This window comes from Chlorocebus sabaeus, chromosome X (assembly GCF_047675955.1).
Source record: "Chlorocebus sabaeus isolate Y175 chromosome X, mChlSab1.0.hap1, whole genome shotgun sequence".
Classification (NCBI taxonomy): Eukaryota; Metazoa; Chordata; class Mammalia; order Primates; family Cercopithecidae; genus Chlorocebus; species Chlorocebus sabaeus.
The window spans coordinates 39,284,060-39,356,148 of NC_132933.1; positions in this window are offsets into that span (position 1 = coordinate 39,284,060).

The window sequence follows — 72,089 nt, forward strand, 5'->3', positions numbered from 1 at the left end:
TTTCTAGCATTTTGACTTGATCCTTTTTTGTAGTTTCCATCTCTCTGCTAAAACCCTCTATTTATTCATCTACCTTGTCTACTAGAATAGGAATTGGCAAACTGAAGACCACCACCTGTTTTTGCAAATAAAATTGTATTGGGACATAGCCATGTCCTTTTATTTATGTATTGTCTGTGGCTGGTTCTGTGCTACAATGGTTGAACTGAGTAGTTGTGACAGAGAACATAGGGCCCACAAGGCCTATATGGCCATTTACAGAAAAAGCTTGCTCACCCCTGAAATAGAACATTGAACATGTAAATCATAAGTATTTTAAATCCTTTGTTTGTTCCTACATCTGAGTCACACTCCCATCTAGTTCTATTGGTTGTTTTATGTTTAACATTATGTTTTCCTTAACCAGTTTGTATATTGTGTGTATTTCTGTTGAAAACCAGACATTTTTATGTCAGGTGATAGAAACTAGGATAAATAGTTTATGACTCGAAGCGAGCATGCCTATTCTTTTTCCAGGCTTTTAGTTGAGCTAGATTTGGGTTTTGTCATCATGCACCCTTAGTGCTCCAATCCCCAAATCTTCTGGTGTTATCTTCTGCTTAGGTTGGGGTTGGTGTACTGATTTTTTTTTTTTCTTTCAATGTTTGTTCCACCCTCAGGTTTATATCTTCTGTTTGCACCTGTGCCTCAGAGAGTCTCTCTGGCTCTTGTCTCTGTACTAACGTTAGATTGGTATTACTAGATTGGTGACATCTAGCAATACCAGATGGTTGATTGGTGGCATTAGGTTGGTGTTTAACACTGGGAAACCTGTTGGTGTGGGGCAGGGAGATATTCTCTGATCTGGTCCATCCTCAGTCTTAGTTTGGTACTATGCTCCTGCATTTGGGAGATGGGTTATTTCAGTGATCCGGTTCCTTCTGCCAGCAACAGGTTATCTGTAAAAATTTCAGCCCAAGATATGTTCTTATTCCTACTTCAAAGATAGTCTTGCTGTTGTTGCTTTATTTTGTTTATTTGTTTTTGATTTTTTCCGTTCCATTCCCTGAGACCCAATCTGTCTTCAACTGTGGCCTGAGTATAAGAGAATTTGGTCTTATTCCTTTGGTAGCTTAAGGCTTTTGTTCCATAAGGAAGAAAGAGTATAAAGATCCAGAAAGGCTTTGTGTCCTTCCTCAATAGGTGCTATTCCACTTCCTCAGGCCTGCAACCAGAAATTGAAATGAATTTCAGTTTATCCCAATATGAGACTCTCCTTATGAGGATAAATCACATTCAAACCCTTAAAGGCAGCTTTGCTATAAATTTTTTTAAATTAAAAAACTCCCAAACCCAAAACACTAGTCACTTTCATGTGCAGGGAAGAGGGACACAATTAACATTTAGGGATATTTTGGTATTAATATTATAAAAATAACACACAAAATAGTTACATTTTCAAACAGGTTGACAGCATATACAATAAGAATGAGTTTACCTCCTACTCCTGCTTTCCAGTACCAGAAGTAACCCCCATAACACACACACGCGCACACACACACACACACACCCCTTTTTGTGCTCTTAATAGACACTTATCCTTTAATGCTATATGATGGAAATATGCATTAAATTAGAGACCTGGGCATTCCTGTGTCTCTGGAAGTTTTGATTATGTTATTTTTTATATTTTATAAATATATTTTTGTTCTCTCCTTCAGGTACAAAAATTACGTATATGGTGTAATTCAATTGTCCTAATTAGCTATTATGTCCACAGAAACTTTACATTTTTAAAATTCTTTTTCATTTCATTTGTTCATTCTCCTTGTTCTAGTCTTCCACATCCTTAACTGTGTTTTCAGCTATAGTTGTTTTTTTTGTTTTGTTTTGTTTTTTGGTTGTTTTTTTTTTTGCTGCTTCTTATCTAGTTTATATAGCTAGATAAGAAGCTTAAAATAAAAACTAGATAAGAAGAAGCAAAAAAATAACAACCATTTTTACTTGTTTCTTCCTTTTTTTCCTGTTCTCTACCAGCTTGTAACTTAAGTCCTTCTGTTTTCTTATCATGTCCTTTTGGAACTCTTAAATATTTTCTCTGAAATAGTATTTCAAATAAACTGCTTCTTTGAAAATTCACATAATAGAAGGTTTTTGTTTTATACGTTCTAGATGTGACACAAATTCTCTGCTATAAATAGGTTTTTTGTCTTTCTTTTTTGTGTATGTAATTCATTTCAAGAAGGAGAATAAGGTAGAAATACCTGTACTTCACTATCTTTGATCCTTTGAAGCCCTAAAAATGAACCTACATGATTCCTTAGGGTGGATCTTCAAAGGGGAAAGCAGTTCTAGGTCCATGAAAGAACAGGGACTGGAAACAATCCTGACATATTTTTCCCGGAACATGCTGATGCTCTTAATGGTGTCTGGCTTTATAAAATCTAAGAGCTGGGCATTAAGATCTGCAAACTTAAAACCCTACATGCCTGGCCTTCTTGGTTGAGCTTAGAATTCAAATAGTAATATGGTGTTTTTATATAGTGGATGTTCAGATATTGGGTTCATTTGATGTAAAGTGTGTATTACAATTTTCATCAGTTATAGTAAGCATTCAATTAATGTTAAACATTTCAATAATAATTATTTTTCTTAAGCTACTGTACAAACAACATCTATTTATAATTACAGGAACAACCCTATGCATTATAATTTTGTGGCAGGAAAAGGCAATGGAAATAGTGGCCCAATCAGTAATCCTTTCATTTTCCTAATTTGATTTTTGGGGCTGAACTAAGTAAGGTCCTTGGAGCTTTTACACATTTAAGGAATGGAGGTACTGTCAGTTAAAGTAGGTCTGCTGCTGATTAAATGTGTGGGATTCCAGTAACTAAATGAATAAATGAAAGAGATTTAACTTCATCTACACACTACATTTGTGGAGCTCATATTGGTTCCACACACAAATTTTAAAATTCTAAGAATAAAGAGATTTAAAAAATGTACTGGTGTTTAAAATAAAATATAAAAGAGATGAAAATATATAATAGTGTTTAGTGACTTTAAAACATATCTTTCACTGTTATTAATCAATCAAGCCAACAAAAAATGAAAAGAATCTTAGGCACAGTAGCTCATGCCTGTAATCCCAGTAATTTGGGGGACCAAGATGGGAGGATTGCTTGATGTCAGAAGCCTGAGACTAGCTTGGACTACAAAGTGAAACCCCGTCTCTACAAAAACTTTTAAAAATCAGCCATGTGTTGTGGCATGCACCTGTAGTCTCAGCAACTCAGGAGGCTGAGGCAGGAGGATCACTTGAGCCCAGGAGTTTGAGGTTGCAGTGAGCTAGAATAGCACCACTGCACTCCAGCCTGGGCAACAAGAGTCAGACCCTGTCTCCGAAAACAAACAAACAAACAAACAAAAACTCAACACTTTAAAAACCAAGATTCGATATATACAATTATCCAAATATTTGATATGTATATGTAAATACAAATGAGATCACTTCAAGTCAGCATCTGCACAGCAAAGGATACAATCAACAATGAGAAAAAAAACCCCACAGAACAGGAGAAAATATTTTCAAGCTACCTATCTGTCAGGATCTAAAAACCCAAATATATAAGGAGCTCACACAACTCTATAGGAAAAAATCTAATAATACAATCAAAAGATGGGCAAAAGTTGAGTTCAGCTCACTCTTTTCCCCACTGTGATAGTACTACTGAAAAAAATCTGTCCTTACTGTTTTAGTGATGTCTGGCTTTGTTTATCTTTGACAGTGCTTAACAGCATGGAGTGTTTCCAGATCATTTTGTTTCAAGTCCAGCAGAGTCGCTACCTTCCTTGTACTTCAATTTCCTCGTCTGAAAACAAAAATAATCATAGTAGGTTTGTAGACAGGATTATGAGTGAATCCATGTAATTAAATTAGAACAGGGCTTATAATGGCTATATAAAGGCTATAATGTTGATTTTTACTTATTGTCACAGTCACTATTCTTCAAGCAACATGCTACCCATAAATTGTTGGAAAATTGACAAAAGGAAATATATTTGCATCTATATATATATATGTGTGTGTATATATGTGTGTGTGTGTGTGTGTGTGTCAAACAGTGGATTTAATAAAAGGTGCCCTTATAAATAAACAAGGAAAAGATGAATGTTCTAATAGAAATCTTTGCAGAGAGCAGGGACAGACAATTCATAATTAAAACCAAAAAAAAATTTGCTGAAATAATGGGAAAAGATATTTGACCAAATAATTGAAAAATGCAAAAAAAACCCCAAAACAAACAAACAAAAAATCCAAACAAAAAAACAGCAACGAGATATCATTTGTCTTTTATAAGCCTTGCAAAGATAAACTCATAAAAGGGAAAATTACAATATCCAGTATTGGTGTGAATATAGAAAAGTGTACAGTCATTCTTGCCTTCTCGGAGTTAGGAAATATAATACATTTTCCAGGAAGCGATGTTTCAGCAAGTATAAAAATTTAACCTATGCATAAATACTCACAAAGCAATTCTTTTTCTAGAAATATAGCTCCAGAAAATTACCAGGAAATATATATATATATATATAGATATAGTAACCCTTACATTGCAAAGAAATGGGAATACCTAAATGCTTATTTATAGATATTTGGTTAAATAAATCATGATATAAGAGAATGTCAGAAACTTATTTACATATTCTTTTTTTTTTTTTTTTTTTTTTTTTGGAGATGGAGTCTCGCTCTGTCGCCCGGGCTGGAGTGCAGTGGCCGGATCCCAGCTCACTGAAAGCTCCGCCTCCCGGGTTTACACCATTCTCCTGCCTCAGCCTCCCAAGTAGCTGGGACTACAGGCGCCCGCCACCTCGCCCGGCTAACTTTTTTGTATTTTTTTAGTAGAGACGGGGTTTCACCGTGTTAGCCAGGATGGTGTCGATCTCCTGACCTCGTGATCCGCCCGTCTCGGCCTCCCAAAGTGCTGGGATTACAGGCTTGAGACACCGTGCCCGGCCTACCTATTTACATATTATGCTGTTTTTATTTATTGAATGAAATTCACTGACTAGAGAAATGTCTACAACACAATAATGTGTGATAGAAGCAGACTGTTTATACAGCAAGTAAAATGCAGTAGTTATATGTGGTTGGGTGGATTTGGCTGGTGTTATTTGAATTCATGTAAGCATTTATTTTTGTAAGCCACTAATTAAGACCAAGCCACTTGTGTTTTTCGAAAACCTGAAAACCACAAAAGTGGCTTGGTCTTAAGTAGTGGCTGAAGAACAAATACTGAATTTTTAGGACTAAAGCAGTGAGATTAAAGCAGTGCCCACAAAAAGCTCATTTTTATAGCATTATGTAGTAGGAACACTAGCAAGAAACCCCCTCCTGGAGTTCAGTTAGAAATTTACCTGTGGCCTTAGGAAGATTTGGAGAGACATGGTACTCGTCAAAACCATAACTTAGTTCTTGACTAGCATCGGGGAGTAAAGGAAAGCATTAAAAAGAAAAAGGCATAAAGACTGCTCCCATTTGCATCTAGTCACTGTTGGTTAGCCATGTAAGCATTGCTTAGAGATTAACTAGAGGTAAATTCAGACTTTGAGTGAGTGTAGAAGATGGATGAGAGGTGAATGAAGAGAATAATGCACTAATATATTTAATCCTTACAACAGTCCTATAAGGAAAGCACAACAATTTTTCCAATTTTCCAGATGAGGGAATTTAGGTACAGAGAGGATAGGTTATACAATTACTTATTAAATCCTTAGCCTGGGGTGTTTAGGATGTATGTATACCAGTGCTTTTCAAATTTAATTTGTAGCATGTGGAAGTATTGGGACTGCTGGCAGAAGTTGCAAGCAGGTGGTCCAGAGGCAGATCCAGCTTGTAGATTGTTTTCTTTGGCCGGTACAATGTTTTCTGTTTGCTCGTTTATTTCATTTTGTTTTTAAAACATGGTAGATATTTTAAAATCAGAAAATTCCACATAAAAATTCAGATCACCAGTTTGTTTCTTTGCTTTTGAAGAAAATCAGATCTGGCAACACTCAGCTCCGCACTGAAGCCATCTGCCTGGTCTGAGTTGAGGCAATCCCCTTTGGACGAAGCATACACCCTCCACTCAGCCTGCCTCACTCCTTCATATGAAAACTGGTTTGGCCATTGTGTATATTAGAATTTATGGGGGCTTTTTGCTAGAGAACATAGAAAGGCATTTAAAATACTCTTCATTTTCTTGAAAGGTTGAAAGATGGCAATCTAATCCTTTGCAACTTAGATGTGACTGGTGTGCAAAGAAGATAGAAATTATTCCAACTAACCCTGCAGTATATCTTGGCATTTTCTTCAGCCTGACAAAGAAAATCTACTCTCCTACCATTATTAAGAAATTAATATTTTGCTAATGGTTTGTTGGGAGAGTGAAGTTTAGGGTTACATCACACCCAAAAAGCAAAATTATTTAAAAAATTCAAAATGATAAATGCATGAGGTGATGAATGCACTAAATATCCTGAATTGATCATTATAAAACATAGATAGGTATGGAAGCATCAAATTTTACCACATATACATGTACAATTACAATGCATCAATTAAAAAATAAAACCGAAATAAATAATTTGTTGTTTTAAAAAAGAAGAAAAACATACCAATGAGGCATCTCTCCTTTTCCTCCAAAGTTTTCCTTCAACTACCAGCACCCACATCTGACCTACCCTACTTTCTTTGGCCTCCTAAATCAAGCACATTCTACTTCTAAGAGTTTACCCTTTTCTTATGCAGAGCAATTTAATTTTTTCTTATTCTTTTAGCTTCACAAATAATACTGTAAATATTTCCAAAGGACCCTCCTTAGGATCAAAGCTTCTTCGAAAACTACAAAATGATTATAAATAACTGATTTATCTTCTTTTATAATTGTTTTTTTCCTTTCTCCCTTGTATTTTCATTCTTCTGAACTGATGAGTCTTCGGTACCATTGAGACAGCACCTGACTGGGAGCAAAAACACCCACATTTTAGTCCTATCACCCACTGGCTAACTGGATTGCTTTGGGAAAGTTGCATACATTTTGGGCTCTCAGTTTTGTCACTTGTAAATGAGAATATCATAAGTACATTTCCTATATAACAGGGTTATTTTTCATATCAAATATAGTCTTATAACCTGAGCACTCTTAGAAAATAAAAATTGTATTTGTTTTAAATAAGTGCATATTAAAATTTTCTAGAACCTCGGTTTTCAGATAACAAGCACCTTTTCTTGAACACTCAGTATGTTCCAAGCACAGTGCTAAATATTTTGTAAACACTTCCTATATTAATCTTCTATGTGGCCCTTCGAAGCAGCAATGATATGCGTTTTCCATCTAAAGAAACTGCAACACATACACGTTAAATAACTTGCCACAGGCCATCTGTCTGAGTCAAAAGTCCATGTTCTCTTAATGACACCACACTGCTTCTACAGCTCAGCTCTCTCCTTCAACGGACACATTGTGCCACCTACCTATTAACCGGTTACTCTCTGGATCTACCTAGGGAGGATTACAAAATTATTTGACTTTGCAAACATTTTTGGATTCTCATGCACACAACCTCAGGGTTCAAAACATATGCAACCTGAGAGCATTTTATATCAAGGATTCAGTGTTTGAGTGCAGTATTTAGTAGAAGTATGGTAGATATACAGCAATTTTATTGACAAATAGTGTTTTTCTATTCAGTCTTAACCCCTATCAGTCAGTTCTAGCTTCTTGCAAACTTGGAAGCAAGGAAACTAGGGTCCAGAAAAGAATACAAACTATCCATTAAGTTTGATTGTTTAAACATACTGGAAAAACATATTTTGAAAAAGAAATCAACAAAGTTGGTGGATTTGATGAAGGTTGAAGTGGAGCATTTGAAGTGATTCGGGCTTAGAAAACAATACTTCAAAATGAAGGCCTCAGCAGCATCCTCAGAAGCAGAAGTTTTTCTCTGACTTTGTCCTGCCCTCCTGTCTCTCTGTCCCCTTCTCCCTCGAGGCTAGCCATAGAAACTAGAATCCCTCTTCCCCAAGGATGATCAGAAAAAACAGAACCTCTTTTCCTGAAAGCCAGTCATAAAACCTAAAAATGCTACTCTAATTTTCCCTCCATCTTTCTGTGTAAAAACTGGCCATAAAGAAATCATCTGACCTACCTTGTTTGACTGTAGGTCATAAGATCCCCATTCCAGAGAGGGCCCTGCCCCACACCCAGAAGGAAGGAATGCTTGCTCAGAGAGGCCAAGAAGCAGCTAGGCAGACGGGCCTTGCTGGGTTTCCCCACTCAGTCTATTAGCATTAGATCATGCCCTTTTTATCCAATCATACATCCACATGGCTATCTGCAGCTTGTTGAACCTAAGCATATAAATGGACAATTTGCCCTGTATCTTTGGGCCTTCATTCTGAAGTCTCCCATACATGTATATTAAATAAATTCATATGCCTTTTCTCATATTCATCTGCCTCTTGTCAGTGATTTTCAGGAAATCCTCATAGGGCAAAGGAGAACTCCTCCTGTGGCCCCTACAAAGCCTCAACATGACCACCAACATGCAAACCCTATCGTGGTTTGTTTGTTTGGTTTTCATTTTCAAATTATCTTGAGTTGATATGGCAGCACAGTCTCAGAGCACACCCTCTCCTCTTTTCCGAAGAGGCCCCTTGCAATGCTCTTTGAGAGGTGGTTTTAGAATGGGAGAGAGAGACGTAGCCAAAATAACTGAAAAGAGTACCTCCTGGATTTTTCCGAACATTACAGAAAGGAGATTCACAACAACAAAAAAATGATGTTCCTTTCTACAGACTAGGTGAGAACTGAGTTTCCAATTTGATTGGCAGTGTTGTAATATCAGCATAATACTAAGTTTGTATGATAATAAGATATGTTGCATAATTTATGCTTCTAGTAATATTTCCAAGGCTGTCAATTCTATTTTGTCTAAAAGTAATCACAAAGAACTAAATAATAATTAGATTTTTTTCTCACTCTTCTACCCATAGCCATCTATTTTGGAAGGTGCTCATCGTTTGGATACAAACTGAATCTCTTTAATCTTAAAAGGACTAGAGAGGATACTGTCTTTGCTCAGCCTGCTGGTACTGTGTATTTGTGGGAAGTGGCCCCTCATTCAAATTAAATCTGGGAAAACTCCCAAACATTGGCTAATTCGGTAGTCATGGTCCTACCTGTGAGGGGCCTGAGAATTTGGCAAGCACCAAGGTGGTGGAAGAAGGCCCAGAAAGGTTTTTCTGGCTTGTGAATTGTCACTCATCCATGCTCTACCTTCCTCAAGCTTGAGGCTCATTCATAGTGAGAGAAAAGAATTGGCATGTCCGGCAGCAGTGATTTCAACTCACTGAAAATAAGAAACTTAGTATAGTACACATGGAGACCACAAGGGGATATGGAGAAACTGAAACTCCTTAGAGGCAAAAATATCTAACATGCTGACTACAACAAAAAGAAAAGCTGAATTCTGACCTCCAAAATAACAAACTTAAAAGGGCCAGGGGATGCATTTATTGTATTATTTTTTAGAAATTGGTAGTTAAAAAAGAAGTATTATCCCAGGGATAATGGTCTCTTATAGCTATGTAAATATCAAGGGAAAATCAGGATATCTGTTTCCTAAAAACAAATTGGATATATCATTTTAGATTTTGATATATCTAAAGTTCAGTGACAAAGATCACTATTTTGCCAAATGAGAGATGTACACTGAGCCATTTTGTTTGATTATATAGGTGTGGTTAAATAACAACTGTACCATTGTCTATTAGTAACTACCTTTTTCTAATACAGAGGAACATGGAATTATTACCCATTGTAGCAATCTATTAACTCAGGGGAAGAAAGCAATAGATTCAGTCATTTGGTTATTATTCTCTTTTTAGGACATCTTATATACTTTAATACAAGGTATGACTATAAGAGAGTAAGACTAGTGTTTAAATAAATATGCAAGCATAATTGCATTTAAAGGAATTTTGTCCCCTTCAAGATAATCATTTTGGCTGTACACATGGTAATTATCAGTTCCAAATTGTCCAGGACAGACAATCCGGATGTTCTATAATTTTATTATGCTGAATAAAGGCGATTAGTTAAAGGTAGAATGAGATATTACTTAATCTTAATAATTTTGTAAGACATTTCACTGATATTTATAAATCAGGAAAAATCCTTGATCGAACCATGTATTGTGATTTGGGGTCCAGGAAATATGGTTACAGAAGCTATGCAGTTATTCTAGCAATATGTAGAACTCTTTCTCACAACTGCCTCCAGAATCAGTTTATGAGTCACACAAGGAAATCACTGTTATTACTTTATCTCACTATGAGATATGTTTCTACAGCAGAGCTTAAAAGCATCTCAGCATCCGACTTGCTTTGCACAGGTCTCCTAAGCTGACTCCTGAGTATAGCGCTTCCACATTAGACTGATGCTAAAATGTTGAAAAGAACATGACTCCCACTCTTAGAAGTTTCATTACTAAAATGCTGAAAATATAGGATTCTGGGGACAGTACTATGGTGAGGTACAGTACATCACAATAAATGCAGTGGAAGCTTTTATCCTAGGGATTTAAAATGTCCTCATCATTTCCACATGTAACTTCCCTGTGGATCACTCCATTAGCCTACAGGTATTAATGAGTGATTTATTTGTGCCTAGTGCTGTAGCAAGTACAGCTAACTAGTTTGCAGTTTGCAGAAAGGCACAGTCAGTTCCGATTTTAATAAGAGAAATAAATGAACTAAGAAATTAAATCATTAGCCTGAGTTCACATAATAACACACTGGTAGTCTCTGTAGGGAAAGTCAGCTTTCTTAATCCTGGCTCAGTGATCGTTCATGAATAACTCTGTCTCCTATTCACTCACCCTACACACACACACACACACACACACACACACACACCCCTAACTTTTCTAAAACACTTAATATCGTGACAGTTGATGGTTTTTGTTCTGACCATGTTGTATCTCCTTAAGGATGTTCAGAGCAGTGTATGGGGATGTGGGATGTGGGGAGTGAAAGGTACCAGAATATGCCACCCAAAATTATGCCACTTTGGCATAAGGATAATTTTGAGCTAAAGGCAATTGAGAATCAACAGAGGCAGGAAAAGCTCTTTACCTTCTCCCAACTACCTAAAAATAAAATATAGATTTACATTTTTATAAAAGAAATGTATATTTGTAACGGAAATTTCCATTTGTAAAGATGTATCTTACCAGGAAGAGAGCTAGTCTTCAGGAGACAACTCTGCATAACAAGACAACCCTTATTTATCATCCATTGCCTCCTCTCATCTTCCCATAACTTGTCTCTCTTGCCCCAAAGCCCCAAACCCTTTTTCTTTGTTTTGTTTTGTTTTGTTTTAGACAGAGTCTTGCTCTGTGACCCAGGCTGGAGTGCAGTGGTGCGATCTCAACTCACTGCAACCTCTGCCTCCAAGGTTCAAGAGATTCTCATGTCTCTGCCTCTCAAGTAGCTGGGATTACAGGCATGCACAACCACGCCCAGCTAATTTTTGTATTTTTAGTAGGGACAAGGTTTTTCCATGTTGATGAGGCTGGTCTCAAACTCCTGGCCTCATGCGATCCACCTGCCTCTGACTCCCAAAGTGCTAGGATTACAGGTGTGAGCCACCACGCCTGTCCTCAAAATCCCTTTTCTTTCATTTAGCCTATGTATTAGTTCATTTTCATACTGCTATAAAGACATAGCTAAGACTGGGTAATTTATAAAGGAAAGAGATTTAATTGTCTCACAGTTCAGCATGGCTGGGGAGACCTCAGGACACTTACGATCATGGCGGAAGGCAAAGGGGAAGCAAGTCACCTTCTTTACAAGGAGGCAGGAAGGAGAAGTGGGAGTGAAGTGGAAAGAGCCTCTTATAAAACCATCAGATCTTGTGAGAACTCATTCACTATCATGAGAACGGCATGGGGGAATCCACCCCCTTGACTCAGTTACCTCCACCTGGTCTCTCCCTTGACATGTGGGGATTATGGGGATTATAATTCAAGTTGAGATTTGGGTGAGGACATAAAGCTTAATCATATTAGCCTAAAGTGGTACATGCTTCAATCATCTGCTGCTTCCATGAGCCACAATTTTGTGTGTGAACCTCTATAGTTTAACTCTCTTATTCATCTGTCTTTTATTAGTTTGATCCAGGGGCCCTAGTCATTGCACCTAGGAGGGTAGAGGGGAGAAGACTTGTTTTCTCCTCTAAGAGGGATCATAAAACTCATAGCATAATTTATTCTAGGTCTGGTGAAGGTAGTTTTAAAAGACTATAAATCCACAAATAACTCTACTGGGCTCACCGATTTGAAAGCATAAGGAGAAGAGATATCTCCTACCTGAGTTAAGACAAAAGGATAACAAGTTATTCTCAGAGAGTAGCTACCCACTAGTCAGGAGAGAAAATAAAAAAGGCTTCTATAAACATAAGTTTGCAGTTTGCTTACTTGTGGCTGACAGGTACCCTGACATGTCTCACACCTATGAATTCCTGGCTGAGTGAGGTTCTGGTTATAGATCACTGAAGAAAGGTAGGAAAAATGATTGGAATAAGAACTTTGGTCCCATGTTGTCAGCTTAATGGAAAGCCCAAATAAACCTGGGAATAGGGTGGTAGAATCAAAAAAATTCCTGCCAAGATGCCATAGGCAATTCTTCATACCTCTTCCAATCTACAACTGTTCTTATCATTGTGGTCCTTGAGTTCCAATGAACATGTTTATTTATTTGGGGCAAAAAAATAAACTATTAGCTGAATTTATTACTCCCTGTGTGCCAGGTACCATATTGCTTATTTTAAATGCAATCTTTCAATTTATCCTCACAAGAATCTTCTGAGGTAGATTCTATTATTACCTCTATTCAATGGATGAGGAAACTGAAGCTTAGAAGGTTTAAGCAGCATATCCTTAATCCTACTACAAAACAGCAATAGAAGTAAAGCTGCCAAGTAAATTGGTCTGACTCCATTTGGTCTTCATAATGGCCCTGTGAGAAAAGTGAGGGGGAAAATAGAGACTCCTGCCAGATTTTTTATTTATTCCTTCATTGAACAATTATTTGACTTATACACTGAACTGGTCACTGTGTATGCACAGAGAATATGGTGGTAAACAAAACAGACCTAATTAGTATTCTCATGGAGCTTAGCATTAGTGGGGGAATATCATTAAAGCAAAATCTCCTCCAAGCCCAGAAAGTGTCTCCACAAAGGTAATAGAGGTTGAAAACAAGTTTATTATTGGATAAGCAACATTCAAGGGATGACATGCTGAGAAAAAAATAAAAATAAAAAAAGAATGAGTAACAAATCAAAATGTGATGCAGAGCACAGGCAATTCACTAAAGAAATTAAAAGGTGGAAAGAAATTGCACTCTTATATACAAGTAAGTGGATACAACACATTACATTCATAGTCTCAGATAAAATGGCTAATTTTCTTTTATCTTTATGATTAAAGGTAGGTTCTGCCTTTTGGAGTCAGGTGCCAGCTGAACTTAGGCCTGTATCCTCCCGGGAGACTGGGAAATAAGATGTTATCTTTTTTGATTATTACATTTCAAAGACATGGCTCTCAGGTCACTGGGGAAATATTCTTGTGTTGTGAGACTGGCAAAAAGGTTATTTAGTCATAAGAAACATTTATGTACACTTAAAAAGGGCAGAGAAAGAAATTCTGAGAGAAAAGGAAGGGGGGGCCTCTTCCCTTATTTTCAATGTGGAGACTTTAAACCTCTTCTTTTAACAGGCATATTTTCCCTTACATCACTAAGTGGGGAAAGTTAAGCAATCAGCAAACACTTGCATAAATATATAATTATACATCTTGATAAATTTTATGAAACCAGTGTGCTGTGAGAGAAAATAACAAAGGGAGTTTTCTAGTCTAGGAATTGGTCCCCAAAGAGGTTTTCTACATGCCTAAGCATTGGGCATTAATTAGTTTCTTGCTGGATACAAAGAGCTTTGCAGGAGAAGGCAACACCAAGTGTGAAATCTCTGAGGTGAGAGCTTGTAATCTTCAAGGAACTAAAAGGAGAGTATTGCAAGAACAAATTCAACTAGAAAGCAAGTGACATGAGCATTTCATAAGTGGCTAGAGTTATAGTGAGGTGTCTCTCAATCAAGGAACATATGACAATAAGGGAAACTTGAATGCCCTCTGAGCTTGAAGCTTTAAAATTAACACCTAGTCAATGAGAGGAGAAAGTTGTTCAGTCAACGGAAAGAAAATGACTCCTAGACTTGACAGATGGTTCAATGAAATCCTTAGCACATCCAAAGAAAGGAATTAGGAGATTTGGCCAGCTAGGAAAATGGAAACAAAATGTCACTGAGACAAGCAAAGATTATCCCAAACAAGCAGTATTTGGAATGCCCTAGCCGAAAGATAAAATATTTTGTTCACCAATTAAAATTTTGTTAATATTTAGTTATCTCATGTAGTATGCCTATGAGGAGAGAATAAACTGGGGAGAGACACAGAATCCAATTCCACTTGGCAGTTTTATTTCTTAATGTCAGATTATTGTAAAATAGTAAGTTGAGTTTAATTAATGTGAATCTGTTCTGCTGAGAATTCTGATTTTCATGTCTATAAAAGCTGAAAGCCCCTATGTAAGGGCATATCTGGGCACTTCTCTGGCCTTCCTCGTCATTCTTATCTGTGCCATCATTTAATTTCCAGTAAAAACTTCTGTAGCCCACTTACTCACCCTGGGTCTCTTCACCTATTTTTCTTCACTCATGGGGTTTTGATCTATCTTCTTTCTCTACCTTGGTTGCCATTTATTGTGCCGTCTAGATCCTTTTCCCCCAGGTTGCCTATAAAACATTATGAATGTATTGCCATCTTTCCCCCTTATTCAACCATTTACTCAAAACTGATATGATGCAAAAGAATTGTTGTTACTAGATTTAGAGAGTGAGATAAGTTCTTACCAGGTTTGCCCCCTGTCTTCTTCCTATCACCTAGCCCACAGTGTTTACTGAAGAGCAGAGGGATAAGATCTGTTCTTCTAGTAACCTTATCAACTCTCACTTGCTTATGATCCCAGGAGGTGACATCTTCCTTGACTCCCCAACTCCCTTTTTAAATACGATTTTTGCCTCAATCATGTTATTATAGCTAAGTGTTGTCATATATATATCGTTGAGTGTAGTGGACAAGTACGAATGTACTGTAGGGAGGCTTCCTAGGTTCAAACCCAGATTCTAATAATAGGTGTTAGGCAAATTACTTGGCCTTTTGTGTCTTAGTTTCCTCATCTATGAAACAGGGCTAGTAAAACTATCTACTTCATAAAGGATTATTAAGATAAAACACAAAAAGCACTTGAAGAATCTGACACCTGTAAAGTGCTCAAATGATAGCAAATGCCATACTTTTCTATATATATTCTTTTGTGCCAACTTTTCTCATATTAGACTAAAAGCCTTCATGTGTGTGATACACCCCCAAGAGGTAATCAGATTTTTATAATGCGCTTCCTTTCCCAAGTGGCAATGAAGTAAAGCCCTTCTGACATTTGTAATTCTTCAGTGATTTTTTTTTTTTAATTGGGATGGAGTTTCACCCTTGTTGCCAGGCTGGAGTGCAATGGTATGATCTCGGCTCACTACAACCTCCAACTCCTGGGTTCAAGCGATTCTTCTGCCTCAGCTTCCTGAGTAGCTGAGATTACAGGTGCACACCACCATACTTGGTCAATTTTTGTGTTTTTAGTAGAGACGGGGTTTCACCATGTTGACCAGGCTGGTCTCGAACTCCTGACCTCAGGTGATCCTCATGCCTTGGCCTCCCAAAGTGCTGGGATTGCAGGCGTGAGCCACCGCCCCCGGCCTATTCTTCAGTAATTAACATTAGTAATGGTGGTTCATAGAGACTGTGGCAAAGAAAAATATAGCCAATATAGCCTTTGGGTTCTGGATAACTGTCTATTGAACTACAGGGGAGAAAACTTTTCCTCTATGCTCAGGTTCTGTAGCTGCCACCTGTGATTTAAACTGACAAAGGACAAGAGAAACTGGAGAAAAGACATACACATCGTATGTTATGTGCTTGGGGGTTTCACAGAAAAGAATTAAAAAAAAAAAAAACCAAAGAAGTGGTTAGACATAGGGGTTTATATACCTTTTTAACAACGGGTGACAAACTGTGAAGAAGTGACTAGACAAAGGAAAGGAGGTTTTGGCTTCTAGGGACAGTAAATTATGGGAAGGTAAATATATAAGGAGACTAAATGGTAGATAAAGGTTATTTAGTAAGATTTGTTTCTGTAGACTCATCTCAGTACCTTCTTTGTCTCTGGTGATAGGGATTGTTCTCTTTCTGGTACAAGAGAGGGGAGACATCTTCTTAAGGGAAATGTGTACCCTGCATTTAGGCAGATGGAGGAGGGCGGAGAACTCTTCTCATAACCTGCTTTTTCTAAATTGCCTTCAGTTCAAAGTAATCCTTATGCCAAGTAGCATATTTCAGGGTGACATTTTTTTAATCCCTTTCCCAATGGACAATTTTTTTTAATGCTAGCTATATGCCAGGCATTTCTCCAGGCACTAGAGTTCATAGAGCTTATGTTTTTGGTTAGAGAGAAGAATATAATAAACAAAATGTATGTAATATTGGAACGATAACACAGGGTAAAGGACTGAGAGTGGATGGAATGGGAATACCTTTAGATATATGTAGTTTCCAGTGGGTTAACTCATTCCACACTATTTTCTAATTCACAAAACACATCAGAGTGCAAGTTTGAGTGACATTACCACTGGGATAATCCTCTGTCTGTTTTACCTTATGTCTAAATATAAATCCTTTGGAAACTATAGAGTAAGCATAGCTAATAACATATGCGAACATAAAACATAACTGATTGCAACACTCCATGTCCCAAGTGTCTGATATGACTTCACTGGAGACCATCAGTGCTTCAGAGCCACACTGAAGAGCTCCACCTCATCCATACCCAAAGTATCACCCATCAGACCTCCCATTGCATTTCAGTGGGGTTTTTATTTTGGCCCATTACTTAAATACTACATTTTAGTTTTTAAGAGGATCTCCTTGTTCTTGATACAATTATAAAGCAAAAATGATTAACACAAGCTCAAGGAATGATTGATTTATTTCTGGCTCAGGATACAAGCTATTTATGCTTCCTCTGGTTCTCATAGAGGAGTTATTCCTTACGTGCTCAGGGTGATGATGTTCTGAAAATTATCATTTATATTTCACCCTCACAAAAACAAAACATCATCATCAATTATCATTATCATCATCATTTTCAATAGCAATGGCAAAATATTAACCTGAAGTAACAACACAGTTTCAATCTGGTAGGTTAATTGACTTACTCAAAGTCACATAACTTAGTTACAAAGATAGAAATTGAACCTATAGTTCCTCTTTTTAAAAGATTGTGCTGCACTTTAAAACAGAACTGGTGGTACTCATTAAGCGATGAGAAAGGAAAACAAAAGAAAGTTTTATCCGAACAGTCCAAGCTCTTAATAGATTCCTCTCAGTATGTGAAAATAGAACAATCAGTATGGAACAACGGAATTAGATAAGGTTGAAAAATTCTGCTAGTCCAGGTATCACTTCACAAACGGAAAAGAGTGTTATTTTCAGCTTGACACAGGATGCATCAAATCCTCAAATCCTTAGTCACGTCTGATCTAACCGAAAACCCAGGCAAGGTCATTGTTTTATCAAGATAAGGGTGTCACCATGGAAGCTTCCCAAAAACTCTGTAAAATTTAAATGGCCAGTTTCTTTATGAAAGGGGAAAAGAGCATCACTGACACAGGAAAATGAAATTAATTGGATCTATATTTCATTTCGGAACGCTAAGTCATTGCTGATAAAGAAATCTTTAATCTCTAATATAAAACAACTCTGAATTGCAAACACAATTGAAATCTATTCACCAAAACCAGCTCTTTTAAAAATGTAGCTTTCATAACCTTACCAGCATTCAGGGCAATAATTTCTTACCACCTGCATTATAAGCTCTATCCCTTTTATTAGAGGATCTGTCAAAAATACAGTCCAGTGAGATGACTGTGATTTTAATCTCTTTGGTGATTAGAAAAAGAGCACAAATGGTTTTGATTGCAGTTGCAAATATCTGCAGAAAGTCATTCAGGTTTTGTCTCTCATCCTCTTAAACTAATTAGTAAAATTTGATTGAAAAAACCTAAGATCTCAATATTAATTATGTAATACCAAAGTAGTCTTTCAAATAATAAACATGCACTGAAATAATTACTTTTTTTTCATTACAAGGAATGTGAATAAATGAAAGATATTTCTTTCCTCCAAAAGACATACTAATTCCCAGGTAAACATCATATTTAGGTGTGCACCTGTAAAATGTATGCTATACATACCACAGGATACATGTATATGTGCACCAAATGGGAATAGTTGAGCACATTTCTGATTTACCACCAATAATAGCAAACAGGAGAAGAAAGCACCTGAGATGATTAAGGGCATCACGACAGATATGAAAACTATACCAGTACAAAGCACATAATACTAGAGGAAAAAGTGCTATGCTTGCATGAGCTGAATAGTACCCACAGAGAGACAGATTTTCTCTTATAAATTGTATTTTCTTATTGCTTTGAGAAAGGAAAAATGTATGATGGTTAGAGAATGAGGGTACCCCACAAACGTTGTGGGCCTTACATGTTTGCAGGTAAACACACACACCTATGAGACTCAGTGATAGTGTGAAGACTGCAGAACTGGGGCAAGTGTTGTTTTCCGACTTCCCTCCTCCTCAGAGTCTGTGCTTTTCTGTAGTAGGTTCATTCACTCCAGAGGAAAACCTCTCTCAGAAGCCCTCTGCTAGTCCCTTACTGGGACTAGTTTAATGTGTAAAAGAGACGAGGAAAAGGTGTGGGTAAAGTCAAAAAGAATGTGGAGGTTGAGTGGGGAAGGAAATGCTATTTGGAGGCAGTCGGATCCCAAGGTTCTTAAGTCACACCAGTAACAGCAACCCTTTCTCCAGGTATATTAGGCCTTCCTTGATGTTTGGATACTGAACGTATTTAACTACATTCATTAACATGCTCAAGATGCATTTTTGGAGCCAGAAGTATGTTCTTCATCAGTACTGGAATTTTATGCTTGCATGACCTTAAAAACCAACTTCTTCCATGCAAATGTATTGTATTCCACTTGTTTGGTTAATTCACGTTTTTTCTCTCATTCAAATTTGGCTTTGGTTGATTTTCAATCCTAAATTCTACTTTTTCTGAACTCTTCTCCCTCATATTTATCTGTCTCCTGAAGGGTTGATGTACTTGATACTGGTTCTTTCTGTCCTGGAGTTTTAAGGAAAGGAGCAAGTCTGATGTGCTCATTTGAATGGCAGCACCCTCTGTGTTATCCCCAGAAGTTTTCTCACTATCTCTCATGCTATTTTTGAGGGCTAAAATTGCAATCCTAGAGCTCCTTGTGGCCTCCCAGAGAACCACATAAATATGAAAAATAGGAAACAGATAAGCCTCTGGGGTTCTATTTACTCTAAATAGAGCTGTTTTATTGCCGAGTTTAAGAATCAGATGCAATAAGTGCCCTTCATGCCATTCTTTCTAATGACTACATCCATCTTATCTAGCTTACTGAATTATGTTTACCAATTAATTGCAGAACATGAATCTGGCAAATCAGCTTTACTCATTCCAAATAACTTAAGAGGTGATGTTCAAGGAAGCAGTTGTGACTGAGCAACTGCATGAGAGTACTTTCAATACATGATCATCAGTAGCTGTCTTCTGGTCCCTAACCAGAACATATTGTACCTTAATTAAGCCACTATGATATGGCCTTTACCTAATCTGCAATCTTTGCAACTGCCACTCCTAACCCCTACTCCAACTATCTTTGCTGACAATCAAACAATCTTTTTTACTATATCTACAGCTACAAAACACGGGAAGCATTCCTGAAATGTTCAATTGACTTCAAATTGCCTGTTTGTTTTTATTTTGAAAGGTGAGGTAAGGAGACAGAGGGTTAGGAGAGTTATGCTAGGTAAAGGAGTAGAACCTTTTAAAACAAGCTTTGTATAAGAAAGAAAATGAAGAAGAGGAAAGAATATAGACTGAGGAGATAAGGCTAAAGCTGTGAGAGATATAAGATGAAAAAGGCATGCAAGGGAGGAAAGAATGAAAGAGAGCAAAGGAGTGGAGCATCAGGAAATCAAATAATTAGAGGAAGTAGGCATAGTGATTATATTTTCAATCAATACTCTTTTCTTTATTAGTTGGATTATGTGCAATAATTATCTGTAATTTACTGTGCATATTTGCCATGATACTCAGAAATATAGCAATAGAGCTCTGATCTCCAGCATTTTGAACTCCGACAATATAAAATCCAACACAACATAATGTACTATGATGAAAGCAGTTTTGCTAGGCAATTCAATCACAGTTTTGGCAAGAAATAAGGTAGCTTAAAGAGACCACTAAAAGTTGAATTTGGGGACAGAGTTCGTTTGAGGAGGTGGCAGCATTTCGGAAGCTAGATCATAGCAAGCCAGACACTGGAGTGCTGGTGGGGATATGGCAAGTAAATTGGAGTCATCAGCAGAGACTAGACAGTCAAAATCCAGGGAATTCATGTAGACAAAAGACATTTTCTGAGGAAATGCTGAGAATTATAGGCCTGGAGTAGAAAGTGGAACCATCAGAGAGAGAGAAAGAGCGCGCGTAAGCGTGAGAGCAATCAGATGATATTTTGAATACAGTTGGTGCCTGGTACTGTGCTACATGCTGGGAACACAAAGATTACTAAAATGTGGTTTCTGCTCTCAAGCTCCTAGTACAGTCCAGGGAAACAGACATTCTAGCAACTACTTGCAATAAAGATTGTAACAGACATTTCTCAGAAGGGCAGAGTGGATACACAGAAGGAATCAACGAACTGTGAGGAGAGGAGAACAAAATCACACACTTGTAAAGCACTTGATGCATGCTTAGCAATGTTTAAAGACTTTACACATTTATTTAGTAAATATACACAAGTACATTATGAAGCAGATACTAATGTCCTTCTTATTTTACAGATGAGGAGACTGAGGCATAGAGCAATTAGGTGACTTGCCCAATAACTCACAGCTTTGAAGTGGCAAAGCCGGGAGACAATCTGGTCCCAGAATGCATTACACATACCACAGCACACTTTAAAGTGTCAAAACTTTGAGCATGAGGTGTTTGGCTTGATGCTCAGATATGGAGGAATGTGTTGGAAATTTGTCAGGTATTCAAGCTTGGAGAAAGGTATTCTAGGCAGACAGAAAGCATGTTGCAGAAGCATAGAACATACTCTAGACGAAAGTCTAGATTGACAGAAAGCATGTTGTAAAATCACAGAACATACTCTAGATGAGATTCTAGACAGAAAGCATGTTGCAGCACAGAACATACTCTAGATGAGATTCTAGACAGACAGAAAGCATGTTGCAGAAGCACAGAACATACTCTAGATGAGATTCTAGACAGACAGAAAGCATGTTGCAGAAGCACAGAACATACTCTAGATGAGATTCTAGACAGACAGAAAGCATGTTGCAACAGCACAGAACATACTTTAGATGAGATTCTAGACAGACAGAAAGCATGTTGCAACAGCACAGAACATACTCTAGATGGGATTCTAGACAGACAGAAAGCATGTTGCAACAGCACAGAACATACTTTAGATGAGATTCTAGACAGACAGAAGGCATGTTGCAGAATCACAGGACATACTCTAGATGAGATTCTAGACAGACAGAAAGCGTGTTGCAGAAGCACAGCCTATTCTCCAAGGAAGTTGGTACAACCCGGCTATTAGTATGGCATCCTGACTTGAAACCTAGCTTTCATTGTTCCTAAGAAAATGCTGCTTTCACGGCCGGGCGCGGTGGCTCAAGCCTGTAATCCCAGCACTTTGGGAGGCCGAGACGGGCGGATCACGAGGTCAGGAGATCGAGACCATCCTGGCTAACACGGTGAAACCCCGTCTCTACTAAAAAGTACAAAAAACTAACGGGGCGAGGTGGCGGGCGCCTGTAGTCCCAGCTACTCCGGAGGCTGAGGGAGGAGAATGGCGTAAACCCGGGAGGCGGAGCTTGCAGTGAGCAGAGATCGGGCCACTGCACTCCAGCCTGGGTGACAGAGCCAGACTCCGTCTCAAAAAAAAAAAAAAAAAAAAAAAAAAAAGAAAATGCTGCTTTCAGCCAATATATTGTTTATAGACTTATTAAATTATCAAAATTATTTTCTATTCAGTTGGAGGCTCCATTGGCCTCACTTTTAACTAGATGCTCTATGAAACTATCTTCTCAGTCCCAAATATTTTGTAAAGTTTTATCAAAGTGAAATAAAAGTAGAAAAGGAGAGCAAAGTATAGAATAAAAAAAATCTGAACAACCCAAAGTAACTCTATTTATTTTGATTTATAAATCAATTAATATTACATATCTAAGCCCAAAGCACCTTGTAGGCCCTGTCAAAACACAGGCAGGAATTGCTGTTCTAATTCAGCATGTAGCTGGTGTTTCTGCCTTCCCTCTTAACCTTTATATATCAATTATCACTTCCAACTTTTCTTCTTGAGCTGTCATTTTTCATCCTCCCCAGCTGCCATCTCACTTGTTTTCCTCTTCACAATTGCCCAATTTCCGTTTGTAAAGTAGCTCTTCCAAACTTCTCAGCCCATTCTCAATAACAACCAACAGTGGCATCATGATAAAGCAGAGAACACAAAACTGAGAGGTTGCTTTATATGCTGATGTGTGACACAGCAATTATTACATTCCACTTAGCTGAATAGTACAGAGATTAGTTTGGAGATTGCCTGTCATGCCAAAGTTTAGGTTCTGAAATATTTTCTATTGTAGGAGTATTTTCCCCAAATTTCTCTTTGATTGTTTGTTTTTTTTTTTTCTCATAGAGAAGGTAGTAGAATGAAGCTGTCCTTCTCCATCTTTAAGATCTTTCCTCTTTTTCTGCTTCACCAGTCTTGTTTCAACAAGTTGAATTAGAGATGAATTTGTTGTGTTTGCCTATGGAAAAACACTCTTTTAAAGTAGTGACAATTACCAAGAGAGGAGAGAGAAAGGACTTCCCGAATATTTATTATACTTCCGAAATGACTCATATGCTAATGAAGCCAATGCCTTAGGACCAGTTGAGAACTTGTGCATAGATTAGAAAAGGATTAGGAGCAGCAATTAATTTAGTAACAAGGATAAGTGAAATGGGAGTTTTTCTTGAGGGAACTGCTTTTAGAAAGTGTATTCAATTAATTCTCAGTTTCTGGTTTCCTTTTGTTACTTTTACCTGTTGGCTTTTTAAAATTCAGAATAAAACAGAATGCCCTCTTACATTTAGTTGACCTTATCCCTATGCTATATGTGTTAAGGAGGGACATTATTCCTATTCTCAAGAAGGTTAAAATTCCCCAGGAGGAATAGCTCATCATATTGTAACTGCTTGTTTACTTAGTGTTAAAGGGCAACAAGACAGGAAGGCCACTTAAAGTTCCTTGTGTAAGTCAAGCTTCTTCTAGGTATCCTGGAGGAAGAGATTTTTAAGAGAAAACTTGAGGAATGACTCTGAATTAGCCAATAAATGTAAGTTTCAGGCAGTAGTTGCAAGTGTATGCTGTGGGGAAAGGCAGAGAAAACCTTAATACCTATATCCCTTTATAAAAGCAACAGAAATACTAGAACTTGGTCAAAATCAACCTTTTCAAAACTGAGGACATTAATGAAATGCTTGCAACAATTCAAGGAGCATTTATTTAAGAAAAACTGCTGAATCTTGGTAAGAACAGCAGGGTTTGCGATATTGTAATTTAATCTACCCCCATCTCCCTTTTCCAGTTCTATGATAGCCTTCAAAACAAGTAGCCTCACAAACATGAGCGCTGTGAGAAGCAGCAGGCTTGCCTTCACTGGAGGAACCAGACTGGATTCGGAGCTCCTCAAGACGTCTCATCTCGAGACCATTTTCACTATTTGACCTGAAAGGCAGCCCCCTGGAGAAAGCCCAGTCACAGGGTATTATTTGACCCGACATCCTAGCTTCAGCTGACTCCACGAGAAAAACTTTATCACAAAGCAATTGCTTAACTTTTCTGTTGCATAAACTTCAACATAAATTGGGGCAAACAAGAGTCTGACCATATAAGACTCTAGAGAGTGAGATGTTCACAGGAGGCTTTAAAATGCTCCGAGGCCAGGTATTCTGGCTTATGTCTGTAATCCCAGCACTTTGGGAGGCTTAGATGGGAGGGTTGCTTGAGGCCAGAAGTTCAAGACCAGCCTGGGCAACAAAGGGAGACCTGCTCTCTACAAAAAATAAAAAAAATACACCTGTAGTCCCAGCTACTTGGGAGGCTGAGACAGGAGGTTCCTTTGATTGCAGGAGGTTGAGTCTATAGTGAGCCATGTTCATGCCACTGCACTACAGCCTGGGTGACAGAACAGAACCCTGTCTCAAAAAAAAAATTAACATTAAAAATAAAATAAAATAAAATAAAATGTTCTGACACATTACTGGAGATTTAAACGTCTGTGTGCATGTGCAGGGCAGAGGGCATGCCCATGAAAGACTTGAAGGGGTCTCAATCCTTTGACTTGGGCTGAACTTGAGGCCCTATTCAAGCAGGAAGTGAAGGTTAAGCCAAAACTACGTGAACATCGAAGGTGTGCCCCAATATACAAACACAGAGACCCTCAGAAAAGAGGAAAATAATTATTGGGTCAAAACATTTAAAGATCTCTGTTAAATCATTAGCTGATCATTTAAGCTAATCAAGCAAAATTTTGTAGCTAGAAAATACATGGAATACAGACATTGCCAAATTAGTCCAGAAAATTCACTAAACAAACAAACAGCAGCAGGAACTACAACAAATAACAACATCAATAAACGGGCCAGGTGCAGTGGCTCATACCTTTAGTCCCAGCAACTCAGGAAGCTGAGGCAGGAGCATTTCTTGAACCTGGGAAGTCAAGGCTGCAGTGACACATGATTGCACCACTGCACTCCAGCCTGGGCAACAGAGCGAGATCCTGTCTCCAAACAAACAAAGAAACAAACAGACAAATGAACAAACAAAAAACAATAAACCCTGGGGAAGGGGATATCTGATTTTCAGAGTTACTACACTATATTATTTAAAATGTTCAGTTTCAACAACAAAAGCAATTGCAAGTGATACAACGAAACATAAAAGTGTGGTCCTTACATGGGGAATGGGAGGGAGGAGGGAAACAGTCAACTGAAACTGTTCCAGAAGCAGTCAAGACATTTGATTTACCAGAAAAAAAGACTTTAAATCAGTTCTTATCTTGAAAGAGCTAAAGAAAACCATGTGCAAAGAGCTAAAATATGACCACAATGCCTCACTAACTATAAATAAAGATTAGATAAATTATAACAAAGAGTCAATTAGAAATTTTGGAGTTGAAATTGCAAAGACCAAAATGAAAAATCCAGTAGAGGGGCTTAACATCAGACTTGAGCAGGCAGGAGAAAGAATCAGCCCATCTGAGGACAGGGTCATTAAAATTATCCAATCTAAGGAACAAAAGGGAAAAATGACTAAAGAATAATGAACCCGGCCGGTTGCGGTGGCTCATGCCTGTAATCCCACACTTTGGGAGGCTGAGGCCAGCGAATCACCTGAGGTCAGGAGTTTAAGACCAGTCTGGCCAAGATGGTGAAACCCTATCTCTACTGAAAATACAAAAATTGGCCAGGCCTGGTGGTGCATCCCTATAATCCCAGCTACTCAGGAGGCTGAGACTGAAGAATCGTTTGAACCTGGGAGGGGGAGGTTGCAGTGAGCCGAGATTGCGCCACTGCACTCCAGCCTGGGTGATAAGAGCAAAACTCTGTCTCAAATAATAATAATAATAATAATGAATCAGAGCCTCAGGAACCTGTGGGATACAATTGAGCATATTCACATATACATTATAAAAGTCCCAGAGGGAGAAAAGAAGCAAAAGGGAGCAGAAAGAATGTTTAAAGAAATAATGGCTGAAATTTTCCCAAATTTGATAGAAAACAATCTACATATCCAAGAAGCTTCACAAACTCCAAGTAGGATGAACTCAAAGAGAGCCACACATAGACACATCATAGTCGGACTGTAGAAAGTCAAAGAAAAAAATGAAAACAGTTAGCAAATAGCAATTCATCATCATTTATAAGGGATCTCCAATAGAATAAAGAGCTGACTTATCAGAATCTATGAAGCCATAAAGCAGTGGGAGAATATGTTTAAAGTGCTGAGAGAAAAAAGAGTCTACATCCAAAGAAGCTATTCTTCACAAACAAAAGAGAATTAAGATATTCCCAGATAAACAGAACTGAGGAGATGCATTGCTAGTAGACTTGTTCTACATGAAATACCAAAGGGAATCATTCAAGCTGCAATCAAAAGACACTATGCAATAAACTGAATCCACATGAAGAAATAAAGAGTACTGCTCAAGGTACTTACATAAGAAAATAAAAGCTAGTATAAATGCATTTTTGTTTGTAACTCTTCTGCTATCCAATTTAAAATACAACCACAAAAAACAATAATTATAAAAGACTTTTCAATAGACTTATAATGTACAAAGATGTAATTTGTATGACAATAATAAGGGAGGAGACAGAACTACGTTGGAGTAAAATTTCTATATTCGATTGAAATTAAATTGATATTAATCAGAACCATAGTGTATTAAGACACTAATTGTAATTCAGCACAACCACTTAATCACCAAATCATTCAAAAATATAGAAAAAAGAGAAAATTTGAATGGGACAGTTAAAAAATCGATTTTAAAAAAATTATTTTAAATTTTTATGGGCATTTGGTAGGTACATGAGAAAATTTGATACAGGCATGCATTGCATAATAATCACACCAAGGTAAATGAGGTATCCATCATCTTAAGTATATATCCTTTGGGTTAAAAACTATCCAATTATACTCTTTTAGTTGTTTGAAAGTGTACAATTAAATTGTTATTGACTATAGTCACCCTGTCCTGCTATCAAATGCTAAGTCTTGTTTCTTATTTCTAACTATTTTTTTTGCACCCATAAACCATCCCCTTCTTCCTCCCCTCGACCCCCGCGACTACCATTCCCAGCCTCTGATAACCATCCTTCTACTCTCTATCTACATGAGTTCAATTGTTTTGATGTTTAAATCCCACAAATAAGTGAGAACATGCAAAATTTATCTTTCTGAGCTGAACTTATTTCACTTAACCTAATGATCTCCAGTTTCATCCATGTTATTGCAAATGACAGGATTTCATTCTTTTTTATGGCTGAATCGTACTTCATTGAGTATATGTATCACATTTTCTTCATCCATTCATCTGTTGATGGACACTTAGGTTGCTTCCAAATCTTGGCTACTGTGAATAGTGCTGTGATAAACAGGGAAATGTGGATATCCTTTGATATACTGATTTCCATTATTTTGGGTATATATCTAGCAATGGGATTGCTGGATCATGTAGTAGCTCTATTTTTAGTTTTTTGAGGAACCTCCAAACTGTTCTTTATAGTGGTTGTACTCATTTACTTTCACAAAAATAGTGTATGAGGGTTCCCTTTACTCCCCGTACTCATCAGCATTTGTTATTGCCTGTCTTTTGGATAAAAGCCAGTGTAACTTGGGTGAGATGTTATCTCATCATAGTTTTCATTTGCATTTCTCTGACCATCAATGATGTTGAGCATTTTTTCATATACCTGTTTGCCATTTGTGTATCACCTTTTGAGAAATGTCTATTCAAATATTTTGCCCATTGTAAAATCAGATTATTAGATTTTTTACTATAGAGTTGTTTGAGCTCCTTATATATTCTGGTTATTAGTCTCTTGTCAGATGGGTAGTTTGCAAATATTTTCTCCCATTCTGTGGGTTGTCTCTTCACTTTGCTGTGATCCCATCCTTTGCTATGCAGAAGCTTTTTAATTTGATGTGATCCCATTTGTCCATTTTTGCTTTGGTTGCCTGTGCTTAAGGGATATTACTCAAGAAATCTTTGCCCAATTGAATGTCCTGAAGAGTCTCCCCAAAGTTTTCTTATAGTAGTTTCATAGTTTGAGGTCTTAGATTTAAGTCTTCTATCCATTTTGATTTGATTTTCATATATGGCAACGGATAAGAGTTGTAGTTTCATTCTTCGGCATATGGATATCCAGTTTTTCCAGCACAATTTTTAGAAGAGGCTGTCTTTTTCCCAGTGTATGTTCTTGGCAATGTTGTAAAAAATGAGTTTACTGTAGGTGTGTGGATTTGTTTCTGGGTTCTCTATTCTGTTCCATTAGTCCCTGTGGCTTTTCTTTTTTTATGCCAGTACCATGCTGTTTTGGTTACCATAGCTCTGTAGTTTAATTTAAAGTTACGTAACAAGATTCCTCCAACTTTGTTCTCTTTGCTCAGGATAGCTTTGGCTATTCTGGGTCTTTTGTGGTTCTATATAAATTTTAGGATTTTTTTTCCTATTTCTATGAAGAATGTCATTGGTATTTCGATAAGGATTGCATTGCATCTGCAGATTGCTTTGGGTAGTAAGAACATTTTAGCAATATTGATTCTTCATATCCATGAACATGAAATATCTTTCCATTTTTGGTATGCTCTTCAAATTCTTATGTTAATGTTTTGTAGTTCTCATCATAGAGCTATTTTACATTTTTATTAATTCCTAGGTATTTAATTTTATTTATAGCTATTATAAATGGGATTATTTTCCTGATTTATTTTTCAGATTGTTCACTGTTGGCATATAGAAGTACTACTGGTTTTCAAATGTTGATTTTGTATCCTGCAACTTTACTGAATTTGTTTATGAGTTCTAATAGTTCTTCTGGTGAAATCTTTAGGTTTTTGCCAAATATAACATCATGTCATCTGTAAACAAGAATATTTATAATTTATTTCTTTCCACTTTTGATGCCTTTTATTTCTTTTTCTTGTCTGACAACTCTAGTTAGGGCTTCCAGTACTATGTTGAATAATAGTGGTGTAAGTAGGTGCCCTTGTATTGTTCTAGATCTTAGAGGAAAGGTTTTCAGTTTTTCCCCATTCAGTATGATACCAACTGTCGGTTTGTCATATAGGGCTTCCATTATGTTGAGATGTGTTCCTTCTATATTCACTTTTTTGAGGGAGTTTTATTATGCAGGGATGTTGTATCTTATCAAATGCTTTTTCAACATCAATTGAAATTATCATATTTTTTTTTCTCCATTCTGTTAATGTGCTGTATCACACTGATTGATTTGCATATGTTGAACCATCATTGCATCCCTGGATAAGTCCCACTTCATCACAATGAATGACTTTTTAAATGTGTTTTTCAATTAGGTTTGCTAGTGTTTTTGAGGATTTTTGCATCAATATTCATACGGAATGCAGCCTATAGTTTTATTTTTGTGATGTGTGTTTGTCTGGTTTTGGTATCAGGGTAATACTAGTCTTAGTCTTGTAGAATGAGTTTGACAATATTCCTTCCACTATTTTTTGGAATAGTTTGTGTGTAATTAGTATTAGCTCTTCTTTATATGTTTGGTAGAATTCAGGGAAGCCATCAGGTCCCGGGCTTTTCTTTACAAGAGACTTTTTGTTACAGCTTTGATCTCCTTATATGTTATTGGTCTGTCCAGGTTTTGGATTTCTTCATGGTTCAATCTTGGTAGGTTGTATGTGTCTAGGAATTTGTCCATCTCCAACTTATTGGCATACAGCTGCTTATAGTAGCCAATAACGATCCTTTAAATTTCAATGGTATCAGTTGTAATATCTTCTTTTTCATCTCTGAATTTATTCATTTTGTTCTTCTTCTTTTTTTTCTTTTTTTTTAAGTTAGTCTGGCTAAAAGTTTGTAAATTTTCTTTATCTTTTCCAAAGACAATTTTTTATTTCATTGATCTTTTATATTGTTGCTTCATTTCAATTTCTCACTTTATTGCTCAGGCTGGAATGCAGTGGCATGATCTTGGCTCACTGCAACCTCTACCGCTCAGGCTCAAGAGATCCTCCCACCTCAGTCTCTTAAGTAGCTGGGACTACAGGCACATGCCACCATGCTTGGCTAATTTTTTTTTTTTTTTTTTTTTTTTTTTTTTTTTTTTTTGCAGAGACAGTATTTCACCATGTTGTCCAGGCTAGCTTCGAACTCCTGGACTCAGGTGATGAACCTGCTTCAGCCTCCCAAATTGCTGGGATTACAGGTGTGAGCCATCACACCTGGCCTTCATTTCAACTTCATGTATTTGTGCTCTGATTGTTATTATTTCTTTTATTCTACTAATTTTGGATTTTGTTTTCCCTTCCTTTTCTAGTTCTTTAAGATGTATCATTAGGTTATTTATTTGAAGATTTTCTTCCTGTTTGATGTAGGTACTTAGAGCTACAAACTCCCCTCTTAGTCCTACTTTTACTGTATCTCATAGGTTTTGGTATGTTGTGTTTCCATTATCATTTATTTCAAGAAATTTTTCCATTTTTTTCTTAATTTTTTAAATTGACTCACTGGTCATTCATAAACATATTTTAAAATTTCCATGTGTTTGTGTAGTTTCCAAAGTTCCTCTTGGTATCAATTTCTAATTTTATTTCATTGTGGTTAGAAAAGATGCCCAAAATTATTTCAATTTATTTGAATGTTTTAAGACCTATTTTGTGAGCTAACATATGGTCTATCCTTGAAAATGATCCATCTGCTGAGGAAAACAATGTGTATTCTCCAGCAATTGGATGAAATGTTCTGTAATTATTAGATCCATTTGTTCTGTAGTGCAGATTAAGTTCAATGTTTCTTTGATGATTTTTCATCTGGATGATCTGTCCAGTGCTCAAAGTGGAGTGTTGCAGTCTCCAGCTCTTAAGATATTGGGGCCTATCTCTCTCTTTAACTCTAATAATATTTGCTTCATATATCTGGGTGCTCCAGTGTTGGGTGCATATATTATATGTATTTAAAATTGTTACATTCTTTTGCTGAATTGATCCCTTTATCATTATACAGTGACCTTCTTTGTCTCTTCTTATAGTTTTTTGTCATGAAATCTATTTTGTCTGATAAAAGTATAACTACTCCTGCTCTTTTTTAGTTTCCATTGGCATATAATATATTTTTTCATCCCTTTATTTTCAGTCTATGTGTATCTTCACAGGTGAAGCGTGTTTCTTGTAGGCAACACATCACTGGGTCTTTTTTTTTTTTTTTTTTTAATCCATTCAGCCACTTGATATCTTCTGATTGGAGAGTTTAGTCTATTTATATTCAATGTTATTATTGATAAGTAAGGACTTACTCCTGCCATGTTGTTGTCTGTTTTCTGGTTGTGTTATGATCTTCTCTTCCTTCCTACCTTTATTTCTGTCTTCCTTTTAGTAAAGGTGGTTTTCTCTGGTGACATAATTTAGTTTATTGTTTTGACTTTTTGGGTGTCCATTGTATGCTTTTTTGGTTTGAGGTTACCATGAGGTTTCCAAATACCATCTTATAACCCATTATTTTAAACTGATAACAAGTTAATGCTGATTGCATAAACAAGCAAATTGATGAACAAATGAGCAGAAAGCATGCTAAAAACTTTCTAGACTTTATCTCCCACTGTTTTAACTCTTTGTTGCTTCTAAATGGGATTATATTTTATTGTACTGTTTGTGTCTTGAAAAGTTATTCTAGCTATTATTCTTGATCAGTTCTTTTTGTCTTTCTACTTAAGATATGAGTAGTTTACATTCCACAATTACAGTGTATATTATGTGAGTTTTAGTGTACTTACTATTACCTGTGAGTTTTGTACCCTCAGATGGATTTTTTATTGCTCATTTGCCTTTTCTTTCAGATTGAAAAACTCTCTTTAGCATTTCTTCTAAGATATGTCTAATGTTGATGAAATTCATCAGCTTTTGTTTGCCTGGAAAAGTTTGTATTTCTCCTTCATGATTTAAGGGTAATTTTAGGAGATATACTATTCTAGGGAAAACTTTTTTTTCTTCAAGACTTTAAATATGTCATGCCACTCTCTCCTGGCCTGTAAGATTTCCACTAAAAAGTCTGCTGCCAGACACATTGGACCTCCATTTTAAGCTATTTGTGTCTTTTCTCTTTCTGCTTTTAGGATCCTTTCTTTATCCTTGACCTTTGAGATTTTAATTATTAAATGCCTTGAATTAGTCTTCTTTGGGTTAAATCTGTTTGATGTTCTATAACTTTCTTGTACTTGAATATTGATATATTTCTTTGGGTTTGGGAACTTCTCTGTTATTATCCCTTTAAATAAACTTTTTATCTGTATTTCTTTCTCTTCCTCTTGTTTAGGGCTAATATATCTTAGATTTGCCCTTTTAAGGCTATTTTCTAGGTCTCTTAGGCATGCTTCTTTCTATTTTATTCTTTTTTCTTTTGTTTCCTCTCACTTTGCATTTTCAAATAGACTATCTTCAAGCTCACTAATTCCTTCTTCTGCTATTAAGAAACTCTGATTCATTCTTCAGTATGTCAGTTACATTTTCCAACTCCAGAACTTCTGCTTGATTCTTTTTTATTATTTCAATCTCTGTGTTAAATTTATGGGAGAATTCTGAATTCCTTCTCTTATTCTTCTCTGTGTTCTGAAGACTTCTCTGTGTTCTGTTGAATTTCTTTGAGTTCCCTCAACACAGCTATATTAAGTTGTCTGTCTGAAAGGTCACGTATATTTGTTTCTCCGGGATTGGTCCCTGGTGGCCTATTTAGTTCATTTGGTGAGGTCGTGTTTTCCTGGGTGGTGGTGATGCTTATGGATGCTCATCAGTGTCTGGGCATTGAAGAATTAGGTATTTATTGTAGTCTTCGCTGTCTGGGCTTGTTTGTTCCTGTCTTTCTTTGGAAGGCTTTTCAGGCATTCAAAGTGACTTGGGTGTTGTGATTTAAGCTTCATCTGGTTTTGAGGGCACTCTAAGCCCAGTATCCCTGTGGGTCATGCTTATAGACTTATAGAAGTACCACCTTGGTGGTCTTTGATAAGATTTGGAAGATTTATCTGGTTTACCAAGGAGACATTTTTGTTCCCTTCCCTTACTTTCTCCCAAACAAATGGAGTATCTCTTTCTGTGCTTAATCACCTGGACCTAGGGGTGAGGTGACACAAGCCCCCCTGTGGTCACCACTACAGGTACTGTATTGGGTCAGACCTGAAGCCAGCACAACACTGGGTCTCACCCAAGTAATCACTACTTGGATACTACCTATGTTTGTTCAAGGCCCTAGGGCTCTACAATCAGCAGTTGGTGCCACCAGCCAAGCTTATGTCTTCCCTTTCATGGCTGTATCTTTAGGTCTCAGGCAGTCCAGAGATGCCATCTTGGGTCCAGGAATTGAAGTCAAAAACCTTATATATCCACCTGGTACATACTATTGTGGCTAAGCTGGCACTTAATCCACAAGACAAAGTCCTTTCCACTCTTCCCTCCACCTTCCACAGGCAGATGAGCCTGTCTCCATAGTCACCACCCTCACAGGTCCACAGGGACTACTTTCAGGCTACCATCAATGTTCACTTGAGGCCCAAGGGCTCTTCAGTCAGCTTCTGGTAAATGCTGCCAGGCCTGGGACTCACTTTTTAGGGCAGTGGGCTTCCCTCTGTCCCTGAAAAGGTCCTGAAATACAATCCAAGAGCCAAGGCCTAGAATCGGGGACCCCAAAGACCCACTTCATGCTCTCCCCAACTGTGGATGTGCTGGTACCTAAGGTGCAAGAATAAGTCCTCTTTACTTTTCTCTGCTTTTCTCAAGCAAAGGAGCCTTTCACCATATCCACCACAGCTGGAAACATGCTGGGGCTCACCTGAAGCCAGCAAGTCTCAGAGGCTTACCCCAGGCTTGTGGCATGTTATCTGGGTATTGCTGCTAGTTATTCAGGGCCCAATGGCTCTTTAGTAAGCAGGTGATAGATCTTGCCAGGACTGGGTCCTTCCCTTCAAAGAAGCAGGTTCCTTTCTGGCCCAGGGTATGTCTATAAATGTTGCCCTAAAACTAGGACCTATAATGGGGGCCTCACAACTCTGGCTGATGCCCTATCTTACTATGACTGAGCTGGTATCCAAGATGCAAGACAAAGTCCTCTTTACTCTTCCCTCCCCATCCCACCCACCAGCGGGATGGTGGCCGGGTGGCATTAGAGATTCAAGATTGTCTTTCTGGCTGGGAGCGCTGGCTCACGCCTATAATCCTAGCAATTTGGGAGGCTGAGGCAGGAAATTTACTTGAGCCCAGAAATTCGAGACCAGCCTGGGCAACACAGATAGACCCTGTCTCTACAAAAAATATAAAATAATTAGCCAGGCATGGTGTCACACGCCTGTGGCCCAGCTACTCGTGTGGCTAAAATGGGAGGATCGCTTAACCTTAGGAGTTTAAGGCTACAGTGAGCCACGATTGTGCCACTGCACTCCAGCCTGGGCGACAGAGTGAGACATTGTCAAAAAAAAAAAAAAAAAAAGACTGTCTTTTCTACTCTCCTCAAAGCCTCGTTTAGCAATGTTAAGTTAAAACCAGGACTGTGATTGCTCACCTGATTTTGTGTTCTTATGAAGTTGCTTTTTTGTGTAGATAGTTGTCAAATTCAGTATCCCAGTGGGGAGGACAATCAGTGCAGGCTTCTACCTGACCATCTTGCTCTACTCCTAAAAAATAACTATGTAACTATTTAATACACACAGACACACACAAAACACAATAATGAAGTGCTACTAGAACAAAAAAGGTAAAAGACATGTAGAAAGCAAAAATGTCAGATTCACATTTTATCATTAACTATTAAACACCAATGGATTAAACACTCTGACCTAAGGGTAGAAATTAGCATAATAAACGTAAAAAACAAACACACATGATCTAACTATATGTAGTCCACAGGAGACATACTCAAGATTCAAAGACACAAATAGGCTGAAAATAAAACGGTGGAAAAATATATTTAATGCAAATAGTAGTCAAAATAGGCAAAAATAAAATCGAGAACTGCTAGTTCCTTTTAATATCACACATAAAAGCTCACAGGAAAATCATTCCTTTTTAGCTTTCTTTTTGGTATTGATTTCTACATTAATTGAGCTGGGTTCAGAAAACATGGTTGTAATAAAAAATTCCTTGGAATTTGGTAAAGACTGATTTTATGGATTAATATGTGGTCAGTAATTTTTAAATTGTCTCTGTACACTTGAAAAGAATACATATGGGCTGGGCGCAGTGGCTCAAGCCTGTAATTCCAGCACTTTGGGAGGCCGAAGTGGGTGGATCACGAGGTCAAGAGATCGAGACCATCCTGACCAACATGGTGAAACCCCGTCTCCACTAAAAATACAAAAATTAACTGGGCGGGGTGGCATGCACCTATAGTCTCAGCTATTCGGGAGGCTGAAGCAAGAGAATCACTTGAACCTGGGAGGCAGAGGTTGCACTGAGCTGAGATCGTGCCATTGCACTCTAGCCTGGCGACAGAGTGAGACACCGTCTCAAAAAAAAAAAAAAAAAAAAAAAAAAGAATACATATGACCTAAATCAGGAAGAATGGGGTGTGGGAAAGGCTCTTCTCATGTCTTCTTTTGTCAGAGAGAAAAATGTGAATTTGTGGTACCTGTGGAATGCTCAGATGGAAATATCCAGAAGACAGAAATTCACATAAATCTGGAGTTGTGTGAATAGAGATAGGGATTTGGAAGTTGTCAACAAAAGAGCATGAGAAATAAGAGGCAGAGATGATGCTCACTTTTGCAAGTCAGAAACTTGAATTGATTAATTAGCCAAGGGGCACTGACTTTGGAACTGCATTATAATATCCAGACTTACCTGTCAAAGGGAACAGAGAACTGTGTTAACTAACCAATACTTTCTCTTTCTCATAGGAAAACCTATTCGGAGAACTAAAATAAGATAAGAGACTGGAAATGGGATGACTTTAGATATCATACCATAAAATTAGGATATTTAGACTTCTGAGATCATTTTAAATGCCTTCAGCTTCTGTTCCAAGATCAGGCCAGTTTCATGTGTTTAGATGTGCTGTAATCACAAATAAGGATTCATTGTATGCTCCTGGGCAAGGCAACAGTATTCAGTGTGAACCCCACTAGCATTAGTTATTGACTGCTTTGTGCGGGCATCATGCAAAAATTGCAGGGGAGGCATATAGCCTCTTCAATGAGCTTATGGTGTAAAAGGGAAATTCAACAATTACCAACAGTTTTACCCTTCCGCTCACCTACTTAACTTGATACCTAGCTAATTAACAATCCTAGGCCAGGCGCAGTGGCTCACGCCTGTAATCCCAGCACTTTGGGAGGCTGAAGCAGGCGGATCACCTGAGGTCAGGAGTTCGAGACCAGACTGGCCTACATGGTGAAACCCTGTCTCTACTAAAAATACAAAAATTAGCTGGGCGTGGTGGTAGGCACCTGTGATCTCAGCTACTTGGGAGGCTGAGGGAGGAGAACTGCTTGAACCCAGGAGGTGGAGGTTGCAGTGACCCGAGATCACGCCATTGTACTCCAGCCTGGGTGACAAGAGAGAGACAAAATTCTATCAAATGCTCTCTGTTCAAATAAATGGATTTTATTATTTAATAAAAAGATTGATTTTTAATAAGAAGCAACTCAATATTTAATATGATATTAAATATATATGCATATATATTTTAAATACTGCACAGTACATTAGAAAACTGGACCTAACTAGGCATTTTATATTATATAGCCCATATACTCTGCTATTTTTGTGTGGTTGTTTTGTATTGTTTTTGCTTTTCTGTAATGGCATTGCTAAGTTCTCAGTTAAACTCTACAAATTATTCCATTATGATATGAATCATTAGCTAATAAGTCATGCATTTATCATTAATAATCCACAAAGTAAATATCACATGGTCATAAAATAGAGATTATTACTTAATGATCCATAATTATATTATAGCAAATGTGTATTTATTGTTATGGGAATTTTCTTAGCATAAAAACTATTGTTCAAATTTAGCAGAATTAGAGAGAGAGACAGAAAGAAAGAGAGAGAGAAAGAGTCTCATTTTGTCACTGAGGCTGAAGTGCAGTGGTGCGATCACGGCTCACTGCAGCCTTGAACTCCCTGGGCTCAGGTGATGCTCTTGCCTCAGCCTACCTAATAGCTGGGACCACAGGCATGTGCCACCACGCTCTGCTAATTCTTTAACTTTTTATAGAGACACAGTCTCACTATGTTGCCCAGGATGGTCTCAAAATCCTGGGTTCAAACAATCTGTCCACTTCGGCCTCCCTAAGCACTGGGATTACATGAATGAGCCACCATGCCTGGCCTATTTTTTGTAATATTATAAAATATGACATATAATTATAAGCTAACATATAATTTATTTCAGATGTTTAAAAAACAATCAATGATATTATCAACATCAGAAAATACAGAATATAAAATCATTAAAGAAGAAAATGAAAAAATTTTTGAAAATAATAGATGAAGAAATTAAAAAAAAAAAACTTTTAGAAACTTCTAGCCTCAGGAGAATATAGCACAGATAAATAACAAATGAAGACAGATGGGGATGTACTTCATCTTCCATGTCAATAACAGAATAATATTTTTAAGTATAAATTTTTTAAAAATCTGAACAGTTATTAAACCAAATGTACTTTCCACCAATTCAGGCAGCTAGGCATAAATTTTAATATTAAACAACAATCTTATTGAAAATGGTATGGTTCCAAAAGCAATGGCAACAAAAGCCAAAATTGACAAATGGGATCTAATTAAACTAAAGAGCTTCTGCACAGCAAAAGAAACTACCATCAGAGTGAATAGGCAATCTACAGAATGGGAGAAAATTTTTGCAATCTACTTATCTGACAAAGGGCTAATAGCCAGAATCTACGAAGAACTTAAACAAATTCACAAGAAAAAATCAAACAATCCCATCAAAAAGTGGGTGAAGGATATGAACAAACACTTCTCAAAAGAAGACATTTATGCAGCCAACAGACACATGAAAAAATGTTCATCATCACTGGCCATGAGAGAAATGCAAATCAAAACCACAATGAGATAGCATCTCACACCAGATAGAATGGCGATCATTAAAAAGTCAGGAAACAACAGGTGCTGGAGAGGATGTGGAGAAAGAGGGATGCCTTTATACTGTTAGTGGGAGTGTAAACTAGTTCAACCATTGTGGAAGACAGTGTGGCAATTCTTCTACGATCTAGAACTAGAAATACCATTTGACCCAGTCATCCCATTACTGGGCATATACCCAAAGGATTATAAATTGTGCTGCTATAAAGATACATGCACACATATGTTTATTGTGGCACTATTCACAATAGCAAAGACTTGAAGCCAACCCAAATGTCCATCAATGATAGACGGGATTAAGAAAATGTGGCACATATACACCATGGAATACTATGCAGCCATAAAAAGGGATGAGTTCATGTCCTTTGTAGGGACATGGATGAAGCTGGAAACTATCATTCTGAGCAAACTATGGCAAGGACAGAAAACCAAACACCACATGTTCTCACTAATAGGTGGGAATTGAACAATGAGAACACTTAGACACAGGGTGGGGAACATCACACACTGGGGCCTGTCGTGGGGTGGGGGGAAGGGGGAAGGATTGCATTAGGAGATATACTTAATGTAAATGACAAGTTAACGGGTGCGGCACACCAACATGGCACATGTATACATATGTAACAAACCTGCACGTTGTGCACATGTATCCCAGAACTTAAAGTATAATTAGATAAATAAGTAAATAAATAATTAAAAATAGGATTAATATTTTAAAAAAAGAAAATGGTATGGTTTGAACTTTTATATAAGTTATTATACATGAATTTTTTCCAATGGCAAAAATCACTTGATCCTGGTTGCTTTACTTTGCCTCAAATAATTCTATATTTTTTCAGTGTTCCAAAGTTTTTGGAGATAGAGAACTATCAATTAAAAGTAGGAGCACAAAGATCAGCAACATGAGCCAAATGTTTATTAAACTTGAAGAAAGCAAAAAGTATATTACCAATAGTCCTAGGTACTCAAAATTTAAATCCAGTTTGAGAAATAGCTGTCATGTAATAGAACATTAAGAAAAATGAAAGTGAAAAAAAAATTGTGTTGTCGTTAAATTAATAATATATGTTTCTACCTTTGGTAAAACAATATGTAGCACTCAGATGAGGATATCCAGGGAACTTTATGAGCATGATAATGGCAATTTTATTCATTTGGCAGAAACAATCTCGACATTTGATAACATTATAAATGCTAAACATTTATGCAGAATACATTGACACCAAATACTATTAAAAATTTTAAGGATTGAAAAAAAATTTAAGGGACAAAATCCAAAACCAAATAATTAAAATTATAACACGTGATAAATGAAATAACTGTGCATAAGATAAGAAATTCTAAATATTATTTGATTATTTTAGTGCAACAAAAGGGCAATGGATAAGAAGATGAATCAAAGAGACATACAAATAGAAGTAAATGAGCCTAACTGTATTTCAAATAAATATTATCATCACATTGTAGTGATGCTAACTCAAGGTACTTTGGAACACAGTATTTGGTCATATGCCCTCAGAATGAAGATAATTAGAACTATAACCAGTGCATATTCTAGTTGGTAAATTCATTTTCTCTGTGCATTGTTAGCAATTTTGAAACTATATATATTGTAGGACTAATCAAACAAGTAAACATATTGTGGACAATTAGAAGCAAGTTTTTTACTTCTGGAGAAGGAAATTAAAAATATGGAAAGGAGAAAGCAAGAATTGACCCTGGATTGTTATTGTGTAGTAGGCCGGAAAGCATCAGTATTAAATTCAGGTCATATCTATATCTGTCCATGCCTCTTTACACAAACATACGTAGAAACAATAATACATCAGTAGCAACCAATGAGCATATCTAGCACACTGAGTTTAGTTTCTAAATACAATTTTCCACTACTAGGAACCAGGTTCCATGGGAAGTTTTGAAGTAAGGAAAGTACAAGATGAGCCTGAAAGAATTTAAGCCAGAAAATAAGGAAATGTTCAAACAATGATGAAGACATGTAAAAAATGACACAGAGTCCATTTGAAGGGGCCAGCACTGGTCAAATCTGGGACAATTTGAGAATCAGAATAAATGATGCAGTAACAGATAATAACCCGTAGAACAAAATAAGAAACCATGAGCTTTTATTAATATATATAACTAAATGAATAAAAATAAATTAATAAGCCAGGCACAGTGGCTCGCGCCTGTAATCCCGGCACTTCGGGAGGCCGAGGTGGGTGGATCACGAGGTCAGGAGATCGAGACCATCCTGGCTAACACGGTGAAACCCCGTCTCTACTAAAAATACAAAAAATTAGCCAGGCGTGGTGGTGGGCGCCTGTAGTCCCAGCTACTCGGGAGGCTGAGGCAGGAGAATCGCTGGAACCCGGGAGGCAGAGGAGGTTGCAGTGAGCCGAGATCGCACCACTACACTCCAGCCTGGGTGACAGAGCCAGATTCCATCTAAAAAAAATAATAAGAATTAATTAATTAATTAATAGGGAAGAAGGGAAAATTCACCCTTACAGTAAAATCCAAAATAAATAAGGGGTGGTCAAATTAGAACGTTGCCATTTGGCGACTACTATAGCAATAATTGCTTCAGGGAAAGATCGTCAATGGACACCAAAGTCAGCGAATGATGGGAAATAAAATATTTAATTAGTCTCAAAGTATCTGTCCACAACGTACATATTAATTACAAAAGGGAAAACTAGTAACTTTATAGTAGAGAAACCAGGCAGACACCCCTTTAACCGATAATGAAAGTTAACATCACCAGGTAAAGGGACAAATTGCTGTCATGGACCTCATTATATGATACGATGAGAAGAACCAATATTAATTCTGTGACATTCCTGTCAAAAATGTGTAAGTTGAATCATCAAAAGGAAACATCCGGCAGACCTAAACTGAGGGACATTTGACAAAATAACTGGCCCATACTGTTCAAAAATGTCAAGGTTATGAAAAAAAAAAAAAGAGAGATACTAAAAAAATGTCTCAAAGAAGACCAAAGTGCTGTGGATATGAAAAGCAACGTGTGATCCCAGGAATGGATCCTGGACCAGATTTTTCTTTTCTGTTCATATGAAGGATGTTAGTGTGATAACTGGTGAAATTGAATAGAACTGAAAATTAACTAATATTATTTTATCATTTTTAAGTTCCTGATTTTGGTTAATATATTGTGTTTATAAAATGGAATACACATGTTTTAAGGGAATACCTACTAGGGTATTTAGAGATAGATGAAAATTTTATTTTCAATCTTCTATCAAATGATTCTAGAAAAATCATGTGTGTGCGTGGAGAGTGAGGGAGAGAGTGAAAGGGAGAGAGACAAATACAGAGACAGAGACATGACAGCAAATGGGGTAAGGTAAATTTTGAACATTTGGGGGAATTTCAGTGAATGGGTATATATAAATTATTTGTGCAATTTTGGTAGTATTTCTGTAAGTCTGAAATTATTTCAAAACAAAAAGTTAAAGAAAATTTTCTTAAAGATAATTTTAACCACCACTTAATTTTTAAGATAAATTCCGGATGTGAAACAGTTAAAGCAGATAAAACTTATTAGTTCTTCTTCTGCACAGCAAAAGAAACTACTATCAGTGTGAATAGGCAACCTACAGAATGGGCGAAAATTTTTGCAATCTACCCATCTGACAAAGGGCTAATAATCAGAATCTACAAAGAACTTAAACAAATTTACAATAAAAAATCAAACAACCCCATCAAAAAGTGGGCAAAGGATATGAACAGACACTTCTCAAAAGAAGACATTTATGCAGCCAACAGACACATGAAAAAATGCTCATCATCACTGGTCATCAGATAAATGCAAATCAAAACCACAATGAGATACCATCTCACGCCAGTTAGAATGGCGAGTATTAAAAAGTCAGGAAACAACAGATGCTGGAGAGGATGTGGAGAAAGAGGAACGCTTTTACCCAGTTGGTGGGAGTGTAAACTAGTTCAACCATTGTGGAAAACTGTGGTGATTCCTCAAAGATCTGGAACTAGAAATACAATTTGACCCAGTGATCTCATTACTGGGTATATATCCGAAGGATTATAAATCATGTTACTATAAAGATATATGCACACGTATGTTTATTGTGGCACTATTCACAATAGCAAAGACTTGAAACCAACCCAAATGTCCATCAATGATAGACTGGGTTAAGAAAATGTGGCACATATACACCATGGAATACTATGCAGCCATAAAAAAGGATGAGTTCATGTCCTTTGTAGGGACACAGATGAAGCTGGAAACCATCATTCTGAGCAAACTATCACAAGGACAGAAAATCAAGCACCGCATATTCTCACTCATAGGTGGAAATTGAATAATGAGAACACTTAGACACAGGGTGGGGAACATCACACACTGGGGCCTGTAGTGGGGTGGGGAGGTGGGGAAGGGATAGCATTGCAAGAAATACCTAACATAAATTACGAGTTAATGGGTGCAGCAAACCAACACGGCACATGTATATATATGTAAGAAACCTGCACGTTGTGCACATGTACCCTAGAACTTAAAGTATAATAAAAAAATTATTAGCTCTTTGGCTTTTTGAAATACAAATATTTTTATATGGATACATTTGTGTGTATGTTCCCCGGTAGATGTCACAAATGGAGAATTATACATGTTTTCAGTAGTATGCTTTCTGTCAGGCCTCTGAGCCCAAGCATCCCCTGTGACTTGCAGTATATATGCCCAGATGTACTGAAGTAACTGAAGAATCACAAAAGAAGTGAAAATGCCCTGCCCTGTCTTAACTGATGACATTCCACCACAAAAGAAGTGAAAATGGCCGGTCCTTGCCTTAAGTGATGACATTACCTTGTGAAAGTCCTTTTCCTGGCTCGTCCTGGCTCAAAAAGCTCCCCCACTGAGCACCTTGTGACTCCCACTCCTGCCCACCAGAGAACAACCCCCCTTTGACTGTAATTTTCCTTTACCTACCCAAATCCTAAAAAACGGCCACACCCTTATCCCCCTTTGCTGACTCTCTTTTCGGACTCTGCCCGCCTGCACCCAGGTGATTAAAAAGCTTTATTGCTCACACAAAGCCTGTCTGGTGGTCTCTTCACACGGAAAACTGAATCTTAACAAAAATAACTTGAGAAGTTTTATATCCATATAGAGATACTGTAATGCTGTATTAATTGAAAGCATAAAAATTTCAATAGGTCTTTAAAAAATCTCGGGTATTCTATTTACCTTTATCTGTGTATTCTTTAAACTTGATACTGAATTATACAGCCAACATCTCTTTTGTCAGCCCTAGGAATTATTTTTTATGATTGGCCTGGTTTTAAATTGGAGGTTGACTTTTACGGCAACAGAGAAATACGTTGAAGAGAATCCTTTTACAGGCTACTAACAAATTATCTACCCATTGAAAATACCATTTTTTTAGAGAAACATGGACTCACATTTTGTTGCCTATGCCATGTTGTATACTAAAACTTTGCAGGAAGGTTCTCACTAGAAATCATATCTCTTGGCATGGAAGTTTATGCAAACTTTCACTGTATTTTCTTGTCAATCACTCTTAAGCAAATAGTTCTAGTGAAAAAAACAATGGAAACAAATAAGAATGCCCTAAATCAGATTGTTTTAAAAGAGATTGGACACTGCGCAGAGATGACTACCTGTCCACCAAAGATTCTTGCTCCTGATCCATATTGTAAACTTATAACTGAATAGTGACTGCCTAGTTAAAGGCTGCATTTCTGGCTTCCTTGGAATTAGATGGGGGTGATGTGGTTGAGTTCTAGCTAATGGAAACAGGAGTAATACTATTTTTGTAACTTCCAGACATGGTCCATGACCCATAAAACTTCTGATGTAATAATACACTCTCTCTTCCCCCATCTGCCAGCTGGTTGTTGAATTCCTGTGTGACATTTGAAGATTAACGTTGAAGATGAGAGAGCTTCTAACAGTCCGAGTCCCAGATTAACTACATGGGCATTACCTTTCCACAACTACAAACTGGACTTTATATCAGTGAGAAATAAACTTCCATTGTAATCCACTGAGAATTTTTTACTTTAATCTTCTGTCAACAAACTGTCATTTACCTTTGCTAATGCGGACACAAATGTGTCTTGTTTTTTATTGTTCAAGGTGCCATATCTTATTTGGCAAAATAATAATCATAACAATAATAATAATAAAGTACTGGATTTACTTTGAACAGTTTGCCTCAAAAACTACCTCCCGAATTTACTAAGACCTTTTTCTTCCTTTGATTTATTTTTCTTTGCTTTTAATAAACACTAATCTCTCTACGAATTATGGAGTGAGATCAATGGAACTATTGATATTATAATCAAATTCCAAGGCCTGTGTTAGCTATTTTCAGGCTGTCATATGTTGAGAAGGGAAAGAAGAGTGTGAAGAGATAAGACCTGAATACAAGAGGCTGGGCGTGGTGGCTCGCGCCTGTAATCCCAGCACTTTAGGAGGCAGGTGGATCCCTTGAGCCCAGGAGTTGGAGACCAGCCTGGGAAACATGGTGAAACCTGGTCTCCACTAAAAATACAAAAATTAGCCCGGCATGGTGGTGCACACCTGTAATCCCAGCTACTCGGGAGGCTGAGGCAGGAGAATCGCTTGAACCTGGGAGGCAGAGGTTGCAGTGAGTCAAGATCACACCAAAGTACTCCAGCCTGGCGAGAGAGCAAGAGACTCCATCTCAAAAATAATAATAATAATAACAAAATAAAAGACATGAATACTTGTTTCTTCAAGGACAGGTATAATGTCTTACTCAATTTGGTAGGTTTAGCACCTAGTACATGATAGACATTCAATAGGGTTCTTGACTGAGTGATCCCTCAGGAGGATTTATAAAATCAAAGTGCCAAAACCAGGTAATTCCAGACATTTTCTTTGGACATAGAGAAATGACCATAAAATAATTTTAGTGAAGAAAGCTAGGGGTTGCTATGATTCGATTTTCATGTTTTGGTTCTTTTGTTGTCTGCTGAATGGGGCTTAGTTTAGAATAATTTTGTAGCAAAAATATTCTTTACTTTTGAAGTATGAATCGCTTTTGCTTGAATTTTACTGATGTCGATATGTCATTACCCTAAATTGACCAAAATGGCGTCCCGCAAAACACGCAATGTACCTTTCCATTTCCATGATTTTTTCACACTGTTTTTCCTGCCTGGATATGTTCCCTTCTATTATTCTTGTATCTAATGCCTGCCCTTGCTTTAGAGAGTAGCTCAGATCCCGTCCATTGCCCCATACCATTGCAGACTCAAACGACCTTTTTGTTCTCCACGTTCCTCTGACTCTAAAATTGCAGTACCATCTATAAATTAGAAATCATAAATTACTTTGCTTCTTTATCTTTATCAGCATTTTGTTTATTAAATTACATTAAAAATGTCATGAGTGTAGAGCCGCTGTCTTAGACTATTTTGCATTCCCAACACCTAGCGGAGCACCTTTGCCTTCTACATAGTAAGTATTAAAAGTTTAAAAAGAGGCAGACTCCTGTAACTGTCAAAAAAATAAAAAATAATAAAAATAAAAGAGATACAAAGAGGTAGACACAATGTAGTAAAAAAATACTGTAATGTATAAGCAAAGAAATATGTACAAGGATGCTGTTTGTGTACTTTTTTGTACTAACCAAACATTAGAAACAAGTTAAATGCCTATCAGTAGAGGACTAAATGAATCCTGGTACATCCATGCATTAGAGTAGCTTGCAGCAATTCAAAAAGAAGACACCTGCTCTTTATAAACATGAAGGGAAGTATCTTCAAATATATATTAAGTGGATAAAAAGTAGCAAGATAGTATGTGTGATACACTTTGTATAATAAAAATGATGGTTGTATAGTTATAAACATTTCAAAGAGGATATACAAGAGACTGTTAAAGTTGGTTGTTTCTGGGGATGAGAAAGGAAGGCAGAAATAATTATAGTTCTTAAATTAACAGCAAGATTCTGGTTAGATAATTTGCCTGATTTATCATAGGAACTAGGCACAGGCACATTCCTATATTCACAGATATTTCACATCCGCCACGCAACATGATAGTCAACAGGTACAGCAGAAGCACTAACAGATCAGAAAGTATATTAGCTGTGAAGCCTCAGCAGTTGAAGTGCAAACCTGCTGAATATTACAGCCCTGTCCTCAATTGATTTACTATGTCACTCGGATTGGTAGTAATGCAATTTTAAACCTACACTCGAAAATGATTATTTAAAAAACTGTTAAAGCCAAGCACCTTTGCTAATCAAGTTGCTTAAATGCTGAACTGATTAACCAAACCTCTCTTGACATTTAAGCCTTTTGTCATTATTCATGTTTCCCCCACCTCCCAGCTTCCACTACTGGTTAACAAATTTAAAAGGATGACATCCAAACAGTTTAATGGAGAAAACACCTACTAAGGGATTCTTATCATCATGGAAATCATGCTTGTCTCTCCTTGTTTTGACAGCAGAAGAGAGAGAATACAATTCTGGAAAACTAGTCATTAATTTCAAAGCCAAAGAAAAAAAAAGTATTGCATTGGCCACTAGATGGCCCCCATATATATTTTTCCACTATTACAAAGAAAACATGGAAGAAACAAGTGAGAGAAAAATATGTATTAAAATAATGTATGGTTCTTTACCTTTCACATGAATAATCACATATAGATATTATGAATCTTCACTTACCACTTATTTAGCGTATCTTCATATTACAGAACTTATTTAGCATATCTTCACATTGTGGAACTATAAGACACTCTTACCTTTACTAGTAACATTTCCAATAGTACCTATAAAAATATTTTAAGAATGAAAAGTTTTAATGTTTAACTTCTGGGCAACAGCAAAATTCTTCATCTAATTTTGCTACTTGATGTATAGCAATAGCAATATTTTTCTTTCTTAATTTTGAGTCACTGCTATGATTGCCACACAGTCTACTCCTTTATACACTTTAAGCAAATTCTCCCTCTTTTTAAAACTTTAAAGAAAAAAATGTTGTTTTAATTCAGTATCTGGTTTATGTCAGAATATAAGAAAAAAAAAAACCTCCAAACTTGATGAGTTTAAATTTTGAACAAAAACAAGTTATTTACTTACAGATATACACAGCTTTCTTTCATTTAACAGATTATATATATTAAAAGCCAAAGCATTTTTTATGTAATAATGACAGTACATTTAAAATGTTAGCTGATTTGTATTTCATTTAGCTTATAACCCATTTAACGATCAGCTGCTTCTGAAGAGGCACTTTCATTATTGTGTATTTATAATGGAAATATGTGAGATTCCTAAAAATAGTAAAGAATATGTGATTGCCTTAATGATTAATCACCTGTAGTTCAGCTGGTTACAGAATACCAATGTGTATCACATTTCACTAATGATCATTACCCTGATTTTCTCATTTTCTGCTTTCCATAAAGAAAGGACTAATTAGTTCCAGGTCCTGTAAAATTTTAAATAGAAAACAAATTTAACTTCTGCTTGCAAATTCTATTTTCCCCTATGCTATCCAATTCAGGGTCTCAAGTCTGATTCTGTACAGCCTAAAAGCATGCCAGAGAAATCACCTGTTTAGAAAATCTGCAATTCTGACTTCATGTTTTAATTGGCAATTTCCGGTTATATTCTGTTTCCCGAGGGACACTGGGCACTATTGAAAAGACCTGAAATGCTGCAGGTGGCTATTACCACCTCTTTTCCCCTTGGTGGTCAGACTTGCTTCCTTTGTTCAGCTCACTTTTTTTCTCAGCCCTTGAAATCTGCTTAACTTGGAGGAGGTTTCAGAGTTTGAGAATTAAAAAACGTTGTATAACATAAACACAACTTATCCTAACATTGGGCCTTTGGAAAAGGAGAGGCTGAAAAAGTGACAGAAGCTGTTCTTTGAATCTATAACATATTTTCCCCTGCTATCCTTCTTAAACTGGCAATGAGATTTCAAAACTGCATTGCAGCAACCGAATCAGCAGATTTTCAATACATTTACATCTTTTTCTTTACACAGGAGAGAAATATGACGTGAAGACTAAAATAATCCCAATCTTGTTTGTCTCCTTGTTTGTTTTACAGTTAAAAAGCCATTTCATGTGCCGGGCACAGTGGCTCATGCTTGTAATCCCATTACTTTGGGAGGCTGAGGCGGGCGGATTACTTGAGGCCAGGAGTTCAAGACCAGTCTGGGCAACATGGTGAAACCCTGTCTCTGCTACAAATACAAAAATTCGCTGGACGTAGTGGTGTGCACCTGTAGTCCCCGCTACTTGGGAGGCTGAGGCAGGAGAATCGCTTGAACCCAGGTGCCAGAGGTTGCAGTGAGCCGAGATGGCTCCACTGCACTCTAGTCTGAACAACAGAGTAAGAGTCTGTCTCAAAATAAAGAACAAACAAACAAACAAACAGCCATTTCATGCAATAAAACATGACTATGAAAAGTATTGTCTATGTGTAGATAAATGTTGCACTTTGTTCACATTCTCCATCTTGTTGATTTAAAGACCTCCTTGATTCTGCTGGGGCACTGGGACATATCAACTCCCTGTCGGTTCCCAGGGCAATTTTCAGATCCTTTGCATATAATAATCTCTGTTCCTGTTCTTTTTATTATTTTGTGCTTCTTATTTTTCTTCATTCCTGAGTCTTTCGTTGAAAAGTTAAGAATAATATCCGCGAACAGGTGTTTCATTGGGGAAAGTTTGTATAGAGAGTCATTTGAAGGACTCTTTCTCTTTGAATGGCTTATCAAAAACGATTCAGAAAACACATTCCCTCAGGCAATTTCAATCTATTCAAATCCCAGAGACCTTTAAAGGTGTTAGTTCCTAAACTGTCTATTTTACTGTGTAAGGCTTCCTGGATGGCCTTGTAGGAAAGGGATATTGAAGAGAAGAAAGGAGAAGAGATCACGACCCTCCCCCTCCAACTTACAAAGACACCATCTGAGAAATGAACTTTCATCTGCATGGGTTGTACTTAGCTGTGAATTTCTCCTCTTAGTTTTTTTCCCCCATTTTTCATTATTATAAACAGTCCGACATTCTTTCCACGCCTCCTTTTTGCAAGTTGAAGTGTTTCTTGAAATCTCTATAAAGATTGGATTTTTGTCAGGAAATAGGAAAGACAATATTGGGGTTCAGAAACTAATATCCCCAAATAGCTGTTGACATGCTGAACTGAAGAACTCTCAAGGTCTCTCTGACCTTTCCCACTGCCTCCATAGCCTCTCCCAAAGAAGTTGAAGTTCCTTTTTCTGCCTAATATCCAGACCCACCAAGGAGAAAAATTGTTTTTTCTTCCCCTCCCTGTAAGACCAAGAATGTAACCACACCTGAACAGACCCTTGCACTGTCAAAGAGAACTATTTACAAGTTAATTTCTATTCCTGGATCCATTCTTTCTCCCTAATAATTCCCTCAACAGAATTTCTCTTCTCCACCCTTCCATAACCTACTTTATCAGAATGGTATTGTAAAAGTGAACTAAATATGGCCTGAGAAGGACTCTGTATTTCTATATTTGAGTCCTTGTGGATGAACTGTAACCTAACTTAATAGGTAGACAAGATTGAAAACCTAACTTAGGAATATGCACCTGTAGCAACAGCTGAGTCTTGGCCGATCCCAGTAGTCCTACTTCAACCACTCACACACTGCTGAGTGTTGAAACTCAAATCATTCATTGCTCAATTAAACTCCTTTAAATTTAATTCAACTGAAGTTTTTCTTTTAACAGTATATAAGCTCCTGAACCTTCTTGGGGGATGAGGTCTTCATTCTGAAGGCTCCCATGTATATATGTTAAATAAATTTGCCTTTTCTCCAATTAATCTGCCTTTCGTGAGTTGATTTTGTTACAATCTCACCAAGGCACCACAGTGTAGCAGTCTCTTATTGTTAGGTATTACCTGGAGATCTTTGTCTAATGGCGAGAAAATCCAGGACGTGGACACACCAAGAGTGAGGTTAGAGCAGAAGTTAAAAAAGTGAAAGAAAGAGAGAAAGCATTCTGCCACAGAGAGGAGTCCTGGAGGAGGGTTGCCATTTTTTACAGTTGAATGCAAAGGCTTTTATAAGAAACTGATGAGGACTGGGCGTCTTATTTGCATAAGGCACGAAATTGTGGTAGCTTCACCCAATCCTCCTCATGTGCATGCAGGCTCTTACCTTGAGTTACTCCATATTGCTTTGTTCCACTGCGCACGTGCCAGGGGGCAGAATTTTCCATTGCGGGCATGTCTGTGCAAGTCAGCTGTGTAGGCTTTCTTATCTGTGTGGCTGTGACCATGGCTTAGGCAAGCCCACGTGTGCAAATTCCCTTATCTGTGCCGGCAGGCTGTTCTTGTGTTTGAAAGAATTCAACCAAGGACCCACACTAACTGCCTGGCTGACTGGGTTTTTTCCTTTCTCCTCTCTCAATTTTTTGGTGAACCTTCAGAGGGCCAAGGTGGAAGCTCTCCCTGACTCCTATGGTAACTAACACTGTAGCATTTTCTTTTAGCAAACCCATTCAAGAAATGTTTATTGAATGCCTACTAAGTTCCAGACACTGTTCTAGAATTACCTCCAACATTTGCCCAGTTTACAGGTGAGAAAAATCAAAATTCAAAAAGGAAAGAATTGATATTTGAACATATTTATCTGAATCAAGAGTACAGATTATATACCCTCACAAGCACAAGTGAAAAACTCTAACTATTGAAAAGTTGTTTTGTCTGTTGAGATGCAACTCCTTATATATTTCTGCTATTTTCCTACAACACTGTTTTTGGAAGTCAAGTCTAATCCCACTTTCACATTACAGTTCTTAAAAAACATGCAGCCATAAAAAAGAATGAGATCTGGGCTGGGCATAGTGGCTCATGCCTGTAATTCCAGCATTTTGGGAGGCCAAGGCAGGCAGATCACTTGAGGTCAGGAGTTCAAGACCATCCTGACCAACATGGTGAAACCCCATCTGCACTAAAAATATGAAAATTAACTGGGCCTGGTAGCACACACCTGTAATCCCAGCTCCTTGGGAGGCTGAGGCAGGAGAATCACTTGAACCTTAGAGGCAGAAGTTGCAGTGAGCTGCGATCACGCCACTGCACTCCAGCTTGGGTGACAGAGTGAGACTTCATCTCTTCATCTCAAAAAAAAAAAAAAAAACAACGAGATCATGCCTTTTGCAGGAACATGGATGGAGCTGGAGGCCATTATCCTTAGCAAACTAACACAGGAAAACCAAATACTGCATGTTCTCACTTACAAGTGGGAGCTAAATGATGAGAACACATGGACATAAAGGAGGAAACAACAGACACTGGGTTATACTTGGTCGGGGAGGGTGGGAGGAGGGAGAGAAGCAGAAAAGATAACTATTGGCTACTGGGCTTAGTACCTAGGTGATGATGTAATCTGTACAACAAACCCCCATGATGCATGTTGATCTAAGTAACAAACCTTCACATGTATTCCCTAACCTAAAATAAAAGTTAAGAAAATATAGCAGCTGTACTTCTCGTATTCATTATCCAGCAGGCCCTGTTCTAAGTACTTTATATGTATTAAGGTCTTTAATCCTGACAACACCTCTTTGTGCTTTGTTTTACAAATACTTATATCACAGCTGATACCTATCAGGCATTGTTTTGAGTACTTTACAAATAACAATTCAGTACATCATCATAATAGTTATAAGAGAAGTAACTTCTATTTTTATTTTATATTATTATTCTTGCTCTTTTTCTCTTCTTATCATAATATATGCAATCAAAACATACAGTACATTCCTTTTTTGCTATATTTATTAAATACTAAATAATATTGCATAAAAAACTTTTGATGTCATATAGACATGCTTCATGCTGTTCATGTACAAATTTTACAGAAGAGGAAAATGAGACTTTAAGAGAGGTTAAATAATATGCCGAAGGTCGCTGCCAGAATTCAGAACACAATACCCAAAAGTACAAGGTTTCTACATGCTGAATATTTTTAACTCAAGAAGATTGCAAGGGCTACAGAAGCAGGAAGGTCTCTCCAGTGTTCTCTCACCTTCCTTTCTGCCCTGAAGTGGGTCATGGAAGCTAGAATTCCTCTCCCTTTAAGCAAATGAGAAAACCTAGGGAAGGGCTGGACATGGTGGCTCACGTCTGTAATCCCAGAACTTTGGGAGGCCAAGGCAGGCAGCTGGCTTGAGCCCGGGAGTTTGAGACCAGCCTGGGCAACATGGTGAGATCCTGACTCTACAAAAACTACAAAAAATTAGCTGGACGTAGTGATGAGTGCCTGTAGTCTCAACTACTCAAGAGGCTGAAGTGGGAGAATTGCTTGAACCCAGGAACTGGAGGTTGCAGTGAGCCAAGATCACGCCATTGTATTCCAGCCTGAGCAACAGAGTGAGACCCTGTTATAAAAAACAAAAAAAGAAAAGAGAAAGAGGAAGAGAAAGAGAAAGAGAAAGAAGGGGAGATGAGGGGAGGGAGGGAGGGAGGGGAGGAAAGGGGAGAGGAAGGGAAGGGAAACCTAGGGAGGTCACTTGCTGACCTCCTCTCTTCTGACTTGGAGACTCTCATGTAATAAGCGTCCTGCCACATGGAATAAAGAAGGGGGAGATGGTGGGGTGGGTGGATGGAAGGATTGTTACACAGAAACACAGGAAATAATCTGAGGACACAGGCCTTAATGAGTTCCCCCCAATTTATTACCATTAGATAATATCCCTTATTTGTCCAATCACATTTCTCTACAACCATCCACCTCTTACATCACACTTAGCATAAAAATACATAGTTTTCCCTGGGTCTTGGGTCTTCATTTCTGAAAGCTCTGTGTCACATAAAACTGTGGCTAAATAAGTTTGGTATGCTTTTCTCTTGTTAATCTGTTTTTTTCTTATAGGGATGTCAGCCATGAACCTTGCGATGGATGAGGAAAAGATACTGTTTTTTTAATTCCTTACATCACAAATTTGGGAAGTGGCAGAGTTGAAATTTAAACTTAAGCTATGTTTCTCTAGAATGCACCTTCCCACTATATTATTACTACCTTTCTTTAAAATATTTGCATCTGAGTGTCATGCAACCTTTTGCTTCTGCCTTCCCATGTTATTTCTTATAAAATCAACAATATCTTCAGTCTGGTTTCACCATCTGATGTTAGAAATCAGCTCCATCATTCTATTTGCCTTCCTTTAAATGCAATGCAATTTGTTTATTTTCTTTTAGAATGTGATTCCCAAAACAGATATTCTAGGTGGTTATAAAACCATGCAGAGTTTAGATACTATATCACTATTATGGCTTAAGAATCATTAAATTTTAGGTAGCCACATCTACATTTTGCTTCACATTGAATTTATTGTTGCCAACCCTCCCCCAACTTGTCCTTATTATATATTGCGTGATAGATTCAGTGCATTATTCAAGCTGGCAAGACATTTGAGGATCTGGACTCTGCTATTCATCATAGAGGCTCTTACTCTCAGTTATGTATTATCTGCATATTCTATGAGGATGTTCTCATATCTTCATCCAAATAAGTCAAATAAAAATGCTTAAATGCAAGTATCGGTCAGCCTGGTGGCTCATACCTGTAATCCCAAGCCTTTGGGAGGCCAAGGCAGGAGGATCACTTGAGGCCAAGAGTTTGAGACATGCCTGGGCAACACAGTGAGACTCTGTCTCTACAATTGTTTTTTTTTTTTTTTAATTAGCGAGGCATGGTAGCACATGCCTGTAGTCCTACCTACTCTGGAGGATGAGGTAGGAAGATTGGCTGAATCTAACAGTTTGAAGTTACAGTGAGGTATGATGATGCCTTTTGCACTCCAGTCTGGGTGACAGAGCGAGACCCTGTCTCTACAAATACAAAATTTTAAAAATGTATAAATAATTGCAAGCATCAAGGATAGAGCCTTGCAGGTCAAAGGGGACTTCACTCCAGATTGATGCTCATTAAATAATGAGGCAATTTTCAATATAGTTATTTAATCAGAAATTAATCTACATGAATATTCTTGCATTTAGCCCATATTTGTTCTGTTTTGTTTTGTTTTTTTACCTCCACATATTCAGCTACAGCCCATATTTGTTTACAGGAAAATAATAATCGCACATGTCAAAGACCTTGCTTTGTTTCAGTATACTATGTCTTCTGAAATTCCCTTATCTACAAATTAGTAAATACATTAAAGAAAAGATTGGCTGATGCTGGTCAGAAGATACTTGATTTACCTTCTGTAAAATCTATGTCATCTCTAGTGTTCAGTTATTTATTCCAGAAATAGTTATTGAATAGCTACAGTATGCCAGAAACTCTCCTAGGTTCTGGAGAAACAACAGTGAATGAAACATAAAAATGTTTAACAACATATATGTCACATTCTATTATAAACAATCTGTGCCCTATGAAAGGTAACACAGACCCGTAGAGTTTATTTATATTGGAAAGCCAGGTGCTAACTACAATTCACTCCTTGTTCCCCGAAGTTATAATCATCCATTTTGCAACTTCTAAAGCTGCAGACTGAGGGATACTCTGGGGCCAGATGGCTGCTGCTGATCAAAAACAAAATAGGCCTTAGGGGTCACCACTTTTAACTTCCTATGAAAATGTGAATTCCTTTTACAGCATCTTCCAACATACCTGCTCAAAGACTTCATGATTATAGATCTTCAGGCTTCATGTTGTAAAGATGCTAGCTAGTGTGTAAGATAGAATTCAGACATTCTTGATTTTGCCTGGCCAAACTAGGTGGTGAGCTGTCAGATCTTTTGCGTGGTGGACTAGGGTACCTATGCTATATAATCTTCACAATGAACCAATTTATTTCCTTTTTGAGCTCTAGAGCCCAGCCCACATGACATGGCTCATGGGCCCTTCTTTCCTCTTCAATGCCAGCAACAATAGGTCAAAGCCTTTTCATATCATATCACTCTGACCACTTCTGTCTCCCTTGTCCACTGTTAAGGCCCTTGGTAATTACATTGAGCCTACCTTGATCATCCAGAATAATTTCCCTATTTCAAAGTCCTTAACTTTATCACAACTGCAAACATAAGCTGACATATTCATAGGTTCCAGGGATTAGGACATGGACATTTTTGAGGGGTCATTATTTTGCCTACCGTACTCATACCAGACTCCTTCTGGTCTGAGTTGTATTTTCTTTCTTTTTGAGTTATTTAGCATCTAAATAACATTGTTATAGATGTTGTGAAAATAGTTGCTTGCTCTTATTTTCTATTATTCTGGCTGCATTGTGAACTCAGCACTACTCACTGAGGTCAGTTCAGCCGGCTTCCCACTCTCCCTGTTTTCACCTTTACATTGGCTCCTCTGAAGCTTTCCAGGATTCTTCTTGAGTCAAAAGGACTGTATCACTAATAGATAGGTAACAAACACGATGAACAGCTTTACTTCACCCTCTTAATAATTTTTTTTTTCTCCAAATTGCTCTTCACCATCATCATTCTTACCCAGCTTGGTAAATGTGAGCAGGTCAGAAGATACTTGAATTACCTTCTGTTAGGAACATGAGAATGCAGTTCACAATGGGATTTGTGACCTCACATATCTAATCAGACGATACTCTGACTCTGTCAGTATTCTTGGCACTCAGAACATACTCAGGATTTCTTTCAAAGGTGATGGTGGTGGTGATGTGTGTGTGTGCACATGTGCATGGCTGGGTGCATGTGTGTAAAGACAGAGAGAGGCTCGGATAGCAAAATTTGTTTCTAACTTTACCACCGTGGCATATCCAGTGTTTCTCTGTGGCAACAGTCATGTATTTTCCTCCCCTTCATGCGCTTCTTTGTTGCCCTGTCACGCTACCCACTTCCTTCACACCATCTGCTAGGTCCTGAGACAAGGACTGCCTATCTTCTTAAACTTGCCCAGACCTGTCCAGATGTATCTATGATGGATTTTATTGTAGCAATTTCTGTTATAATTTTTTGTATACCATTCCAATATAAGCTACATAGTGGCTCCATTGTGGACATGTCATTTGTTCCTTGAATCGTTCTGTTTCATTCCTTCCTTTTATTGCTTTTCTTATAACTTGACTCAGCAGAGCACTATACTGACTGGCACTGGGGAAGGTAGCCACATTCCTTCCCTGCCCCTTGCTGATCCTTCTGCCATGCTTGATACCATTGTGCTCAAAGCTGAATTTGTTTAGCCCCTATATTCCTCTGGCACACATCCTGGCTTTTGAAAAACTGTCTTCTGCTATCAGGATTGTATGATTTTAAAACAAAACAGGTATCAAAGCTCAGCTTCGATTTTATATTTGTATATAATTTTAACAAATTCTGAAAATAGAGGGTTTTTTATGTGCAAATTTCTGTGTACATGGGGAGGGAATTTATTTATGATTTCTTAAGCTTCTTTTTTTTTTTTTTTGAGATGGAGTCTTGCTCTGTCACCCAGGTTTAAGTGCAGTGGCATGATCTCACCTCACCGCAAACTCCACCTCCTGGGTTCAAGCAATTCTCCTGCCTCAGCCTCCCGAGTAGCTCAGACTATAGTCGCATGCCACCATGCCCGGCTTATTTTTGTATTTTTGGTAGAGACAGGGTTTCAACATGTTGGCCAGGCTGGTCTCGAAATCCTGACCTCATGATCCGCCCACCTTGTGAGAATTCTGGGAGATATAATTCAAGTTGAGATTTAGGTGGGGACAGAGCTAAACCATATCACTTGGTGAGGAACAGCTATGAGTTTTACAAAAGTGCGAGAATGCATTTTCTTTTCTTTTCTTTTTCTTTCTTTCTTTCTTTCTTTCTTTTTTTTTTTTTGAGATGGAGTCTCCCTGCCACCCAAGCTGGAGTGCAGTGGTGCTGTTTCCACTCACTGCAACTTCCGCTTCCTGGGTTGAAGCTATTCTCCTGCCTCAGCCTCCCAAGTAGTTGGGACTACAGGCGCCCGCCACCATGCCCGGCTAATTTTTTGTATTTTTAGTAGAGACAGGTTTCACCATGTTAGCCAGGATGTCTCGATCTCCTGACCTCATGATCTGCCCGCCTCAGCCTCCCAAAGTGTTGGGATTACAGGCGTGAACCACTGTGACCAGCTGAGAATGCATTTTTAAAGTTTTTCCAAAACTGAAGACATGCTCTTCCAAAAATATTCTTCTATACACGGGAATAAGTTAACAATGACATTGGATGCTTAGTATGTACTAAGAACTTATTTGAGTATTTCAAATACAGTATCCCATTTCTCTAAATTTTAAGCCCTGGGTTGGTATACAGAACCATGAAAAGTAGTGAATTTTAAATTCCACCAAGTATTTCAAATTATCTAGTGAGTCTAGCTGTCCCAAGGGGAGAGAATAACATCCAGAATCTGCTCTCTTCATACAGTCTTAAAAGGAAAGAATTTAGAGTCTAATATATGTGAAGCACTCTGCTAGTAAATTTACATGTATAATTTTATTTTATTTATTATATATTTATCATTATTATTATTATTATTGAGACTGAGTCTCTGTCTGTTACCCAGGCTTGAGTGCAATGGCATGATCTCGGCTCACTGCAGCTTCCACCTCCCGGGTTCAAGCAATTCTCCCACCTCAGCCTCCCAAGTTACTGGGACTATAGGCATGCACCACCACGCCTGGCTAATTTTCTGTATTTTTACTAGAGACGGGGTTTCACCACATTGGCCAAGCTGGTCTCGAACTCCTGACCTCAAGTGATCGGCCCACCTCAGTTTCCCAAAGTGTTGGGATTACAGGTGTGAGTCACCACGCCCAGCCTTATTTATTATTTTTGAGACAGTCTGGCTCTGTCGCCCAGACTGGAGTGCAGTGTCACGATCTCGGCTCACTGCAACCTCTGCATCCCAGGCTCAAGCATTGTCATGCCTCAGGCTCCCGAGTAGTTGGGACTACAGGTATGTGCCACCACGCCCAGCTAATTTTTGTATTTTTAGTAGAAATGGGGTTTCTGCATGTGGACCAGACTGACCTCAAACTCCTGGCCTCAAGCAATCCACCTGCCTTGGCCTTCAAAAGTGCTGGGATTACAGGTGTGAGTCACTGCACCAGGCCCTTACATATATAATTTTATTGTTATGTGTGCCCAAATAAGCTAGGATGGGGGTGGGAACACGGTGTCACTCCAGGCAAGAGCAAACAGCAAGTATGCAGACAAAGCATGAATGAGGCTGACTTTTTGATAAAGGTGTGTAATGTCTGTAGGGGTGATGGTGTGGTTGCTATTCTTCTTTCCCCACAATTGTCCTCTAAGTTCTTCATTACTTCTCAGTAGCACATAATATCACACAGTCCTGTACTGCTTCCCTACCTTCTGGGAGCATTTATAGCAATGCAAAAGGCAAATACCTATTTACCATGATAAAAAATGCAAATGTCGGCCGGGCACAGTGGCTCATGCCTGTAATCCCAGCAGTTTGGGAGGCTGAGGTGGTTCAGGAGATCAAGACCAACCTGGCCAAGATGGTGAAACCCCCCTTTACTAAAAATATTTTAAAAATTAGCCCGACATGGTGGCGGGCGCCTATAATCTCAGCTACTTGGGAGCCTCAGGCGGAGAGTTGTTTGAACCTGGGAGGCGGAGGTTGCAGTGAGACAAGGAGATCACACCACTGCACTCCAGCCTAGGTCACAAAGTGAGACTCCGTCTGAAAAAGCAACAAACAAACAAAAATGCAAATGTCACTTTAAAGCAGTAATCTCTAATCACACGACTACTCCCAGACCACAGAGGAGCTTTCCTGATCACTGCAAGATCTTTTCCAAGTGGGTCCTATCAGGCCTCTGAGCCCAAGCCAAGCCATCGCATCCCCTGTGACTTGCAGTGTATATGCCCAGATGGCCTGAAGTAACTGAAGAATCACAAAATAAGTGAAAATGCCCTGCCCCGCCTTAACTGATGACATTCCACCACAGAAGAAGTGAAAATGGTGGGTCCTTGCCTTAAGTGATGACATTACCTTGTGAAATTCCTTTTCCTGGCTCATCCTGACTCAAAAAGCTCCCCCACTGAGCACCTTGTGACCCCCACTCCTGCCCACCAGAGAACAACCCCCCTTTGACTGTAATTTTCCTTTACCTACCCAAATCCTATAAAACGGCCCCACCCTTATCTCCCTTTGCTGACTCTCTTTTCCGACTCTGCCCGCCTGCACCCAGGTGACTAAAAAGCTTTATTGCTCACACAAAGCCTGTCTGGTGGTCTCTTCGCACAGACGCACATGACAGGTCCCCAAATCAGGCCTCTTTGTATTCTCTCAAAACTACTTTCTTCTTGAAAAACAAAACAAAACAATACAAAACAAAACAAAACAAAACAAAAACAAAGCTTGTCTCTGTTGCTCCCTGGACCTAAAAATAAACATATAAACTTCCCATTGGAATGTAAGCTTGATGAGGGCAGATATTTAAATTGTTTTATTCATAGTGCCAGTTTTATACACACACGTAACCACCTATCTTCCTTTACTCTAGTGTAGTCTAGTTCCTTTACCTCCCTCCTATCCTGGAAACAACCCTACCTCCCTTATATAACCTTAGCTACGTATGTTTCTCACTACTTTCCTCATAAGTTCCAAGGTAGTAAATGAAAGAGACACTGAAGTCAGTCTAGTAACTTTTGTATTGTATAAGCCTGCAAGGACACAGGTTTTCATTCACAGCTTTTAGCTGATGTCTAATCACATCATTAGGACTGTCTTGTACATTGCATTATGTGACAGACAACTGCTAGTGTTTTAAAGATTTTTGATTGTCTTCTACTTTCAAACACATTTCTTCTCAAATTTAAGTATACAGACGTGATTTGTTTTGGCCAATAAATTGTAATCAGAGGTGTCACTTTTGTTAAGCAGCATTTAAGAGCCTGCATACAATTCTCCATGCTCTCTCTTCCCAGATCCCATATATAATGGGAACATGTGTTAATAAGGTGTCACAGGATTAAAGCAATCGGGCATACTGTGCCACTCTATACAGCGCAGCTTCCCTAGGGACTCACCTGGACCTAAGGCACTTCCAATGAGTGAAGAATATACTTTTGTTGTGTTAAACTGGTAACATTTTGATGATGTTACTTCAGCATAACCTACTTTATCCGACTGAAACAAGAATTAGATACATAGAAGTAGATGTTGCAAAACCGTATTTCTAAATTATCTGGCATTGGCTTAATGATTGGGAGGGGTGAAACTAGCAAGCTGCTATCAGAGGCTGTAAAGATTGTGATATAGTACACTGTTGATGAGAATGTAAATTAGCACAGCCATTATGGAAAAAAGTATGGAGGGTCCTTAAGAAATTAAAAATAGAACTAGCATATGACCCAGCAGTCCCACTACACAGTATGTATCCAAAGGAAATAAAGTATCTCCTTGAGACACCTGTGCTCCCATGTTCACTGCAGCACCACTATTCACAATAGCAAAGATATGGAATCAACCTGAGTGTCTGTCTGTCAGTGAATGAACGGATAAAGAAAATGTGGTATATAGACACAATGGAATAGTATTCAGCCATAACAAAGAATGAAATCCTGTCATTTGTGGCAACATGGATGAAACTGGGGGCCGTTTTGGAAAGTGAAATAAGCCAGACACAGAAAGACAAATATCACGTGTTCTCACTTCTATGTGGAATCTGAAAAAGTTGTACTCATGGAAACAGAGAGTAGAATGATGGTTGCCAGGGGCTGTGTGTTATGTGTGTGGGGAGGATTGAGAAAATGTTGGTCAAAGGATACAAAATTTCTGTTTGACAGGAATAAGTTCAAGAGTTCTGTATATAATACATTGTTATTAACTGTAGTAACCAAGTATGTAGTAACCAAGTATACAACTTGGTTACTTGTAAATATATAATACATTGTGTACAACTGGGTTACTACAGTTAATAGCAAAGTATTATATACTTCAAAATTGCTCAGAGTACACTTTAAGTGTTTTCATCACAAAAAAATAGGTATATAATGTAATATACTTATCGATTACAATAAGTGTTGATTATCTTCATTTAGCATTCTACAATGGATTCATGTTTCCAAACATCAGATTGAACATTATAAATATATACAATTATTATTTGTCAATTTAAAATAATAATAATAATAATTGATTCATCCAGTTAAATAGAAACACAGAAGTCCCTCTTGTGACCTTCCTTTCCTTAACCTCCCATACACAATCCATAACTGAACCTCATCTATTGTGTACTTCACAAATAATTCTCAAATCCAGACACTTCGCCCAACCACCAGGACCAGCCCTAAATCGGGCAACCATTACCTCTTACCTAAAGGATTTCCATAGCCTCCTAACAATCTTATTCATGTCCATTTTTGTTCCCACTCTTTCACTGTCCTCACTAAATCCACAGTAAACTTTCATAAGATAAATCTGATTTTATCACCTATTTTATTTAGTCAAAGACTATTCAGTCTTCAGATTTCAGCTCAAACATCACTTTTTCAAAAAATGATTGTGGGGCTGGGCGTGGTGGCTCACATCTGTAATCCTAACACTTTGGGGGTCCGAGGCAGGCAGATCACTCGAGGCCAGGAATTCAAGACCAGCTTGGCCAACATGGCGAAACCCCATCTCTACTAAAAATACAAAAATTAGCCAGGCATGGTGGTGCACGCCTGTAATCCCAGCTACTTGGGAGGCTGAGGCATGAGAATCACTTCAGCCTGGGAGGCAGAGGTTGCAGTGAGCTGAGATCATGCCACTGTACTTCAGCCTGGGCCATGGAGCAAGACTCTGTCTCAAAAAAAAAAAAAAAAAAAAAAAGATAGAGAGTTAAGAAATTTCTGGCCGGGCGCGGTGGCTCAAGCCTGTAATCCCAGCACTTTGGGAGGCCGAGAGGGGCGGATCACGAGGTCAGGAGATCGAGACCATCCTGGCGAACACAGTGAAACCCCGTCTCTACTAAAAATACAAAAAACTAGCCGGGCGAGGTGGCGGGCGCCTGTAGTCCCAGCTACTCCGGAGGCTGAGGCAGGAGAATGGCGTAAACCCGGGAGGCGGAGCTTGCAGTGAGCTGAGATCCGGCCACTGCACTCCAGCCTGGGCGACAGAGCGAGACTCCGTCTCAAAAAAAAAAAACAACAAAAAAAAAGAAATTTCTATCTTTTTGGCAATTGAAAAATAAAAGACAGCCTGTAATCCCAGCACTTTGGGAGGCCGAGACAGGCGGATCACGAGGTCAGGAGATCGAGACCATCCTGGCTAACACGGTGAAACCCCGTCTCTACTAAAAAATACAAAAAACTAGCCAGGCGTGGTGGCGGGCGCCTGTGGTCCCAGCTACTTGGGAGGCTGAGGCAGGAGAATGGTGTGAACCCAGGAGGCGGAGCTTGCAGTGAGCTGAGATCTGGCCTGGGCGACAGAGCGAGACTCCGTCTCCAAAAAAAAAAAAGAAAAGAAAAAGAAAAGACAGCTACTTCTCAGCTTTGAAAATGTAATATTAGGAAAGTCTTTGAAAAATAACAATTCAGTAGACACTCTCTCCCAGTTAAATTGTCTTAAGGTAGCCAGGTGCAGTGGTTCAAGCCTGTAACCCCAACAATTTTAGAGGCTGAGCGGGGAGAATTTCTTGAGACAAGGAGCTTGAGATCTGAGACAAGTCTCAATCAAGTTAGAAAGTTTATTTTGTCAGGGTTAGGGACGTGCATGTGAAACAGTGTCAGGAAATTCTGATGACATGGGCCCAAGGTGGTTGGGGTACAGCTTACTTTTATACATTTTAGGGAGACATAATACTAAGGGAGGAGACCACCCCTCATATTGTCTTATGCCCAATTTCTGCCTCCAAAGAAAAAAGAAGTAAGACCTAAAAGGCAGAAATGAAATCCACAGGCAGACAGCCCGGAGCCATGCCCTGGGCCTGGTAGTTAAAAATCAAACCCTGACTTAACTGCTTGTGTTATCTATAGATTCCAGACATTGTATGGAAAAGCATCATGAAAATCCCTGTCCTGTTCTGTTCCCTTCTGATTACCAGTGCCTGCAGCCCCCAGTTACGTATCCCCTGCTTGCTCAATAGATCACTACCCTCTCATACGACCCCGTTAGAGTTATAAGCACTTAAAAGGGACAGGAATTGCTTGATCGGGGAGCTTGGTTTTTTGAGACATAAGTCTGCCAATGCTCCTGGCCAAATAAAACCCTTTCCTTCCTCAACTCGGTGTCTGAGGGGTTTTGTCTGCAGCTTGTCCGGCTACAATACATCTATCCACACAGGTAAGATTTACATTAGTTTGATCTGGAAGGGCAGGACAATTCGAAGCAGGGTTGTGGGCGCTTCCAGGTCATAGGTAGATTTAAACATACCCTGGGCCTGGTGCAGTGGCTCACACCTATAATCCCAGCAATCTGGGAGTCTGAGGTGAGTGGATCACCTGAGGTCAGGAGTTTGAGACCAGCCTGACCAACATGGTGAAACCCCATCTCTACTAAAAATACAAAATTAGCCAGGCATGGTGGCACAGGCCTGTAATCCCACCTACTTGAGAGGTTGAGGCAAGAGAATTGCTTGAACCTGGGAGGTGGAGGTTGCAGTGAGCCAAGCCTGCACCATTGCATTCCAGACTGTGCAAAAAGAGAAAACTCCATCTCAAAAAATACATAAATAAATAAATACTCTGATTGGCAATTTGTTGAAAGAGTTATTATCTACAGAAAGGAATGTCAGGGTTATGATAGGGGTTGTGGAGACCCAGGTTTTAGCATACAGATTAAGCCTCCAAGTAGTAGGCATTAGAGAGAATAGACTGTAAATGTTTATTAACAGATTTAGGGTTTGTGTTGATGTTAATACTGGAGGGATATAATGAGGCATGTCCAACCCCTACTTCCCATCACAGCCTCAACCAGTCTTTCAGGTTAAATTTTAGGGTGCCCTGGCCAAGGAGGGAGTCCATGCAGGTGGGTTGCTGGGGGACTTTTAAATTTTATTTTTGGTTTACATTCTACCCTTTCTGGCCAAGATTTTTCAGAGGCAACATCAATGGCCACCAAATTCTATTGTCAATGAAAAGAGTGAAATGCTGTAAAACATTTGAAGAGATTTTTTCTGAGCCAGATATGAGTGACCATGGCCCACAACACAGCCCTCAGGAGGTCCTGAGAGCATGTGCCCAAGGTCTTTGGGGTGCAGATTTGTTTTAGCATGAGACATCAATCAAATACATTTAAGAAATACATTGGTTTGGTCCAAAAGGCAGGGCAACTCAAAGTGGGAGCTTACAGGCTGTAGGTAAATTTAAACATTTTCTGGTTGACAACTGGTTGAGTTTGTCTAGAGACCTGGGATTGATAGAAAGAAATGTACAGGTTAAGATAAAAGATTGTGGAGACCAGCTGGGTGCAGTGGCTCACGCCTGTAATCCCAGCACTTTGGGAGGCCGAAACGGGTGGATCACCTGAGGTCAGGAGTTCAAGACCAGCTTGGACAACATGGAGAAACCCCATCTCTACTAAAAATACAAAAAATTAGCTGTGCATACTGGCAGACGCTTGTAATCCCAGCTACTGGGGAGGCTGAGGCAGGAGAATTGCTTGAACCCAGGAGGCAGAGGTTGCAGTGAGCTGAGATTGCACCACTGCACTCCAGGCTGGGTGACAGAGTGAGACACCATCTCAAAAAAAAAAAAAAAAAAAAAAAATTTGTGGAGACCAAGGTTCTTTTGAAGTCTTATAGCAGCTTCCCTTAGAAACAATAGATGACATATGTTTTCTACTCAGATGTTTAAAAGGTGCTAGACTTTTAGTTTTTTTTTTTTTTTTTTTTTTTTTTTTTGATGGAGTCTCACACTTTTGCCCAGGCTGGAGTGCAGTGGCTCGATCTTGGCTCACTGCAAACTCTGCCTCCTGGGTTCATGCCATTCTCCTGCCTCAGCCTCCCGAGTAGCTGGGACTATAGGTGCCTGCCACCATGCCAGCCTAGGCCTAGTTTTTTGTATTTTTAGTAGAGACGGGGTTTCACCATGTTGGCCACGATGGTCTTGATCTCCTGACCTCGTGATCCGCCCACCTCGGCCTCCCAAAGTGCTAGGATTACAGGCGTGAGCCACCGCACCCAGCTGTAGTTAATTTCTTTAGGATTGAGAGGCCTGGAATAAAAAGATCTAGCTACGTTAATAGAGATTCTTTACAGATGCAAATTTCCCCACACAAAAACCAGCTTTACAGGGCCATTTCAAGATATGGCAAATAAATACGTTTTGGGGTAAAATATTTTTATTTTCTTCTTTGTCTCATAATGTTATGCCAGAGTCAGGTTGGAAAGTAAGTCACAACATATAGGGTTAAATAAAACTCATCTGATGAGAATTTACAGTTTGTAAAGCATGACTCCCCAGACCCCTTAGATAGGAATTTGGGCAAGATAAAAAAAATCAGAGCTTAGTCCTCACTTTTGTCCCATAAGCATTGCTGGGATGGCATGGCTGCCTGCCCTGGGTCCATTCTGTCCCTCCCTTTGGCTAAGTGGCCGAGGGACTTAGGGTCAGCAAGACTTACAGCCAATTAATTGTTCTAGGCCAGACAGAAATGGACATGGACAGGCATTTATTACCCCTTAAAATTATTATTATTTTTTAAAGTAGAAAGCCAACAAACAAAAAGCCAAAGGAGAGGTTACAAAATTTATTTTTTTTCTTTCTTTTTTTTTTTTGAGACAGTCTCACTCTGTTGCCCAGGCTGGAGTGCAGTGGTGCGATCTTGGCTCATTGCAACCTCTGCCTCCTGGGTTCAAGTGATTCTCCTGCCTCAGTCTCCCAGGTAGCACACTACAGGTGTGTACCACCACGTGTGGCTCATTTTTTGTATTTTCAGTAGAGACGGGGTTTCACCATGTTAGCCAGGATGGTCTCCATCTCCTGACCTCGTGACTACACACCTCGGTCTCCCAAAGTCCTGGGTTTACAGGCATGAGCCACTGCACCCAGACCGGGAGAAGGAAATTCTTAATAGCTGGGGTGGATGCAAAGGTGCCCCATAATAGCTCAGGAAGCAAAGGCCCTTGTTTTACCAGCTATTTAGGCATCTTTGTACCCATCCTTCATTTGGAGGTTGTGACCTTGACTTAATTATATCCCTCAAAACCAGACCTCACAATCTCATATGCCCATTTCTTCTGCGATAGTTCCTGGGCCTACAGAGAGTGTGCTTGTATAGTCTTAGCAGCTGGGCATTTGCAGTGAATAACAGATCGGACCCAGTGGGATGCCAAATGAGGGAGATTATCATCTCTGGTCTTCAGAATACCATGATTTGGTTTCCTTGGAAATAAAACGAGAAATAAATAACATTAATATTTTTACAATCAAAGAGTACTTGTGTGTCAGAACAGAAAAATGAATCTATTCCATGAGGACACCAACTAAAACCATGAAGAAAAATTATAATCTGGCATGCTTTAGAGGATTATTGCAGCCAAGAAATAATTCATGGCTCACTCTGCACTGGAAAACAAAAATCAGAGCTAAAATCTAGTAACAAATGTTACACTTTTCTTTTAAAACAATTTTTTTCTCTAGCCCTCCTTTTGCATTAAAGAGATATTGTAATACTAGCAATTTGTGTGCAAAATATGTTTTAGGCTGATTATAGTTTGCCTTGTCAAAGCAAACTAAATATGACCTGAGAAGGACTCCATACTTCTATATTTGAGTCCTTGTGAATGAACTGTAACCTAGCTGAATAGTCAGACAAAGTTGAAAACCTAACTTAATAGTATATACCTGTAACAATAGCTGAGTGTTGGCCAATCCCAGTGGCCATACTTCAACCATTCATAGACTGCTGAATGTTCAAACTGCATTCAAATAAGGCAAACGCTGAGCTGCAACCAATCTCACTATTTCTGTACCTCACATCCGATTCCTGTACATCACTTTACCTTTTTTGTCTATAAATTTGTTCAGTCCATAAGGCACTCCTGGAGTTTCTGAGAATCTGCTGTGATTCTGGGGGCTGCCTGATTCACGAATTGTTCATTGCTCAATTAAACTCCTTTAAGTTTAATTTGGCTGAAGTTTTTCTTTTATCAGCCTGATTATTCACATAAAGTGCAGCAAGAATTGACTGATTATATTAAGGCTCCTTTTAAGTTGGCTTTGCTGAAACTTTACCTAAAAATATACTATTTTGGTCAAAGTCTTGGTAAAACGACCAGTATCTCCAATTGTTCTGTTTTAAAAGACTCTTACTAAACGTATGCAAATAACTATATTGTCATAAAATAACAATGCAAATTTTGGGGAACTCAGAGAGAAAAGTAAATTTGCTTACATAAACATACTTCACCCAAATGCTCTAAACTACAAACAACTTTAAAAAATTATGTTGAGAAAAAAAAAAGATAAAATGATATCAAGAAAGAAAACTAAATTTTTTTTATCTTTAATCAGAGCAGCAGCCTTTCAAACAAGATGTTTGTTCACCTTGGAACTGCCATTCAGAAGCCAAACAGCTCATGAGGGCTGTCTCTGTCAGGCACTGTAGAATCTAGTAGCTCCTCACATAGTTAGAATCAGTCCTAGGGAAAAAAGAGGCTCCCTGCTCATGAGTATCTCCTCCTTGTATCCCAAGTGATATGGTTTGGCTGTGTCCCCACCCAAATCTCATCTCGAATTCGCACGTGTTACGGGAGGGAACTGATAGGAGGTAATTGAATTATGGGGGCCAGTCTTTCCTGTGATATTCTCCTGATAGTGAATAAGTCTCACAGACCTATGGTTTTAAAATTGGGAGTTTCCCTGCACAAGCCCTCTTCTTTGTCTGCTGCCATTTCCTTTGTTTGTTTGCTTTTGTTTTGTCATGTGAGATGTGCCTTTCACCTTCCTCCATGATTCTGAGGCCTCCCTAGCCACGTGGAACTGTGAGAGCATTTAACTTCTTTCTTTTGTGAATTGCCCAGTCTTGGGCATGTCTTTATCAGCAGTGTAAAAATGGACTAATACACTCAGGTACCAAGATCCTATGTAAGCCATTATAATTTTATCATGAAACTCTTTGTGCAGCATTACTTCCATTAGCATAGGCGTAGCTTCAGTTAACATTCCATAGCAAGGTAGTAAATGCCCCTCAAGTGAAAAGTCTCTAGTCCAGTAATTGTTATTGGGAAGTACTCAGTCTTTTGCCATAAGCCCCAATTAATGCTCCACAAAACGCTATGAAGTGAAGGATTTGTCCTGACTAGCACTCCAGCTTCTACCCTACAGTTTGTGGGCTCAGGCAATCTTACTAGTTCCCATTTAGAATGTCCAATTAATACTTCTCAAAGAGCAGATTTAAATGCTTTCAATTTTATAGTGCTAAATAGGGGAAACATCCCCCAGTTAGATACAATACCTATTTTCATAAGACGTTTAGGTAGAGTCACAACTACCTTACATAAAGTCTGCATAAACATCTCAGATTTCATAATTCTATTAACTTGTACATTTTTTGTTTGTTTTTCTTTTGTTTTGTTTTGAGATGGAGTCTCACTCTGTTACCCACTGGAGTTCAGTGGTGTGATCTCAGTTCACTGTAACCTCTGCCTCCTGGGCTCAAGCAATTCTCCTGCCCCAGCCTCCCAAGTAGCTGGGATTACAGGCACCCACCAAAGTGCCTGGCTAATTTTTGTATTTTTAGTAGAGATGGGGCTTCACAGTGTTGGCCTGGCTGGTCTCAAACTCCTGAGGCAGGTGATACCCACTTCAGCCTCCCAAAGTGCTGGGATTACAGGTGTGAGCCACCGCGCCCGGCCAACTTGTATGTTTTTTTGTTTTTTATGTTCAGAACTTAAAAGGTCCCAGGAACTTTTCTTTTCTACCCCCAGACCACATTACCTCTTCTGGTGAAAAAGGGTTTCATTTCCCAGCAAGGAGTTGAGTCAAGGTATTCAGACTCTTTTGTCAATTTTTATCTTAACTCGCCTCAGCATTGCCCCAGGCAATGTTAAATTTCTCTTGATAATCTTTTCCTTCTGATTTTTTTTTTCTTAGTTTTCCAATCTGGGGCAAATAGTGAATAACCATTCAAAAATTTCTATCACCCTTCTGGGGCAAGCATTTTGACTCCCTTTTTGTTTTCCCTTTTTTTGTTGTTGTTAATTACCCCCAATGTTTTATTAAGCATCTATAAGGCCCACAAGGGATGGAAATTTGATAAGGCTTCTAAAACAGTCATATGATTCTGTGAAAGAGGTGCCCATGTAAAAGGGACCCACTGAACCCCAAAATATAGCATGACCTGGGTTATAGGCATATTCATTGGGTGAATATCTGATGTAGGCAATACTTCAGAGATCGTAAGTGTATTAGTCTTCTTCAGAGGGGCAGAACCAATGGGATTTATGTATATATAAAAGGAGTTTATTAGGGAGAATTGGCTCAAAAGATTACAAGGTGAAGTCCCACAATAGGCCATCTGCAAGTTGGGGAAAGAGAGAAGCTGGTAGTGTGGCTCGGTCCAAGTCCAAAAGCCTCAAAGCCAGTGAAGCCAATACTGAAGCCCTCAGTCAGAGTCTGAAGGCCCAAGAGCCCCTGGGAGGCTGCTGGTGCAAGTCCCAGAGTCCAAAGTTAGAAGAACCGGGAGTCGGGCCGGGCGCGGTGGCTCAAGCCTGTAATCCCAGCACTTTGGGAGGCCGAGACGGGCGGATCACGAGGTCAGGAGATCGAGACCATCCTGGCTAACATGGTGAAACTCCGTCTCTACTAAAAAATACAAAAAACTAGCCGGGCGAGGTGGCGGGCGTCTGTAGTCCCAGCTACTCGGGAGGCTGAGGCAGGAGAATGACGTAAACCCAGGAGGCGGAGCTTGCAGTGAGCTGAGATCTGGCCACAGCACTCCAGCCTGGGCGACAGAGCGAGACTCCGTCTCAAAAAAAAAAAAAAAAAAAAAAAAAAAGAAGAACCGAGAATCTGATGTCCAAGGACCTGAAAGGAAGATAGTATTCTGCACGGGGAGAGAGAGAGCTTAGAGAGTCAGCAAACTGCTTATTTTTTCTTCCCCCTGCTTTGTTCTAGCCATAGTGGCAGCTAATTGGATGGTACCCACAGACATTGAGAGTGGGTCTTCTCTCAGTCCGCTGACTCAAATGTCAGTCTCCTCTGGCAACGCCCTCAGAGGCATATCCAGAAACAACACTTTACCAGCCACCTAGACATCTTTCAATCTAGTCAAGTGGACACCTGTTATTAACCATCATACTAGGCTTTATTTCCTGAAGGGACACACATTTTATGGTTTGTTTTTCCTCAAAGAAAGAGGGAGTATATTTGCATGCAAGAAGGATAATGAACCAAATATTTTAAACTGGAAGGATGAACTGTGGTAGGCATTTATGCTGCTTGACAGATATGTCCATTCTTTTTTTTCTTTCAGGTATATATCCACTTCAAATAAGATGTGGCCTTGCTCTGGATAATTCTGGCCTACCATGGCTAAAACATAGTTCCAGTGCATAGTACCGTGACTGATGCACACACACACCCCTACACACACTCACACATGTACCAAATAAATGTTTGTTGACTGAATGAGTAAAATAATGAATTTGAGAGTTGACCCTCTATAGTTGTGCCCGTTTAGAATGTTAGGGGGCGACAAATCCTTACAGGTCTGCAGCAACCTCTGTTCTTACCTCCTCAGAAAAAGAATTCCACTGAGGGGCATAAGGCAGAAAAAGAGACCGAGGCAAATTTGAGAGTAGGAGTGGAAGTTTACTAAAAAGCTTTAGAGCAGGAAAGAAAGGAAAGTGCACTTGGAAGTGACCCAACCGGGCGACTTGAAGGACAAGTGCCCCGTTTCACCTTAATCCTAAGTTGATCGTAAGACTTTATATACTGGCCCATTTCTGGCATCTTGAGCCCCTTTCCCTTCATTCTTCTTTAAGGGTGAGCTACCCGCATGCACAGTGGCCGCCTTCCACTTGGGAGGTGAGCATGTGCAGTGTTCAGGAAGTTGTATGCATGCCTACCTGAGGCTTTCTTCCCTTTGCCCGTGGAATGCCCCCGGAAGGTCATGCTCTGCCATTTTGTCTCTTAATGCACATGCCCAGTTCCTCACTCACCCAATTCCTGAAATTTTATTGGAAGCTGGTTACACATTTCAAGTGTTTTTACCTTTTTGGGAAACTGCCTCTCCCTGGTGCCTGTGATCAATTATCACTTTAGTTTGACAAGTGTGGACCATCAGGAAATTACCTCTTCGTGGCACTAGTTGTCAATTATGATTTTTAGAGAGGCAGTGTGATAACTGCCAAATCATCACCTGATGGTCACTTGACATTCCTGATGGGTAGGGTGGGGGAGCCTCATCCTGCCCCGCTCATGCCTGGCTGACCACCTACTGTAACAAGAACACAGAAGATAATATTCACTTTGTGACTCAAACTCATAACAGAATCAGGGTCCCTTCTAGTGCAATCTTTATCTTTATCTGTCTCAGTCCCTTCTAGTTTAACCTATATCTATGTCATGCTTTGATCCTTAGAAAGGCTCTAGTCAAATAATATTGGTTGCCAACTGCAATGTTTTTAAATGGTTGTAAACTTTTTTTCCTTTTTTTCATTAATTCCATTTGTGAATTAAAATTATTTGTGGGCCAGGCACTGTGGCTTATGCCTGTAATCACTTTGGGAGGGTGAGGCGGGCAGATCACTTGAGGCCAGGAGTCGAAGACCAGCCTGGCCAACACGGCAAAACTCCATCTCTACTAAAAACACAAAAAGTAGCCAGGTATGGTGGTGCATGCCTGTAGTCCCAGCTACTCTGGAGGCCGAGGCACTAGTCACTTGAACCTGAGAAGCAGAGGTTGCAGTGAGCCGAGATCGTGCCACTGCACTCCAGCCTGGCGACAGAGTGAGACTCTGTCTCAA